Source organism: Callorhinus ursinus, unplaced genomic scaffold (genome assembly GCF_003265705.2).
Source record: "Callorhinus ursinus isolate GAN/ISIS: 27379988/994484 unplaced genomic scaffold, GSC_fseal_2.0 scaffold14, whole genome shotgun sequence".
In the NCBI taxonomy this organism is placed as follows: domain Eukaryota; kingdom Metazoa; phylum Chordata; class Mammalia; order Carnivora; family Otariidae; genus Callorhinus; species Callorhinus ursinus.
In genome coordinates this window covers 21,858,277-21,930,365 of record NW_027397076.1, presented here as the reverse complement: position 1 = coordinate 21,930,365, position 72,089 = coordinate 21,858,277, and the positions used below count along the sequence as shown (strand labels likewise).

At 35.9% G+C, this 72,089-nt stretch overlaps 1 pseudogene; it reads right to left on the bottom strand.

Annotated features, from left to right (window-relative positions):
• Positions 1 to 25,868: 25,868 nt before the first annotated feature.
• LOC112831931 (coiled-coil domain-containing protein 9 pseudogene) lies at positions 25,869 to 42,622 on the bottom strand (annotated as a pseudogene).
• Positions 42,623 to 72,089: the final 29,467 nt, after the last annotated feature.

The following is a 72,089-nucleotide window of genomic DNA, read 5'->3' as shown; positions in this document are numbered from 1 at the left end:
GCTTTGTATGAGAGTGAGATTGGGTAAATTGTATATAAAAGAGAGGTTTCCATAATGAATGGTGATCAAGATGTAAAGATCAGGATTGTAAAGTTGCAATGATCTGACCGTAAAGTTGGAACTCTAATCAGCTTGGGCACAGAATCTGGTGTCTCAGCAAGAGAAGCTCAGAGAGGGGCTTGGAGTCTTCTAATTCTTTTGGAGTCAGAGTTGAGGGAGTTTCTCGCTTCTAGTCTGAGTATAGTGTTTGCCTTTATGAATAGCTTTTAGATGTTCCCCCTTTTTTCCACGAAACGATCTCCTATACCATGGTTTCCTTTTCATCCAAGATTCTCTCTTTTGAGCAAGATTTGTCTTTTTCAATGTCTTTCTTGGTGTGGTACTCAGAAATAGTGTACACAGCAGTATCCTAACCTAACTAGATAAGGAGACTAAGATATCCCCAATGGATAGATGAGTATAAGTTCAGGAGCATACAGTGGTTAGCTCATTTGACATCATACTATCGACTTAAATTGAAGTAACTTCCAATAAAGCCCTAATTTTCTTTTTTAATATGTATTATGTATGTGTGTGTGTGTGAAATATAGTTAGGTTTGATCAGTCAATATTATATGGCATCATAAATCCTGTACTTAGAATCCTTTCCAATACTGTGTTTTCAAGCATGTTGATAAGTTAGAATCACCAATGATAATTACAAATGTGAATTACAACAAAGATAGAGCCTGTGTCATGATGTTAGAAACCTCTTTTCAAATTGGCATCCATTGTGTATAGTGATTTATTCACTTACATTTAACTGCACTATCGTCTTTTCCACATTTATGTATTATCTATAAGTATCCCACAAACAATGTTGCAGATTGCTCCATTAGTGCTATGCAGTCTCTTTACTTGAATCCAATAATCCCATAGATCCACATGTTCTAGAATTTTTAGATATACATATATGTACACATATATATTAAATGTCTAATATGTTAGATATTTATATATCATACCTAGATACTTTAGATATGATGAAAATACTTTGCTAAATCCAACCTCTGAATGCTCTTGTTTCCCTATTTCCCCCAATCGCTTCAACACATAACTCTAAACCTTTGGTCAGTTAGTTTTGTTGAGACGAGTATTTTGACTAACGGTTTTAATATAAGGTTTCTAGAGTATCTTTAACTGGAGAGTCTGTGGAAAGTTTGGGATAATCATAAAAGCTGATGTCTAATTTATAAATGGTCTGACAATAAATATCGCTCTCTCTCTCAAGACTTAATCAAGGCATTTATTTATCAAACAAAGGACTCCTTATATCTTACACATATTAAGGTCACTTTTTGTTAACTATTGTATGTACCAGGCCTAGGGCAGATATTGGAGATACAAAGATAAACCTTCATTAGTTCTTATCCTAAAGGAGGTAAGTAAGCATCTAATAACAGAAATAGGTAGTACCGAATGGTAAGAGATATAAATAAAATATTATGAGAATATAAAAGAACTGAAGCATGTGCCAGCTGGAATTTAAATCTAAAGAAATTTATAGTGTTCTCAAATTAATACTACTTATATAGAGTTTTATCTGAAACTTTTTTATTCTACAGAAAAGTCTGTTTTGAGGCAAACACTTCCATGAAGCATTGCATCAGACCCGTCTTGGCCCACCAACATGAAACTGCCACCCACACCCATATTCACCAACCCATTCTTTTATATTTTTGTTGTGGTTGTGTTCTTGGGTTTAGTATACTACAGTCAGAACCTTCTTGGGTATACCTCAGAATGCTGAATAACAATCAAGTTTAGTCTCAATTTCACATGAACCTGGGGTCTATTTCCCCACATATATTGTTTAGAACAAAAGAAAAGAAATGCATTGCTTTGTGGAGGAGAAAGCAGGCCTAGGCTTGTTGACACCTATCTGCGGCTCCTTTCCAAGGGCTTATTTTCAAAAGCCAGATCCCCAACCTTTTGTTGAGTTGAAAAATTGAAAACAAATAAAAAGCTATAGGAAACTTCCTTTGTTGAAGAAGAAGCCATGTGTGAAGAATTTTCATCCACCGTGCACTGCCAACGTTTCTAAGTGTAAATAGCAGGAGCATTGCCTCATGATTGAATTTGCCTACAAGTGATTAAGGTCATACATTACATAAAGAAAATGAGCATACTGCTAAAATAATTGCTCCAACACTAATTCCACCCTGTTATGTCTTGCTAGGAATCCTTTGCCATTAATGCAGTCCCATCATGTTTATTGCAAGTTTCAAGCCTGGCCTATTATGATAGGCTTTTTCACTAAAACTTACTCCTTTATTACCTTTCAGGATCAGGAGGACTAGATAATGAAAACTTAAATTACTCCCATTTGTAATTCTGTTGCTTACAAGGTCGTCAAAAGCTACAGAATTTTATTGGTATGTTTAAAAAGCCATATGAAAGAATTAACTTTATATGCTTTTATGCTGGCGGCTCTATTACGATATTCTTTTTCAGTTTCTATGGAAAGTCCTTTCATCCACAGAACGACAAAATTAAGAGACATGCTGCAGTGAAATAAGTTCCTTTCATGTTTTAAGGACTAGAGTGATTTACAACTCCCCACTGAGATGAAGGTGCTCAAATTATTCCCCCCACCCATCTTTCTTTTCAAGTTTAAAATGAACTAAGTGAGTTTGCCTTTGGTGTTTTATAATGTCAATGAACTTTAAAGAGCTTTGGAACAGCCACCAGGGACTAGATCATCATTTTCTTTATGTTCCTATCCAGTTGAAGCTGCCTCACTGATTTAAGCCAGGGCTCCCCAACCTGGATGCCTTGGTACTTTAGGGCACCATGGACACTGTTCCCAAAAAACTTGCCCAACTGGGCTTTCCTTGAAGATGAATACGTGGCTCTCCTGTGAAGAAGGACTACAATCAGAAGATGGGCTTCTTGCACACAGGTGATTTGGCCCCTCCTTCAAGTTAAGTCTCCACTCTCTCAAATAAAATCTCTCTCTAAGGCTCCTGTTGTGTACCTGACATTTTCATAAGAGCTTCATCCTTTGACACCGGCATGCCTGCCCGCCACCCACCACCTACATCCCGTTCAAATTAGAAACTGTCTCATCCTCCTTTCCTCAGGCACCAACAGATTTAGGACAACCACTGCTGTTTTAGTTGTGCGGCAGCTAAATTGCCTTCGATGAACAGAAGTTGAGCTTGCTCGTAAAATCAGACGTTCAAAGCTTGGGACTTAATTTGCCAAACAGGTACAGGTACAGGGCATAACTAATATAAAAGTAATAGTTCTTTTCAATTCTGAGGATTATTAGCTGTCACAGACCAAGCAGGCTTGGGCCTGTATCTCTCAGGAATGATAGACCTTGAAATAAACACATGCTCCTTCATGAATCTTGTTGAATCTTGAGAAACATTTCTTTTCAGGGTTGATATTATTTAGAAAAAAACTAGATAGTGCTCTCTTGAAAGGTTTAGCTATTTAAAGGTATATTTAACATAATATGTTAAAAGTTTCTTTTCATAATAAAGGCTATAAGTACCTCTGAAAAGGTAAAAGCCTTTCTAAAAAATTAGAATAGTTTTTTAAAGTAAAGTCAAATTTATTTCTTTAAAACACAACTCAAATGTTACCATTCTGATTTTTCCCAACATAATTCAATACAATTTCCCTTCCTCATCTATAGTATTATTTTAGCCTTGATTATACTCATTTATTATACTCCATCTTTGATACAGATATTCATTTAGCCTGATTACAATCTAATACAAATTAGATTTGTATCCTAGATATTTAAATAAATGAGTGAATTGTATTTTATTATAAATAACTATATTTCACAATTTGGTAAATTGATATGCCCTTAGGCAGTTCTGTAGTAACTAAGTTTTGGAAGTTTTAGAATGGTCTAACAATAAGTTTTTGAAGGTAACATAACTTTAAGTAGAGTTAGAATGGTTTGTTAATCTGTTTTCAACACACATCTGATTGGGCATGTCATATTTTCACAAATAAATATATCCTTCTAAATCCAAAGATGTGCTAAACATACAAGTAGATGAATTCCTAAATTTCAGTTTTTAAGAACTGAGCTTAAATAGAAAAGTATTTCAATTAAGAAAGGGTGATGACATCTCCCTAAATGAGTATGCAGGTATACACCTTGGATTTAAAAGTTGTTTCCTACTGCTAAGGCTGGCAGACATGATGAAAATGGTTCAGACAAATGAAATTTCAGTGTTCTCCACCTGACTCTGATCCTCATATTTACTTTTTCTTCTTATTTTTAACACACTGAATCTGCTGATCGCATTTTAATTTAGGCTGACGGTGATACTGTCTTCTGAGATTATACAGGTATTTTATGGGAATTTTTATTCCAGAGCAGCCACTTAGAAAGCTGAATTGGGTTATAAGTTATTAACAATTAGAAAACAGGGGATGTTTTCTTCAAACATGTTTTCTTCCTTAGAGAACATATATATGCTTATCGAAATATTATTATTCCTTGAAAACATTTATTCAGCTGAACAATGGTTCTTGTCATGTTATAACATGCAAGATATCAGGATGAATGTTAATGGAGGTATACCGCCTTTAGGGAATGAAAACAAAAAGCAAAAAAAAGCCTACTCATTTGAAATAATATTTCTAACTCATTCAAGAAATATATATTCATGGAATTCAGTAAGAATTCTGGATACAAATATGTGATTTTTATTCACATTGGTCTTCTTTCTAAGGAGTGTGGCATTATGAATTCTGTCCAAATATATCTATTTTTATATAAAATATGGTTAAAAACACTAAATATGTGACTTAAAAACTTTTCTACACAGGGTAAATGGATATATGGCAATAATTTAGTTAATCTGATCCCTGAAAGGTTCAATATGGGAGAATTCAGATGAAACTGTTGGTTCTACTTTTTTAAAATTTTGCATCTAAGTTGACAAAAATAACATGATTATTGCTAAGTCATCATTTTTTAGATAGAGACAGATTGTAAATTATGTCTATTTTATCATTTGTTTACTTTTTAAAGCAGTTATTACATTTTTTTAGAAACATTTATTTTTTTATTTTTTTATTTTTTTATTAACATATAATGTATTATTTGTTTCAGGGGTACAGGTCTGTGATTCATCAGTCTTACAACAATTCACAGTGCTCACCATAATACATAACCTCCTCAATGTCCATCACCCAGCCACCCCAACCCTCCCACCCCCACTTCACTCCAGCAGTTTGTTTCCTGAGATTAAGAGTCTCTTATGGTTTGTCTCCCTCTCTGGTTTTGTCTTGTTTCATTTTCCCCTCCCTTCTCCTATGCTCCTCTGTCTTGTTTCTCAAATTCCTCATATCAGTGAGATCATATGATACTTGTCTTTCTCTGACTGACTTATTTTGCTTAGCATAATACCCTCTAGTTCCATCCATGTTGTTGCAAATGGCAAGATTTCATTTTTTTGATGGCTGCATAATATTCCATTGTATGTATATACCACATCTTCTTTATCCATTTATTATATTCTTTAGATCTTTAGTATATCCTCTACTTGGTCATCAACTCACCTTATATGTGCTAATTTTATTCTAAATAATGATATCAAGTTTTCCTAACCTGTTTGTCCATCCCACTTGTGTGTGTGTGAGTGTGTGTGTGTGTGTGTGTGTTTATTAGGCCTAAATGGAGATGGGAAAGTACTAATGTTTTATTTAGAATGAAATAGAATTTTTTTATTTTTTTATTTTTTTATTTATGATTTTTATTATTTTTATTTTTATTTGTTTATTTATTTTATTTAGAATGAAATACATTTTTGTAATCCATAATAAGAAATTTTAAGTTGCTGTTTTGTATTAGATATAGATCATATACTCACCCAGTAATTTATTAATTCCTTCCACAAATATTATTGAACGCCTTTTATCTTCTAAACATGTGATAACAAATAATTATTCCCATCTCAATTCAAATCTAATTAAAAGATATCTACAATTCTCTTTTCCTCCTGATAAATCAGATTATACAATCCAATCCAGATTAGTCATATACCAAAAACTGGTTTCTCTGTCCCAGAAATCCAATGGTCCCATGAAAGAAAATTGCTGGTTCTCTCTCTCCTAAATACTGTGTAACTTGAATTATACCTACTGTACACCTAGAAAAAAATTCTCATGTGTATTTACTATAACCAGTGTTTTGGTTTTGTTTAATATGAAAGCCATGAAGAAAGATTTATAATTTTATAAATAGCAACTTACTGTATTCTTAAAGTATCTAAAGATCTCTTCCAATCATCCAAACTATCATGTAACTATAGTTCTTTTTATATATTAATATTTTGGGGGCACCTGGGTGGCTCAGTCAGTTAAACGTCTGATTCCTGATTTCAGCTCAGGTCACGATCTCAGGGTTGTGACATCAGGCTCCATGCTGGGCGTGGAGCCTGCTTAAGATTTTCTCTCTCCCTCTCCCTCTGCCCCCCATCTAAAAAATATATATGTATATATTAATATTTTTTTCAACTTTTTATTTAAATTCTAGTTAGTTAACATATAGTGTAATATTGGCTTCAGGAGTAGAATTTGAGCACTGAGTATTATATGTAAGTGATGAATTACTAAATTCCACTCCTGTTACTATAGTCTTTATAAGTTATTTTAGGGCCAAAATTCATACACTTTTATGTTTACTATTATTTTAACTAGGGATAATATTCAAATAATAAGTAATTTGATATCTCAGATAACTAAGGTCTATGCTATAACAGGCTATAAGATCTCCTAAAACATTTACCTGTAATAATATTATTCCTCAAGCTCATCAAATATGTATTCATGCCTAAAATTTTCTTCGTAATTTTTATTATTGGACACTTAAAGAAAAACTACATATTTGTTATTATTTTAAAATAAAAGTACCATATATCATTCAGGTGGTTCAGACATTATAAATGGAAAGTAAAAGTACTTCACCTACCTGGCCCTACTCTGACTTCTCTCAAAAATTAACCACTATTGAGTTTCTTATGTATTCTACTAAAATAATTTAATTAATATATTTAAAAACTATACAAATATGCTTATAATGATTCTGTTTTAATTTTTACATTAAAATGAGATCTGTCTATATCAATATAGATAGTCATTTTTTTGTCTGCATAAAAGCTTTGTCATATGCCATGGTATTGACACATTATAACTCATTCCACCAGTTTTCTACTTAATACTGGTTATTGATTTTATTTCTAGTTGTTTAAATTATAATGTTGCAATGAATAGCTTTGAACATATGTTTTGATAATTCTTTCTTCTGAGTCTGTCCAAGATCACATTAATAGATATGAAATGCTGGAACAAAGAGTACCTACATTATACATTTTGATAGATATGGCCAAATTTCCTTCCTTACATCCTTTTATTTCCCCACTCCAAATTTGTGGCAGTTCTTAGTTACCTACCCTCTCACCAATACTGGGTATTAGACCACTTTTCATATATGTCTATCTGATGGGAAAAACAGAATCTCATGCTTTATTTTTGTATCTTTATGTATGAATGAGGTTGAAAATCTGTTTGTACATCTATAGCTTTTTTTTAACTACTCTTTCTTAATCTTTTCCGATTGTAATTGCAGTATATGCCATATTATTTTATTGTGGCTTTGTGTATATATGCTATTTAACTTGAGAAAATGAGCTATATGCTATTTTGGTTGCTCAATGCTGCCGATACAAATTGACATTTTCTACTTTTTTTTTTAAACACTGTGTATCTTTTCTTTTACGTTTTTGTGTACCAAAAATGTCAAAAATTATATCTGGTTTTGTTTTGCTTGGAAAAGCTATGCCTGGCTCTAAAATTCTATTAATTCAACAAAGATTCTTCCAGTATTTTAATTTTTTCATTAGTAGCATTTAATTATTAATATTGATAAGTATATTTCACATTTCAATATGAGTGGTGAGGTGAGGAAACACTTTAATTGCACTTTAAGTGCTCAATAGCCACATGCGGCCATTTCTCTTGTCCCTGTCTTTTTCTTTCTAAACATTCCCACTATCAAACACTCCCCCTTTTTTTGAAGTATAATTCATGTTTCTTACTTCTGTCTTCCAACTTGCAGCCGCACCTTTCAAGGTGATCACCAACAGAGACTCTGTTGCCAAGCAACCCAAGCCAAAAAGTTATCAACAGCTCTTAGTTCATTTATTAGTCGCTCTCAAAGAAGTTTGTGGTAGTCAGAATTTAGTCTACCATGTAGCATCACGACCAGTTTATAATGAAAGTAACAGATTCTCGGATCATATCTGCCACATATAGACGTTTAGTAAACAATCATGTATTATTGTGTAGGCATAAAACTCTTTCATTCACACTGTTTGGCAAGATTCATGATATATTCCTGTCTTTTCAGAGGTTGTTTCCATGACATGTTCACTTGACATCATTCCAAAGAGTTCACTCAGAATTATGCCGGAAGCAGAAATCTTTTAACCTAGTTGTCACCAGGGAACCAGGAGTCCTTCCTAATGATGGCAGGACGTAAATCCACTTGGGAAATGAGACCTTGGCTTCCCTTCCTAGACAAAGGCCCCAGACCTGGCTGGAGTCTTATACATTGTTCATGCGAAGAAAGTGTCTCTAAAGAACTTAGCAAATCCACAGATCTTGAATACTTATAATTGCACCTGTGAAAACCCATTTCTAATGTTCATTATGCTAATAATACCTCGACAAACTATTAATATCATTATTATGCTAATTATCAAAGCATCTGGCTTACATCAGGATTAAATTTAATATGAATTAAGACCTTTCTCATAAAATGGTAAACCATCACACCTGGGTCCAGGTTCTTGATTAGAATACTAACTGCATCAAGTTGTAACATTAACTAACTCCCATATGCCCACTTTTTAATGTTGAAGTACTTAAATGTCAATGTTATTGACATTTATTGACACACTGTGACAAAGTGACAAAGTTATTGACACACTTATCCAATTAATATAATCTATTTAGGAGGCAATTGGGAATAAGTAACAACTAAGTTTTTTCTGTTACATATTTTATATATGAAATTAATTTGGGTCTTGTATGTTGTAATTAAGAAATGCTTAAGTCTAAGTTCAGTGAGGAGTGAGTGTTACCTATATGGTGTCGTATGAAATGTAGCATTGTGTGAAAAAACAAATTCCAGGGAATTATTGAAGCCAGGAAAGATAATTCTTCACAATTTAGAGAGGAAAGATTTTTATGTTATTTAGTAGGCTATGAGAGAATTAGTAGTTCACGAAATAAGGTAATTAGCAGAAGTGGTGAGATATATATATATATATATATATATATATATATATATATATTTCCCAGAACTGCCTAATAGAAGAAAAATATAATTACACAGTGGGGGCTGAGGAGCAGTTCTCAAGCCCTATTTAGAGAATTTTCCTAAAAGACTCATTTATCGTAGAGTAAAGGTGATCCAAGGAATAAATAATCTTTGTTCCATTAAATTCACTTTGAAGAAATGGGAATCTATTGAGGCCTTTTGATACTGGTAGACTGAACATAAAGATGCAAAGATTTTAAAGACAACCAATGTCACCTCCTCCATTTAACAGGACAATTCTAAGTCCCTGAACAAGAATATGATCATCCAACCAAAGTGTAATAGACGCTGTGGGTGGGAATCAGATCTATAAACTTCTTGTCTAGTGCAACTTCTACAGCAAACAAAACAAAACAAAACAAAACAAAACAGTATTGTTGGCATTTTCCTGGCACCAAATTATGAAGATGTCTAACCGGGCTCAGAAAAAATGAAAGCCATGTCTTACTGAAGGAAAGGCTATGAGGAGAAAAATAATGAAATTCCCAGCTCAGAGAATAAAGAGATGGAAGAATTAAGCAGCCAGTGGAAGAATCAGAGAGAAGTCTAACATCTGAGTCCATGTTATGTGGAAATGGACTGTGGAAATGATCTAAAGAAGAAAGGGAAAAGTCCAACAGGGAAATGGTGATCAGATTTTTATGTGTTAAAACCACATGAGCAGTGGCGACTGGGCGGCTCAGTTGGTTAAGTGACTGCCTTCCACTCAGGTCATGATCCCGGGGTCCAGGAGCCCACATCGGGCTCCCTGCTCAGCGGGAAGTCTGCTTCTCCCTCTGCCTCTGCCCTCCCCTGTTTTCTGTCTCAATTAAATTAAATTAAATTAAATTAAATTAAATTAAATTAAAAAACTATAAGCAGAAGGGCCCACAGAAATACTAATTGAATTTAAGAGCTGAATTATCTACCTATCTAATATTGTGACCAGTAATTCATTTATTGACTGATATGTTAGGAAATAAATAAGGATCATAATTATTATGATGTAAGCATGTTCAGACTAACAAGATGGTTCCTTTTAAATAGAAACCAATCAACTTATAAGAAACCTTATGTTTAGTATCTATAACTATAATGATTTCATTTGATAGGTTATAGGAACTCCCTTCATTTGTTCCGACAGAGTGAGTATGTTATTACAGCAATTATTATGAAGTTACAATATTTTACTATTACCAGAGCAATAGACCTGGCTCTACAAGCATATTCTTGAAATTCATAAACCATTTAGTTGACACTTTAAAATTTTAAATTGTGAAAAAATATTTTTATGAAGATGACCTCTTCCCACCCCTAACGAAGTACAGTGTTTTAAGAGTTGTGGACAGGCAAAAAAATAATTACTGATAGTTAAAAACAAAACAAAACAAAACAAAAATAGTATTTACTTTAGGTCAAACAACAAAATAATCATGGATAACTAAAAAACAAAGCATTTAGTTTAGAAAATTATTTCTCCCTATTGTTTTATTGCAACAGTGACAGTAAACTGAAGAGAGTAAAATAATTCTATTTTAGGATTTCATACCTTAAGGTTTAACAAATAAAAGTTAATAAAATTTCAGTAAGTCCAATACTAGTTTATTGGTTTTGCTTCTGTTATATTTTTAGAAAAAGAGGTTGTGAGAATAAGCAGGGATCTGTAATCCTTAAGAAAAAGAACTCTTTTTACTGTACTGAAACAGTGAACTAATCATGTGTCTAAAGAAAAAAAAGTCAAAAAAAAAGAAAAAGAAAGAAAAAAAAGTCATCCAAACCAAACATCTTAGAGTTCTGGCAAGAATTCCTTACCTTAGGCAACTAAAATAATGATCTACCTTAATTTAAGAAAGTTTCTCAATCTTAAGTAACATTTGCCACTATAAATTATATGGTTGTTTTATTACAAGTGTGGTTCCCATGAGACAGAATATAGGCAAACCACCAAAAACATAATATGAGGGATTCCTAAGCCAGAATAACTATGGTGAAAAGATGTATGTGTGCCCGTAAGGCAAATGGTATCTTATTGACATATGTACACATCCTGTGTTACCTCTAAATTAAAAAAAAAATGAGACTGGTAATGAGTAGGGATAATGATTTTCTTACCTCAGGGAGTCCTGAGGAAGAAGGGGGCTGGGACAGGTGCAAAGAACAGCTCAGAAGGGAAAAATGAAGAGATATCATAGCTTAGAATCTATCGGATCTCTAAAACCTTTTAGAATGTCTAAGATTTCTATGAATATTTAAGACCTAATATTTCATTAGAAATCAAATAACTGGATCCTAAGAGGAAGATCTAGAATTACTGACCCATAAAGAATGAGTTTAAAACTCAAACAAAAAGGCAGAAATTTTTTAAACCTCCCATATCCTTTAGAGAAGTCATTGCATTTACTTGATAAATCAACACTCTACAGATTTTATTATTTCTCTCATTTTAAAGATGAGGTTCTGCCACTGTTCTAATGTTAACCCTCTTCTCATAATAGAGAAGGAAATCACTTACTTACAAAGCCAAAGTTGAATATGTGAATTGGCTTTTCTGCTGCCACCATCTTTCTGCTACAGTCACGCCATCTCCTCTTACCCCCCCCCCACTTTTTTGTCAGAATTGGAGCTGCTTTACTTGTTCTTCCGTAAAAGTAAAATCAGTCATGAACGTTTCAAAATGTCATTCACTTTCCAGATTTCTGACACTCCAATTTGCTTTAGCCTCTTCCTAAGAAATATTGCTTAGGTTGATTACCACGTTCAACTTTTCTGTAATATTTGTGGAAGTGGAAAAATTACACAGCCCCAGGCAGGGCCTAATGTACTTACCTGCAGCAGTGATGGGGAGCCCGTTTTCTGGTAGCTGACTCCCAGTCTTTCCATGGCACCCACGGGTGGGCCTAGTCAAGTTCTCTATATCCCTTCTTTTTTTTTTTTTTTTTTTTGGACACAGGCACAAAGGTGTCATCTTGCTTTTCTCTCTTTCTGATTCCCAGTTACTCCTCTCATCCCCCCTTATGCTTGGCTCTGGAATTAAATGCTGTTTTTAGATTTTCATCTAAAGGTCCCCTTTCTGGAGACCCTAGAGGAAAAAAAGCCCCCTTTGTTTTAAAGACTATAATACAAAACCTGCAGGAATTTGGATTTAAAGTTACATAAATTATGAACATGAATATGTAACAATGACCATAAAATACAGTCATAGCAAAATCTGATCTATATAGTTCTCCACTTCTTTCTGAGATGGTAAATACATGAAAGTTTCTGTTGGACCCCTGTTCAACACTTACTTTGAAGGGTAAGGTTCAACTATGCCTTACCATTATCCAACCTGTGTCAACCACCACATCTTACCAATGTACCATTTGTTGCCTCCAATGACTTCCTACCACCACTCGCTTCTGGCCTTTGTTGTCATAGTGGGGTTTGATGAATGCTTCCCTCCAGATCAGTCCATCATAACACACTAACGATAAACATCAACACATACCAGTTTTCTCCTTGCTACAGGAGGAATAATACTTCCCTGAAGAAATGCAGATTCTGAGACAACAATTTCCCACACTGATCTTGCCAGAAAAGATTGTATTTGTGATATTTTCTCATAGCTCCTAGTCCTTATAGGGTAGAGACAAGTGAATAATATCATCTGGGTACAGCCGAATAAGCTATTTTGCTGCTTCAAATTAAATCTATAGTCATACATTTAGATAAATCAATTGCATAACATCCCTTCCTTTAGAGAAGATGATAAAATAGACAGTATTTATCAATACTGTCATGAATAAAAATGTAAGAAGCAATATATTGCAAGAAGTTTTTGTTTTATATTGTTTTTCATTTATAGGTTTAGAAATGTGCTACAAACTTAGTATCTCTCCTTAAGTATTTTTTTTAAAGTCTAACAGATTTCTTGACCATTCTGATTTAACCCCACCCATTTTGTCTTTGCAGCTGTTTCCTGTTTGTCCAACATCTCCCTTCTTTATTTAACCCTCAAAATAAAGATAAACTTACATGAAAAATTATAATTAATCATGCATCCATTTTCCTTACCAAACTTAATTCTCTCCCCACCCCAACCCGGGAAATAAGTAAGTCATAAGAAATCCTTTTTTAATTATCATAGTTTTAAATGAAGAAACCAAATTTTAAGGATGCACGATTACAAAGCCATAAGTTATGAACAGAACTTGGTTGAAGAAGAATTATTCAGTTTACTATTTTTGATCATTCCTTCTCTGAATTCTAAGTGAATGCTAAGCTATATTTATGTGTGTTCCTGGATTTCACCACTAATGTGGCATGCAACAAATTGAAATAGTAAAGTTACACTCAGAATCTTTGCTTTGTTTCATCCATACGTATCTCAGGTACAATAATCACTTATCATCAAAGGTAGAAAATTATTTTCTAAAAGAAAACACTAAAAAGCTGCCAACTAGGGGCTTTTGATATATATATACCTTTGATATATATTACCTTTGATTTAGTAAATGACGCTAATTATATTTTCTTTCAGAATTGGCTTACTTTACTTTTTTTTAAGATTTTTATTTATTTATTTGAGAAAGAGAGAGAATGTTTGAAGGGGGAGGGAGCTAAAGGCCCCCTTTAAAATCAATCAATCAGATTTCTTCTGACCAATGAGGGGCTTTTATTAGCAACACAGCTGAAATGTCTATTAATCTCTCAGAAAAATATACAGGAAGTTTCCAGTTTATATATAGGTTGGTTTCCCTAAACGTCACTAATAAGCCATTTGGAATTGAGAACACATGTCACTTAGAAAAGCAGTGTTAAAAACAACTGTTAGGTTTTCAGATTATTCATTGATTTGCCAAATACATATTAAGATCCTACTGTGTGTCAGAAACTAGTGTAAGCACTGAGGAATGAGACAGAGAAGCTAAGAGAAAGGTGTGAGAAAGACTGCCCCCGAGAGACTTCAGAGAAGCATGACCCTGCAGAAGTTCTAGCCTCCAGAACCATGAGAAAATAGATTTCTGTTGTTTTAAGCCATTCGTTTCATTGTGATTTGTTATGTCAGCCTGAGGAATCTAATACTGTGGTATTTGAGAAAACAGGGAAGCTCTCTTTCTCCAAAGTTTCCTTTCTCATCAGACAATGTAGGACATTTTAACTCTCTCGTCCATGCTCCTGCTCAAAATAATCCTCCAAACCATCCCCTGGCCCCCAGCAATTTCAAGCTTCAGATGAGCTCTACTTGCATCTGCCTATGACCCATGGTCCCCTTTCTCTCACCAGCTGAATACAGCTTTAAAAGAGGTACTTGCCCCGTCAAGAAAGTGATCTTCCCCAAATCACCTTTGCTCAAGTCACTCTTACCTAATAATGAACCAGAAAGAAGCTATCATCCACGGAGTTGTCCACCTGCGAAAATGAGGGAGGGATATATAACGCTTCTCTTTGAATAATTTCACCTTCCCCAAAGAGAGTAACGATGGGAGCCAAAATGATCTATTTAGAAACCTTGGCCCCATGAAAGTACTAGGTCAGGAAAGAAATTCAGAAAAATAAAAATTAAGTAGGAAAATTTTCTCTATCCAGGGAATTTTCTTTATAACCAGAGGCATGACTATGGGGATGAAAGAACAGAAGTTTTTTGATGTTCATGAACTATCAGATAATCATGTTTTTTCCCTGTCATGAACTGCCTGCAAATCCATTCCTTCATAAGAGGGTTAAGGAAAGAGGGGTAAGGAAAGCAGACTTGTTCTTGTGTACTAAAGTCAATAAATCGGGTGTTTATACCATGGGATTGTATGAAATAATTTGTAATTACAGAGTGAGTAAATTGGAGCCATGCAATTACTTCTTTCAGCACCTTTGCCTTAACATAACTTAATAGCATTGTGTTTTGGTCTATCCATCATTTTTCAGCACTCTTAGCTAGATTTATTTTATTTAATAATTATTTACCTGATTTTCTTAAAGGAGTTGAATAGCAAATAATAATAGTAGAAATAATAACAACTGTCAGAGGACTCCTTTTGCAATTTATGTATTAAATACCTTTCCTGACTAAGTGCTCTTTGTCCTTTGAGTCTTGGCTCAGGCAGAATCTCTCCCAGGAATCTCTATATGACTGCCCATTCTCATCCTCAGTATGAAGGTAGGAAGAGACGTTTAGGGCTTAAAGTGTCACTCATGCTCTTCTCAAAACACCAGCTATGTTTTTCTGTCTTCGCCCTTTTGCCACTATTGTAATGATCAGTTTACTTAACCTCTTGCCAACTATAGTGCATATATTCTTTGTTTTATTAAGATTTTTCTTTTTCCGGGGCACCTGGGTGGCTCAGTTGTTAAGCATCTGCCTTCGGCTCAGGTCATGATCCCGGGGTCCTGAGATCGAGCCCCACACTGGACTCCTTGCTCAGGGAGAAGCCTGCTTCTCCCTCTCCCACTCCCCCTCTCCCACTCCCCCTGCTTGTGTTCCTGCTCTCACTATCTCTCTCTCTGTCAAAATAAACAAATAAAATCTTTAAAAAAAATCATTTTTCTTTTTCCTTTCCTTCTTTCTACAACAAATGAGTTAAAATATGGGTTCAATGAACCATAGCATTTGATGGATACTTATTAGATATACAGTTCTCTATTGGGTGGTCCCATTTTCTGGTCCCTGAGATGGACACTAGAAACACTGTGATGAAAGGGTAGAGAGAATGTCTCAGTCTTTCTAGAGCTTATGTTGAAGATGAGGGAGAAATCAGAAATAAATAAATAAGCAAGATCATTTGAGATGTTAATTAGAATTATGAATATAAGAAACAGGGCAAAGTAATAGGAAGTAACTAACAAAGCTTGCATAGGAAGGTTTTTCTGAGAGAGTGAGACTTGTGTCCCAATGATTTAGTTACTTCTTGGGTAATTATTTTTAAGGAATAAATAAAACTTTTATTTGTTGTTGAAATAAAAAGTAAATGTAAAGTGCCATACTTCTCCTGAGTGAAGTTAATGATTTATTTGACTTAGGAATCAAAGAATAGATAGCAGTCAGGGCCATTGACAATGGCTGTGTAGTATGTGGTCCTTGCAAAGGTACCTGGCCGATGGGTGGATGATGGCTAAAGTCAGACCAATTTCAGCTCACAAAGCCACGCAACACGTAGGGGCTCAGGCACCCACACAGGGCTCAGTCAGCTGGCAAGGAAAAGCAGACTTTTTTTTTTTTAACCCTGTCCAGGGAAATCACCTTTTCCTAATTCTTTCAGAAGGGTGCATCTTTAAATTTACACAAAGAACCCATAGGTTGGGACATCTGGGTGCTTCAGCAGGTTAAGGTCTGCCTTCGGTTCAGATAATGATCCCAGGGTCCTGGATGGAGCCCCTTATCAGGCTCCTTGCTCAGCGGGGAGCCTGCTTCTCCCTCTGCCTGCCGCTCCCCCTGCTTGTGCTCTCTCTCTGACAAACAAATAAAATCTTAAAAAAAAAAAAGGAGAACCCATAGGTAATATCAATTGCTCTGAGAACCTTGATAGCCCTACTGATTTTAAGCTGTAATTTAGTCAGAAAGGGACTCAAAGGATTATTCTTGGGTCATTCAGTATAAACATGATAGTCCACAATTATTTTCTCACTTTATTATACTTAGAATTTACCAAAATTGAAAGTGATCCCTTTTTGAGGAACAGCATAATTTTGGCTCTTTTATGATAAGCTGGAGGGAAGAATTTCAGGTTCTCAAGGAATCTGGAGACCAGTGAAGAGGGCTCTTTAATTTCCTATTTAAAATACCATACAACATTTAGAGAGTATCACATTGATTCTGGCTCTGATGCAATAATATGTAAATGTACATTGATTATTAGAGTTTTTTATTTTTATAAGTCCAAGTATATAGCTGTATCCTCTCCTATACACACTTCTTCTTTGGGTGATTGACAGAGTAGCTTTATTTGTAGTTGGGCATGAATTTGAAAGATACCACTGGTTTTATAACTTCTCTTAGTACAGAAATGACTGGCAGTAGCAACATCCAATCAGATTTCCATACTTTGTTTAAGGTGGATTCAAAAATGAGGTCCCTCTGTTCATTAGTAGCAATTTTTTTAGAGATTTTATTTATTTATTTTAGAGAGAGAGACAGCAAGAGCTGGAGGGGCAGAGGGAGAGAGAGAGAGAAAATCTCAAGTAGACTCCGCACTGAGTGCAGAGCCTGATAATGGGGCTCAATCCCCGGACCCTGAGATCATGACCTGAGCCAAAACCAAGAGTCTGACACTTCATGGACTGAGCCACCCAGGCGCCCCTGTTAAGTAGCAACTTTAAGCAGCAAACCAGCACAGGTTTTATACAAAAATTGTCTCACAGGAATTATATATCACACATTTCATTTGTACTGATAGGATATTTATCTTTATGAGAAGAAAAATAAAAGCACACCTCACATGAAATGTATTGAGAACAACTTTTATGACCTTTAAAACCCTTACATTTTAAGACTTCTCAGCTTTATTGAAGTACAATATAGTGGGTGTAGAGCCACAAGGGAAAGAGAATGCCCTTGTACCCACTAAGAACAGCTTCTCTGTTTGCTATAATCCTGTGGGACTCATGAATTCAATCAGAGCCATATGCTCTGGGGAGCTCTCTCTCAGGCATCGAGCAAAAACTGAGCTACAGACATGTGTACAAGCTCCTTCTAGGAAGATACTGGTGACTGGGAGCAGGCTAGAGGGAGCTAGCTGGGAAGATGTCTACCAGTTTCCCCAGGGTCCAGGGTGGACCAGAGCCAACCCCCAAATGACCATAATAGCTTTCGAAGTATGCAGATAGACCTCTATCAGGGAAAGCCTGGGGTGTGTGTGTGTGTGTGTGTGTGTTTGTGTGTGTGTGTGCATTTTTACCTGTTCCCTCTGCCCTGAGCCCCGAAGGGAGAGCTGCTGTGAGTGCTTAGGTACTTTTAACAACTGCTACTTTATTTGTGAATCTCGTGAACCCAGGCACTGGTTTTCAGAGCTAGGTGGAGACCTGTACCTTAGGTGGGAGCCTTAAATGTTGGAGTATTACATGTGGGTTCCAAACCCTTTGCTCTTCAGGGTGAAGCTGGGAGTTGCGAGTTCCCTCCTAATTTTATGGCTCTCTGCCAGGGGTGGCATTTAAGGTGAGACTCTGTCTCAACTTTTCCTACCCTTTCAATGTGGATATTTTCTCATTTGCCTGATGCATCAGCCACTTTCTGAATTTCTTTCAGAAGTAATTTCTCCTTGTGTAGTTATATTTTCAGTGTGTCCGTGGGAGGAGGGAAGTTCAAGAGCCTTCCACCTCATTCAACACTCCTTCACAATTTCTTATTTATATCCTTTTCCCTAAGGGAGAGTTAAAAAAAATCATTAGGTCAGTGGGGATTATAACTGTAAGTGGAACTTAACTAAGAATTTCTTGGAAACATGGAATCATTAATAAAATTACTAGTTATCTTATTGCTCCTTGCACATATACACATAAAAAGCAATAAATCAATAAATCAGGATAAAACAAAACCAATTAAAATATGAATTTAAGGGGCGCCTGGGTGGCTCAGTTGGTTAGGCGACTGCCTTCGGCTCAGGTCATGATCCTGGAGTCCCGGGATCGAGTCCCATGTCGGGCTCCCCGCTCTGCGGGGAGTCTGCTTCTCCCTCTGACCCTCTTCCCTCTCGTGCTCTCTATCTCTCATTCTCTCTCTCAAATAAATAAATAAAATCTTTAAAAAAAAAAATAAAAAAAATAAAATAAAATATGAATTTAATTTAGATATAAAATCTAATGTAAACTGTTATCTAAGAAACATCCAAATAAATCAATAACCTCTATTATATTTTTGGTTACATGTACAAAAAGTAGACATCTTTCTTAATGAGGGTTCTAGTATGTATGTAGGCAACAAGATAGATATCACCTTATCTAGATATTGGCTACATGAACCAAAGATCTCAATCTTAACAAAATATATGTACATCTGTTGGACAATAGAGATTATATTTTAACAATTTAAAGTACCATTTTATTTAGCATATTTTCTTTTCGATAATGGTTGTCACAAAACCTTTTTTTAAGTTATTTCAACTTGTTTGTTTTACTAGCCTTCCAGGAAATAGGAGATATGTAAGTAAATCAAATTAATAATTACATGCTTCCATTTCTTTTCATTATTGGAAGACTTAATTGAAATATATTAACCTCTGTGTTTATTTTCTTATAGAAAACCATGTGTTTTAATGCCTAATAAATTGTCTTTCCCCTGCATCCTGACTCTGTTAGCAGTGAGCCAATCAATTTGAGAGTATACATTCACACATATAATCATTGTTTTTCTAGGAAATTAATAGTCAAGGTTATGGATGTTTAAAATGCTTTTTAAAGTTATTGAAATACAAAGTTAACTTATACTTTTGATATGAATTCACCTAACTACCACCGTTGAAATGAAGAATGTCATCTATTTATTTTCAAAGAAACTTGTTTCTGAAGCATATAACTTCCTTTTCTGCCAGCCTCATGAAAAGGCAAACTCTCCTTTGTGTTTCTCTGATACAGGAAAGCTCTGTGCAGCTGAACCGTGGTAGTTGCATCAGTTGCTCAGTGTCCTGGGTTGGCCATTCACTTGAAAGAAGTTTTACAACCTGGTTTCAGGAAGGGGTAAATTGATCATATTGTTTCAGTCCTTTAGCTCTTGAAGGTGGGGGATTTGTGGCAGAAACCTGTCTAAATCAAAGTCATTATACCTTCACTTTATTAGTCTCACCAAATCCCCTTTGGAACCAAATGCCCGGTTCTCACACCAAGGAATTCTTTTGAGTTATGAATAAAATTTTTATTTGCCTTTCCCACAACTTACCTCCAAGCATCCCTCTAATTATCTTGTTTCCTTCCCCAGAGAACAACCTGTTCATAATTAATGTTAATTTTATTTTGGAAAGATTCATTTATCTTTTGTTAATCAATGAGTGTTACACAAAAACAGTGGAAAATTATTTCCTGTGTATTCATCATCGGAATGTTAACCAAGGTGCTCTAGGGGATTATATATTCACTTCTGATGTCATAAGTGTTTTTCTGGATATTTTATTTCCTGGACAATTTGTGCTTTTCTGTTATGGTAAAAGATAGTTACAGTTTAAGTTAGTGATTTTTCTGCAACAAACATTTTTGAATTAGACTAAAGATGGAATGATATGCTGATTTTGATCCATATGGGTTTATGTAATTGTGTTATATATCTCTGATCTTATTTTTTTTTAATAAAGATTTTATTTATTTATTTGACAGAGAGAGAGCGAGAGCAGGAACACCAGCAGGGGGAGTGGGAGAGGGAGAAGCAGGCTTCCCGTGGAGCAGGGAGCCCAATTTGGGACTCGATCCCAGGACCCTGGGATCATGACCTGAGCCAAAGGCAGATGCTTAACGACTGAGCCACCCAGGAGCCTCTGATCTTACTATCTTTTGATAACTGCATTAAACAGCAGTCATATTAAAAGGCAAGATATGTTGATTTTAGATTCAGTAGAAAGCAATACTACATGATTTTAATGGAAATGATCTACTTCAGAACTCAACTATATTGATTGATAATTACCTTGAATAAAATAATCAGATCATTTTAAACATTTGCTGTCATTTAATTGGAATTAAAGTGAAAACTTCAAGGAATTTTGTTGTACTCTAGATATTGTATCTGGATGTGCAATATAAATTAACCAAGTTGTCAAAAAATATTATTATCTGCTGAATTTAAATTTTGCTTTCTTGATTAAGATTTCATCTCAAATAATTTTCCCTAACTTCCCCAAAATAAATCACTCCAACTATTAAACTAGTTTAATATATTTGAATCAGAACATAGTTTTGGAAGCAAAAGAGTATGTTATTACTGAAATAGAATTCTGCTACTATAGAGCAAATTATGTTCAGTCTCTACCGATACCTTTTCCAGTTGAATCACTTGAAATGCTGTGTCAATTGCTAACAAAGGCTTATTGATAAAAACTAATAAAGAGCTCAGTCTGACTTTCTTCTTCTCTCCTAAAAAAGCTACTGAAGGCCATCCAAAAGGTGTTATACAGCTAATTTTTCAGTCAGCCAAAATTCTTTGTCTCATGTTTCTTGGCCTCTGGAAAATAATTGTGTCTAAAATATTCATACTGGGCGCCTGGGTGGCTCAGATGGTTAAGCGTTTGCCTTCGGCTCAGGTCATGATCCCAGGGTCCTGGGATCGAGTCCCGCATCGGGCTCCCTGCTCGGCGGGGAGCCTGCTTCTCCCTCTGCTTCTCTCTCTCTCTCTCCGTCTCTCATGAATAAATAAATAAAATCTTTAAAAATAAATAAATAAAATATTCATACTGAGTTGAAATTTCTATTGTGCTTTATTTATATAAAGTACAAACCATATGCCGCCCCAGTTTTATTCATCATTGAAAAATTAACTGTTTTTGCAAGTTCAACAAAAAACACAAAAGATTCTAAAATGTGTTACTTTAAGACAATTTAGCTGCATAAATTGTCTTTCCAAGTCTCTCAAACTTAATAACAAAGTTAAAAGAATAGAAAGAGCTTAAAATTGGGCCTGGAGAATATCAAATTATTAGTCCTCTAGTCCTCACTGAATGGCTGAGTTAAAATATTGGTAATATTTTGAGAGCTGAACAAATAACAGATGAATGTAATTGATATTATAAAGCCTCTGGCTAAATAGCTCTCATTACTGGCTAGAACTAAATAAGAGAAATATTCCGAACTCTGCTATGTCTTTTCTAACTTACTTTATTTTCTTCTCCTTCTCCTTTTGAATAGTATAATTAGCCTATTAGGTAAGAAATTACCATTAGTTTGGAAAAGAAAAATATATATTTGATCTATTAATTAACATCAAGAATTCAGTACAGGATTCAAAAAGTGAAGTTTTAAATTCTAATAGAGTAACATAGTAGGGATGATAATGTTGTAAAGAAACTCAGGACTAGGAGTGCCTGGGTGGCTCAGTTGGTTAAGTGTCTGCCTTGGGCTTAGGTCTTGATCTCAGGGTCCTGGGATAGAGCTCCCCATCAGGCTCCCTGCTCAGTGGGGAGCCTGCTTCTCCCTCTCCCTCTGCAGCTCCCCTTGCTTGTGCTGTCTCTCTCTTTCACATTCTCTCTCTCTCAAATAAATAAATTAAATCTTTAAAAAAACACCCTCAGGCTAGAATAAGGGGACATTAAGAAAAACCAGGGCATCAAATATGAAGAAAGAGACAAAAGCACAATTTTATAAGAAGAAAAGCTATTAGAGACTCGAGTGGTTGTTCGGAATGAAATCCATGTTCCACCTCTAGCTTCCCCTGTCCCTAACTAAAATGAGATTTCTGTCTCAGTATTTAAGATAGCATAAAGAAATACAATCTTGACCCAGCTGGTGAATGAAAAAACACTTGGATAAAAAATGTGTTGTAGTAGTTGACTGGATAACTCCTACCAATCCTTCTGGTTTCGGTCTATAAACCACTTCTCTGATGTCTATCCTGACTCACCAAACTTGCTTATGTACCACCCCATTGTGCTCTCCAGAAAGATTCTACCTACACTTATCACAGTATTGTAATTGGGTTTACTTGTCAGTCTCCCCACAGTCTCTCTTTCATGATCATATTCTTTTAACTACCATTTAGCACATAGTAGTCATTTAGTAAATACAAAAATCAAAGAAAGGAGGAAAAAATGAGAGAGGGAAGGAAAAACATAGGGAAGGAAAGAAGAGAGGAAGAGATGGCGGAAAGCATTACATTCAGTGAAAGAGACTCTACAGGGAAGGGGAAGATCATCTTCCTTTCCTAAGTGTCCACATGGTACATAACGGGTCATCTGCCTGCCAAGACAAGCAATGGCAACAGCATAGAACAGGTGTTTCAGCCATTGTATCTTCAAGTTCCCTGCAATAAGAAACAGTTCAGGAAGCAGAATTCTGGGGGTGGGGTGGGGGACCAGACATAGTTGCAGCTGAAAGACAAAACCAAGCCCCATTATTCTCTATAATCTCTGTAAGAGAATAATCCTCTTGCAATGTATACACACACTTATTGAATGCCTGTATTTATTGTTTTGTAAGGATATCTTCATATGCTGATACTTCAGTGAAGATACTAGTGAGAAACCCACTTCCCAGTGTGTGAAGAGAAAGATACCTCTTGCGTGAATAATTACAGAAGATATAGAGTTGGACCAAATTAATTAAATTGAATGGTGGCAATTCCAAACCATTTCAACAAAACTGATAGTCACCTGATAAATATTTTTCATATCACAAAAATTATATGGAAATCAATCCATAGGATAATCAGTGGGTAGTTACTTCTACCCAGTTATTTACAAAAATCTACATATGTCATATACTTTACATTAGAGTTGGGGATATCTATATATTTTTATTTTTAGTATTTCAAATTTTATTTTCCCATTAATTAAAAGGACTATAACTCAAAAAATGCTCTATTCACTTTGTACTAACTCATTATTCCATTTGTTGTAACCACTGGTTCATATCCATTGGTGTATCTTTTTAAAGCTACAGCATGGTCCTATGTCAAGACCATAAAGATGGTCATATGTCAAAATAACCTTAACATTTTTATATAAAATTGAAAAATCAGCACAATCATGAATGAAATAATTTTAAAAGTAAATCATTCCACAGTTTATATATTTGTATACAGCCTAATTAGTAAACCACATCAAAAGGGAGTCAGACACATGTGGAAAAGCTCTCTGCATTGTGCTGAAGAGAAATGTTCTGCTAATTGTAGTTTCGAAATGAAAATGTAAGGCATAGCCCAGAGAGCAAGAGTCATGCAACAACGTGACTGTAATATAACTAACTCAAGTAGGAGGGAAAAAGAAAGGGAAAACTCCACATGTATGAGTCCAGTTTGTTTTCCAGAGATAGAAACTTGGATGCCAGGCTTGCCAGTTTAAGGAAACATTCTGACATTTGGCAATCTCATTTATTAATTGTCGGAATTTTAGAAAGTGTAATAATTTATATATTTAGATATAGTTTATGACTTTCCACCAAATACAAAAAACATTGAGTTAGGACCATTTTTCAAAAGGAACACTAAAGTTTAATGAGGGGTGGAGTAATTGTAGTACGGGATGTATTTTTAATTCACTTTTGGAACAGTATCTTGGATACAAGAGAAAGAATGTTCTTTAATGGAATTAAGATCAGCAAAGCCTATTTCCAGCTTAACTTTAACCCATATAGTAAATAATTTAAGCCAGCAATTTTGTATACTTCTTTGACACATTTGTCATAATTGTAGCTTTGTTACATTGTACAACAAATTTAGACAGGAATTTGGGTAGGTACTTTTACTTGCCAAAATTATACTAGCTGAACAGGTAAATGCTTGGCCAAATTCTAGGTCCTTAGAGTCAAGAATTTATGTAGTAAAATAGCTTTTAATTAGAGGAAATGGATTAAAACACATTTTCAATGGAATTAGAATAATAGTGCTTAATTTCACCACTGACAAGAAAATCCTAAATGAAGTTTAAATATTTTAAGGAATGGTAGACATTTTTTCCATGAGAATAATTTAGGTAACCAGAATAAGACATGAATTTACATTTACAAATAAATTATGTTTATGATATTATCCTTAATAATTAGCTGGAACTTCATAAAAATATGTTTTTAAATTTTCTCTTAAACTATGCTGAATTACAACATACACATACTAGTAACATTGATATGCAATTAATTTCACAATAGATAAGAGGTATACATTATTTTCACTGAATGTAAAGTTGCAAATTACTTTAAAGTTTATCAAATTAAATATTTCTAAATAACTTGAATCTGGTATTTTATTTCCTAAGCCGAATCTGGCAAATACAGAATTCTTTAGGTAGTATATGCTTTAACTCTTATAAGACATTTGATAGTACATAGTATATTAACATATAAAAACACAATTCTTAGAAAAATATGTATAAATCCAGATCTGTTGCAAATGAAACTAAAGTTTTGCAGGTCTTATCTAATTTAGATAATCAATTGGCAAATATGGAAACAAATGTTTTGCTTACTAAATTGATAATTTTGACAGTTCTGATATTTGAGTAAGTTAGGCATTTCATCACAGAATGACAAGATTTCGTCGCAGAACTTATTAGATTAATTTAGTAATAGCTATAGCAATAATAAAAGTCTACATTTTAATGATGCCTATGATTTCAAGCCAGGTATAGATTAGATAAATCTGTATATAGGCAAAGAAATACAAAATAAATTAAATTAGATAAATCTGTATATAGGCAAAGAAATACAAAATAAATTAACAGAGGGAGACATTTTGTTGTAAATTTTGACAATTTTGTGTTTATTTAACTATATTGCATTTATAAATGAAAATATTCTGATATATTTCATCAAAAGGTGGTTATCCTTAATAAAATATAACCTAATATGACCAGTTTACATTTTATACAAAAAAAAACTTTAAATCATAGGTCATGTCAGTATGTGATCAAAAAAAATATACCAAGATTGATTCATTTGTCTTGTCTCAAAAAGTGATAACAATTACCAACAAATTGGTTTATTGGAAGGAACTGCTGATCATGAAAGTGGCCAGGATGCAAACCCCGTCCTCTGGTTTCCTTCCATTTGTCTATGTAGTATAGTCATTGTTGCACCTAAGAAATGTTAGAGAGAGAAAAAAACTAACTAGAAAAATGCAGCTGTAAGTTACTAAATCTCAATTTACTGAAGCCATACAGCTAAATTTCTAGGACAGTAACAGGCAATGTAATACAATGTAATAGGTATTACCAAGCATCTACTAAATATAATGACTATCTGAACCTATTTGAATACCCAGTGTGATGGGGAACTCATCATATTGCAAGTGAGTTTCTATACTTTTAATTATTACTAATGGGTCTTTACTTCCACGACTTGGACAGAAATATTGTTGGAACATGCTGAAACCTCAATAGATGTCCAGTTAGAAATAGTGAAAAGTTGGAATTGGGCGGTGTTAGGCCTTGGGAAACTGATGTTGCTGAAAGGAATGACATTCATAATTGACAGGCAATAAAGCAAATCACATGTATGTCTAAAGATATGCATTGAATATGGGCTGATTCAAGAAGTTGTATTAAAGAAAATATTTTTCCTTTAATTTCAACTGTTTTATTAAGGTGTAACTTCAAAAACAGTAATAAGCACATATTTTATTTGTAATGAGTTTTAACTAATGTATACACCCATGCAGTCAACACCCAGTTAAGATACAGAACGTTCCTTCTTGCTAATTTCCAGTCAGATCTCCCTGCTCCCACTGCTGAGTCAATCATGATTTATTTCACCAGAGAAGGATCTTGCTTGTTCTTGAACTGTATATACATGCAATTAAAGAGTATGTACCCTTTCTGTCTGGCTTCTTTTATTCAAAATTATGTTGGTGTTATTTATTCATATTGTTGCATGTATCAGCAGTTCAAACATCTTTAATGCTCAGTTGTGTTCCATTGTATGAATATATTGCAATTTATCCACTTCCAGTTGATAAGTATTTGGAAGGTTTTCAGGGTTTTTAAATTTATTATGAATAATAATGCTATGAGCATTCTTTTTCTTTAAATTTTTATTATGTTATGTTAGTCACCGTACAGTTCATCATTAGTTTTTGATGTAGTGTTCCATGATTCATTGTTTGCATGTAACACCCAGTGCTCATTATAACACGTGCCCTCCTTAATACCCATCACCCCTTCCTGTTCCCCTCTGAAATCCTCAGATTGTTTCCCAGAGTCCATAGTCTCTCATGGTTTGTCTCCCCCTCTGGAGGGAAGATGCTATGAGCATTCTTATACAAGTCCTTTTATGAATGTAAGATTCCATTTTTTGTGTGTAAATTCGTAGAATTGTTAGGGATTTTTTTAACTTTTCAAGAAACTAGACAACTCTTTTCCAAAGTAGTTGCACCATTTTATGCTCCCATTTTCAAGACTTTGATATGAATTCTTTATCATTATCAAGTATGAATTCATTATCAAGTTTGTGCTGATATTTGGAAAATATCCCTTCTCCTATGCTTCCATAAATGTTTAATAATGTTACCAGGAATAGGATATGACCTTGAAATTTTCTTTGTGAAAAAGTTTTTATGTGTCAACTTATTTTTTTAACAGATATAGGGCTACTGTATTGTTTTCCTATTTCTTCTTGTGAAAGAAATCTACTGAGAAATTCAAAAATCATATTTTCCTGATAGCCGCTAAAATAGAAATTTGAAAAGTAAAGGTGTTAAATTTACAGATGACCTACTTCTTTTTCTTTTCTTATTATTTAATTATTTTTATTTTAGTATAGTTGACACACAATGTTACATTATTTTCACATGTACAAGATAGTGATTTGACAAGCTTATATGTTATGCCATATTCACCACAAGTGTAGCTACCACCTGTCACCATAAAACACTATTAAACAAATTTAAAAATAAATAAAGAGGGGAATTTATTGGCCCACTCAAGTTAAATGTCTAAGGTTATACCAGTACCAGGGCTTCAAATTCTATTACTAGGACCTACTCTAAAAATGTCTTAATTCTGTTCTCTTTCATGTTGGCTTCTGTCAAAGATTTAATACAAAGACAATAACTTCCCAGAGTCAAGTACAGTTAGGATGGAAAGGGAGAAACCCAAGTATCTTTTACTACAGTTTAAATATCCTGTAAGTGTCATTGGACAAAATTAGGGCACATAATTATCCTTAAGCCAGTCACGATGCCCATACCCAGAGTATGTCATTGAGTCAACCGCATACAAAGCACAGTGAATTGGGACTGTGGAAGGGGTAATTCAAAAGTAATTCAAAAGAGAGAATAGATGCTAGGTGCCCTGCAAAACTACTAGGAGGGTATGAAATTGCTCAGAGCTCATCGCAAGCATTCCAGACACTTAATAGAAAAATGCTAGGCTCACTATCCCAGAATGCATTCAGCATTCAAGCAGAAATTCTCAGTACAGTTTCTGACTTAAACAAGACATGTTTAGAAACTGGGTGGAATTGGAGAATGCAGGAAGTGACACAATGAGTTTGTAAATAGTTTCCTCTGAGTCTCCTTCATCAAGCATGTATAAAATATGTTCTCTAGAGTTACATAAGAAAAGCCTAATGTTTATTTCATTTAGAATTCTTTAGGTTAGGCAAATATTTTACTCTGAAATCTCTTTCATATAAAGCTAAACTTCATTAACTTTTATGGGAATCTCTTGTATGTTATGGTTTCCAAATATATTCCTTCTTAAAGAACTGTGTATTATTCTAGATGTGGTCTTATAAGTACAGAGTAAAGCAAAACTCTTGCCTGCATTTCTGGACACTGTATCCATGATAATTAGGTAGTTTTGTTGGCATCTTTAATATGTCATTGACACACTGTATTTGTAGTTGACCAAAACCCTTTAAGTCTTTCCTATATTACTCTTATTTTGTTGCACCTTTCTGATATTAGTCTTGTAAAGCCATATATATATATGATTTGTTGTTTTACTTTACCTTCCGGCTTTATTTCTATTTTAAATTTCACCTATTCAGATTTTGTCCCCTGTAGTTTTAACCACTTAGGATTATCTTGCACTCAATCTCTCCAATTTTGCATATCACCATTATTCCTGGTGTTTTCTCACCAATAAATTTCAATTAACATGTTATCTGTGTCCAACTCTAATTGTTACTGTGTGTCTTGGACGTGATACAGAACATTCATGTAGACTTAACACTGTTGGGATCTGGCCATTAAGTTCATCTGAGTATTTTATTGTCAAAAATAGCTTGAACTTACTATATGTTACAGACAGCTCCAAGAACTCTCTGTGTTGCTTTACCTAATCATCAAAATAACCTCTAAGGAGTAATGTTATCATTCCTATTTTGCAGATTAGAAAACTGAGTCACAGAAAGTTTATGTAAATTTCCCAAAATCATACCACTAGTGAGTAGCTGAGCCAAGATTCTAAGGTAGACTGCCTCCTGAGCCTGGGCTCTTCACTTCTCATCATTTTCCCTCACCAGTCATCCCTGCAAGAATATGAGACAATCTCTCAAAAGGCCATATTGAAATTCATGAGAATTCTGGAACCCAAATCGGAATCACTAGAATTGTCACTATTTTCCCAATTGATTATAATTCGTCGTGACTGCAAAGAAATGAGTAGAGACGAATATTCACTAAACCATGTGCTGCTGCTATAAGCCTAATGGTGACCCACAGGACATTCCAGTTACAGACTTACCCTTTATTATCACCTAACTTTTAGCTGCATTCGTCATACAAGAACCTTCACTCTATTGTAAGCTGGATAAGCCAAATTTATTATATAAAATCTTAAACCAAGTCTATGATCTTGTTTTTGCTACAATACTGATATCAATATTTGTTTAACCATTTCAGGTCCAAGGTTCCTTTGACCTTTCCTACTATTTCTGCTCCCAAGAGACTTACCTCACAATTCTGTTCTTATATTCCTAAATCAAGAATTCCCTGAGGCACCTGCGTGGCTCAGTTGGTTGAGGGTCTGACTCTTGGTTTTGGATCGGGTCGTGATCTCAGGGTCATGGGATCAAGCCCTGCATCAGACTCTGCACTCAGCAGGGCATCTGCTTGGGATCCTCTCTCCCTCTGTCCCTCTCCCTGCTCACATACTCTCTCTCTCTCTTAAATAAAATAAATAAATCTTAAAAAAAAATAAAAAAATAAAATAAAAGGATTCCCACCAGCCTTGGAGATTCTTCCTTTCATCTCACACTTGCCGCAGCTGGTGAAATTCTCTTCACATTCTACCTCCATACGTAAAAGAAGTTTTACCTAGAGCTGTTATTCTTAGTAGTAATTACCAATACTATGCCTCTAAGGACCCAGAAAGAATATGTACTCAGGGTTCTCGAAGTCTGAAAATTTAATCAAGGCATTGATAATGAAACAAAGAGGAAAATAAATTTGTGTCATCGAAACTATATGGCAACAAATCTAAAGACCTGTATACTGAAATTCTGCTTATTATGAGTTCTCATCTATTTTGATTTGTGTTCCTTTCTCTTCTTCTCTCTATGTCCATACATAATCAAGTTAGCTAGACCTTGTTTTATTTGTAATTCTATTGGTAAAAGCATCAGAACCTCAATTAAAATCAGTTCAGAAAAAAAAAAGGAAAGATCACCAGCTTGCTTCAGAAACCCAGAACAACAAAAAAGCCAGAGACTGTGCTAACACTAAAGCAATTAGGGAACCCTAATGCCACCATAGCCCAGTTTTTCTCTTTCCCACATTTCCTCCTCTCTCTTTTACTTTTCTTCTTTTTTTCTTTTTTGGTTCCTCTGTGGGTTGGCTTTATCCTATCAAAGCCTTAGGATATTGGAGGCTTGGACCTGGCAACTCTGGAATCTCATTCATTTCACCATCAGAGACTAATTGCCCCTTTTTCTTTAATTACAAAAATCCTTGGGGGAAATATGCTGACTGCCCTGACCTAAGTCTATGTCCATCCCTGTGGATAATGGATTGGGTTTCCATGATGAAAATTTCCCAACACTACCTCAGAATGGAGTGGAGGAAAAGCTATTCCCACCAAAAAGGGGAGAGGTTTTTTTCTGAAATAAAGGAGAGTTTTTTCGAAAGACAACTGTTGCCCAAGGTCTGCTCTCTTGTCTTTATCACTTTATTTTCCCCTTCTAATCCACAGTAATGCAGAGGTTCCTCCCTTATGCTGTATTCTCTATACTGACACGAGAAAAATAACCCTTTCCTACTCTGGACTTTATCTGCAAAGTAGGCATCTTGCACTATCAAGATCTTTGCACTATCTTTCATTCAAGTCCCAAAGCACTCATTCTTTCCATTTTTTACTGAGCTCATAATGTTCACGGGCAAATAAAATCCCTGCCAAGAAACTACCCATGGCTACTTATAACCTACCTAGATACACCTAAATATTCAAAATAGACATAGCTTAGGCTCTGGCTTTGGAATTTTTACCACATAAAATTAAAAGATTATGTAGCATTCCCATACATTAAAATGTCAGTTTGAGGAATTTAAAAAGGATTAGGTATAAACCACATAATCAGTCGAGTATATGAATCACCTGTGTTGCTTTGCTAGTTCAAATGAAATGAAGATTAAAGTTATTTCAAAAAGTTAATTACTTTTAAGTTGATCCAAGACCATGGGTTACACCCTTAACTCTCACAACTGGTCAAAACATCATGGATGGAAAACAGAAATGTTTCAATTTATTTAACTTTATAAAAGAAGCAACAGAAAGTTGTCTTTAATATATTAAAACCCCAGTTCTCCATGTCATTTTCTCTACACATTTGTAACTTGCCATGAGTTATGATGAATGTCATAAATGTTTTATACTAGCAAAAATGACAGTATCAAATTTATAAATAATTGCCTTTTCAGTAACTCTATGTGAATTTCAGTTCATCCCATACTGTCATACATTATTCTCATTTACATCTGTCCAATATTCTTCCTTGGATGGAAGGGAAGCTAGTGACCTTACAGTGAGCACATCCAATTAAAACCACTGTAGCATATTTAGTAGGGATGGATCTGACCTGGTTTGCCTCTGGAAAAGAGCATATTGTGAACAGTAACAAACTAGGAAGCAGGGAGACAATCTGAGGGTTGCTATAGTAATTCTGCAGAGAAGGACGAAGCTAAGACCAGACACAGCAGAAAGGTAATTAAAAGATAATTATATCCTGCCACTTTACTAAATTCCTGTATGCGTTCTAGCAGTTTTGGGGTGGAGTCTTTTGGGTTTTCCACATAAAGTATCATATCATCTGCAAACAGTGAGCGTTTGACTTCTTCTTTGCCGATTTGGATGCCTTTTATTTCTTTTTGTTGTCTGATTGCTGTGGCTAGGACTTCTAATACTAGTTGAATAGCAGTGGTAATAGTGGACATCCCTGCCGTGTTTCTGACCTTAGGGGGAAAGCTCTCAGTTTTTCCCCATTGAGGATGATATTTGCTGTGGGTTTTTCATAGATGGCTTTTATGATATTGAGGTATGTACCCTCTATCCCTATACTCTGAAGAGTTTTGATCAAGAAACGATGCTGTACTTTGTCAAATGCTTTTCCTGCATCCCAGTTTTTTTGCTTGTTTGTTTCTTTTTTGTTTTTGTTTTTTTAGCGGAAGCACTGTGTTTAATAAGAGAGGGGGCCGGTGGCCGAGTAATTCCGAGTCCTGTGGAAGAGTCACCGGCTACCTGCCAGGGCCCAGATTTAAACTCCAGGAGGCAGCAATCTAGGCCTGGGGACCGGCACCTAGCCCCCATGGCTTCCATTAGGTGGGTAACTCGGGGGCGTCTCAGCCCTCCCGGTGCCACGGCGCCCGGGAAGCGGGAGACTGGACTATTGCCCTGGCCCCACCCGGTTCACTGTCCCTGGCTCCGCCCCCTTACATTTAACCCTCTCCTGGCGGGAGTGTGATGGAAGCAGAGGACAGAGGAGCAAGGTGGCAGGGGGTTAGTGCAGAGAGCGGAGGCCACAGTCGGCGGACGGGTGGCGGACCGGCCGCCACCACCTTGCAGAAACGCACCCTCTGTAAGTCGGTGATCTCCGCGGTCTCCTGGCCCTCATTACCCGCCTCTGGAGCTGCCTCAGACCCTTCCTCTTAAGCTTGCTGGGTTCTTGGGAGGCTGGGCCCACTCTCAAGGGAGGCAGGGGCTGGCTGGTCACCTCCGTTGGGACTTCCGGTGCGGCTTCGGGGAGGGCTTCCGGTGGGCTCAGCCTCTTGGAGTTCATGGCCTTGGGCTGGTTCTTGTTCCTCCTCATCAGCCTCTTCTTCTTCCTCGACCTCCTCTTCCTCCTCCTCACTCATGTCTTCCCACTCCTCATCCTCCCCCTCGTCCTCCTCCCTCACGTCCTCCTCCCCCACGTCCTCCTCCCCCTCATCCTCAGGGGGCCGGTGGGCAGGAGGAGCTGGGGTCTCCGGCAGCTGCGTGGGCGTCTCGTCAGGTGGGGCGGGCTGTGGGGTCTCAGGGGCTGGGGGCACTGCGTCCTTCCTCTCCCAGCGGTCATCATGGTCACTGTAGATAGGAGGGGCCGCCTTGGTCTGGGGTGGGCTACTCTTCCTCCTCCTGCGGCTGACCTCAGCTTTGTGCTGGGTCAGGAACTCCCTGAAAGTGGGGGGCTTGGGGGGCCGAGTCCAGGCCTGGTCATCATAGCGGTGGGATGGTTCAAGGGCAGCAGCTGGGCCATCCTTGAACATGCCGTCACTCTTCTCAGCATCCCACTCCCGCCGCCACTGGCCGGTGGGCTTGTGGTGTCTCTGCAGCCGCTCCTGGTGGATCTTCTCCCTCTCCTGCTTCCAGTGCAGATACTCTGACCGCTCGCGGCCCGTCATGGACAGCATCATGTCATCAGCGCCACCCAGGCCGGCCGGCGGCCCTGCTGCTCCTGCTCCAGGCCACAGCGCACCCACTCGAAATCGCGCCCCGCCCCCCCAGTTGCACCCATGCCCTCTCCGGCTCCTCCAGGGGCCGGCTACGTCGCCGGGGGTCGTCCAGGAAGTTCCGCACCAGGTTGGGCTCCAGCACACCTTCCCGCTGGTTTCACTCCTACTCTGCAATTCTTCTCCATCTCCTCGTTCATCTTCTCGATATTCTGCGGGCGCCGCTCTGTCGGCAGCTGAGGCTGCTGATTGATTTGTGGATGTTGACCCAACCTTGTAGCCCAGGAATAAATCCCACTTGGTCATGGTGAATAATCCTTTTAATGTACTGTTGGATCCTATTGACTAGTATTTTGGTGAGAATTTTGCATCCATGTTCATCAAGGATATTGGTCTGTAAATCTCCTTTTTGATGGGGTCTTTGTCTGGCTTTGGGATCAAGGTAATGCTGGCCTCATCAAATGAGTTTGGAAGTTTTCCTTCCATTTCTATTTTTTGGAACAGTTTCAGAAGAATAGGTATTAATTCTTCTCTAAATGTTTGGTAGCATTCCCCTGGGAAGCCATCTGGCCATGGGCTTTTGTTTCTTGGGAGATTTTTGATGACTGCTTCAATTTCCTTCATGGTTCTGGGTCTGTCCAGGTTTTCTATTTCTTCCTGGTTCAGTTTTGGTAGTTGATACATCTCTAGGAATGCATCCATTTCTTCCAGGTTATCTAATTTGCTGGCATATAGTTGCTCATAATATGTTCTTATAATTGTTTGTATTTCTTTGGTGTTGGTTGTGATCTCTCCTCTTTCATTCATGATTTTATTTATTTGGGTCATTTTTCTTTTTGATAAGTCTGGCCAGGGGTTTATCAATCTTGTTAAATCTTTCAAAGAACCAGTTCCTAGTTTCATTGATCTGTTTTACTGTTCTTTTGGTTTCTATTTCATTGATTTCTGCTCTGATCTTTATTATTTCTCTTCTCCTGCTGGGTTTAGGCTTTATTTGCTGTTCTTTCTCCAGCTCCTTTAGGTGTAGGATTAGGTTGTGTATTTGAGACCTTTCTTATTTCTTGAGAAAGGCTTGTATTGCTATACACTTTCCTCTTAGGACTGCCTTTGCTGCATCCCAGAGAATTTGAACAGTTGTGTTTTAAAATCAATGCATAGAAAACAGTGGCATTCCTATACACCAAAAACAAGACAGAAGAAAGAGAAATTAAGAAGTCAATCCCATTTACAATTGCACCCAAAACCTTAAGATACCTAGGAATAAATCTAACCAAAGAGACAAAGAATCTGTCCTCAGAAAACCATAAAATACTCATGAAAGAAATTGAGGAATTCACAAAGAAATGGAAAAACATTCCATGCTCATGGATTGGAAGAACAAATATTGCGAAGATGTCAATGCTACCTAGAGCAATCTACACATTTAACGCAATCCCTATCAAAATACCACCCACTTTTTTCAAAGAAATAGAACAAATAATCCTAAAATTTGTATGGAACCAGAAAAGACCCCGAATAGCCAGAGGAATGTTGAAAAAGAAAAGCAAAGCTGGTGGCATCACCATTCCGGACTTCAAGCTCTATTACAAAGCTGTCATCATCAAGACAGTATGGTAGTGGCACAGAAACAGACACATAGATCAATGGAACAGAATAGAGAGCCCAGCCAGAAATGGACCCTCAACTCTATGGTCAACTAATCTTCAACAAAGCAGGAAAGAATGTCCAATGGACAAAAGACAGTCTCTTCAACAATTGGTGTTGGGAAAATTGGACAGCCACATGTGGAAGAATGAAACTGGACCACTTCCTTACACCACACACAAAAATAAACTCAAAATGGTTGAAAGACCTAAATGTGAGACAGGAGTCCATCAAAATCCTAAAGGAGAACACAGGCAGCAACCTCTTCGACCTCAGCCACAGCAACTTCTTCCTAGAAACATCGCCAAAGGCAAGGGAAGCAAGGGCAAAAATGAACTCTTGGGACTTCATCAAGATAAAAAGCTTTTGCACAGCAAAAGAAACAGTCCACAAAACCAAAAGACAACCGACAGTAAAGGAGAAGATATTTGCAAATGACATATCAGATAAAGGGCTAGTATCCAAAATCTATAAAAAAACTTATCAAACTCAGCACCCAAAGAACAACTAACCCAATCAAGAAATGGGCAGATGACATGAATAGACATTTTTCCAAAGAAGACATCCAAATGGCCAACAGACACATGAAAAAGTGCTCAACATCGCTTGGCATCAGGGAAATCCAAATCAAAACCTCAATGAGATACCACCTCACACCAGTCAAAATGGCTAAAATTAACAAGTCAGGAAATGACTGATGTTGGCAGGGATGTGGAGAAAGGGGAACCCTCCTACACTGTTGGTGGGAATACAAGCTGGTGCAGCCACTCTGGAAAACAGTATGGAGGTTCCTCAAAAAGTTGAAAATAGGCTACCCTACTACCCAGCAATTGCAGTACTGGGTATTTACCCCAAAGATACAAATGTAGGGATCCGAAGTGGTATGTGCACCCTGATCTTTATAACAGCAATGTCCACAATAGCTAAACTGTGGAAAGAGCCAAGATGTCCATTGACAGATGAATGGATAAAGAAGAGGTGGTATATATATACAATGGAATATATGCAGCCATCAAAATGAATGAAATCCTGCCATTTGCAATGACACTGATGGAACTAGAGGGTATTATGCTGAGCGAAATAAGTCAATCAGAGAAAGACATGTATCATATGATCTCACTGATATGTGGAATTCTTAATCTCAGGAAACAAACTGAGGGTTGCTGGAGTGGTGGGGGGTGGGAGGGATGGGGTGTCTGAGTGATAGACATTGGGGAGGGTATGTGCTATGGTGAGCACTGTGAATTGTGTAAGACTGTTGAATCACAGACCTGTACCTCAAACCAATATTGCATTATATGTTAAAAAGAAGAAGAAGAAGAAGAAGAAAAAGAAGAAGAAGAAGAAGAAGAAGAAGAAGAAGAAAGAAGAAGATAGCAAGAAGGGAAAAATGTAGGGGAGGCAATCAGAGGGGGAGACAAACCATGAGAGACTATGGACTCTGAGAAACAAACTGAGGGTTCTAGAGGGAGGGGGTCAGGGGATGGGTTAGCCTGGTGATGAGTATTAAAGAGGGCATGTACTGAATGGAGCACTGGGTGTTATACGCAAACAATGAATCATGGAGCACTACATCAAAAACTAATGATGTAATGTATGGTGATTAACATAACATAATAAAATTTTTAAAAATGGTCAAAAAAAAGAATTAAAAGGTAATACAAGTTAGAATACAAGTTGAGAAGATACAACACAAGTCATATAGCCAGGCCACTTTTAAAAATCACTCAGAGAAACTCACTTTAGATAATAAGGAATTAAATATTTACCATAGAGGTACCCTGTGCAGGACAATTTTGTGAATACTGCTGATATTGTTACAAACAAACAATGAAATTTCCTGCTGTTATGAAGTTCACATTCCAGGTGGGAGTGTAAAGAAAACAGACAATAGTAATAAGTACAATTTCTACTACATTTGATACTGATAAATACTGTAGGGAATAATAAAACAAGGAAGGTGTTAGAGGTATCTGAGAACTGAAAATGTCGATGTTACTAAAAATGACCTCGCTGAGAAAGTGGGTCTGGGATCAAAGTCCTGACGGAAGTAAAGGAGCCAAGTAAGTATACAGGAAAGAGAATTTCTAGCAAAGGAAATATCTGTGCAAGACAGTGGTGTTTCCTGGGATGGCAACATGACTATAGAAGAGTAAAGGAAATGAGAGTAGCAGAAGATGAGATCAGAGATATCTGGGAGTTGCAGGGTCTAGGTCACAGAGGGCCTTGTAAATAAATCATGGCAAGACTTGGGTTTTTATTCACAATAAGTGGGAAAAGCACTGGAATCATTTGACCCAGGAGTGGCATGATCTGATTTACTTTTAACAGAATTGCTCTGGCTGTTATACTGACTTATAGGAGGAAGAAAAGACAAGGAAAAACAAGGGTGGAAGAAGGCTCACCAATTAGGTGAAATAAGTTGGAATAAGCCACTGAGGGATGATGGTGGATTGGATCAGGAAGATAGCACTGGGGTGGTGAGAAGTGGGTGGATTCTGAATACACTTTGAAGGCAAACTTAATGGGATCTTCCAATGGACCAGGTAAAGGGTTAAAGCAAAGATATGGGTAAAGAATTCTGCCAATAATCTTGGATTAAGCAATTGGAAAACAAGAGTCAGGCCATGATTCTGCCCATTATAAATATGTATCATTTGTAATGTGAGAATCAAGCAAATCATTTCTGAAAACTATACTGGAAGTATTCAACTATACCTTTTAGACAGTATTATTCAAAATCTATGAAGAATATGATTGACAGAGAAAAAGTAATGAGATCTGGATGGAAAATATGACACGTAGGCCACTACCTGAATTTTTCCTCTTTTAATTGTGACATAATAAACAGATCATTTACCTTGCCTTTGTTGTCTAGGGTAAGGATATAAATTTGATTAATAATAATTCTTATTTTCTCAGGAGGCTACATTAATTTATGAACATGTAAAAAATGTTACAATAATTTAAATAGAAAAATAATATAATATTTTTATTAATATTGTATATTATTACATAATATTATAGAATATTCATCTACATATACTTTAAATAAATGTTTCCTAGCACATTCTTTTATTATCTCTCATATAACCACAACTTTGAAACATCATTTTCTATAGTGTCAATATAAAGATAATTTAGTCTTTCCTCTAGTTAAATTTTTTTTATAGATTGAGAATTTAGAAAAAATTCTTTGCAATTTTGATCATCAGATGTTTTTAATTCCACTATGTTGTAATAAAATAGTTTTAACATTTTGAAACTCTGCTGGTCTTTTTTATTTTTATTTTTTTCAGTGTCTGGCTTTCCATTTGAATACTTTCTCTTTGTTATACTTCAATTTCAGCAAAATGATTAATTCTGAAAAAAATGTAAAAAATTAATCTGAAATTAGGGCCCGCCTCAGAGCACTTAAAAGTGCATACTTAGACTATCTTGTGTTGCACTGAGCTACTCAATCATGAAAACAAATTACTCTTATGTTACGTATTTTGAATTATTGACAAATGTGTAGGAGTGTTATCACCAGAACACTTGTTTCTTCAGGCTCTTTACTGCACTGGTATCGGTTTTACACATCATTTTATCTGAAACTTCTAGACAAAATGTGTTAGATATTCCCTATACATAAAACTTGAGGCTTCCCGATGTAGTCAGGATTTGTAGTGCTGCTATGAGTCTGCATCTACCCTACAAACAGGAATTCTGAGAAGCCCCAGTTGGCACAATTCCCTTCAACAAATAGGATGCACATATAATTGTATTTGCTGCTGAAGTGAATATATTAGGGACAAGAGGACTTCTGTTTTGGGAAGGCTTTGAAACAACTAAAATCTACTGCTTAATATTTTGCACATAGAATGACTAGAAGAATTTTCTGCAGACTAGTTCTGAATCTGGTTCTTTGTATTTCAAACCTGCTTCTTCTCCACTACCCACATAAAGGTAGGAGACATCGGGCACACTCGTATTGCCATGTTACCCCTGGCATGCACCTTTGTGAGTCAATATGGTAAGTGATGGAAGTCTTTCTGGAGGCCATTCTGACTGTAGCTAGCAATAACTTAATTATACACAAAAGCAACTATAAATCAAATAATAGTATACTACTGAACCAAATTAACTATCAATTCAACTCAATTTCCCTTTATCCAGATCCAAAAAAATGCCTGTGACTACTCCAAAGCCAACCATCAAAAGGGAAGTGTGTCAAAAACAAGGTCCAAATAGTATGATCTATGAAACTGTAAGTATATTAGGCATCAGATATACTGACATATAATTGTAATACATAAAAAAATGTGAGTTCACACACAGATGAACTCAGCACTTGTAGCAGTGCTATGGGTTTATGCCCCCAAATACGAGAATTTTGATAAAATGTATTTTGTATAATTCCATATAAGAGGGGGAAAAGATGGTACACTTATAATTCTAATAGTGAACATGTAGAAAATATTATACTTTGATTATGTTTGGCCCTGTATCTCATGATGCCAGGTGAATCTTGAATGCCCAATTTGTACTCAGATAAAGTATAAAACTATAAATGTTATAACACGACATCTTTTCACAACATGTGGCATCCTAGATATTAAACTCAAATGTCATTCTCCTTTTATCCATAAATAGTCTCAGAATCCAGATGAAATCAATGTAAAATAACATATTTCAAACTATTTTTAGTAATTTGGTGGAAATGAATTTAAATATTTATGAAGATAGAATTTATTTTTAAGTATATTGTTCACAGGCCTCTTTTATAAAACCAGAGCTTATAGGAAGATGTCAATCAAGGATCATAATTCTATTCACTATCATTTATTAAACCCTAAGCAGAACTATTTTCTATAAAAGGATGTTTTATGTTATGTTCAACTGCCAAGTGAAAGAAACTGACTTAAAAATTGCCAGCCATATCTGTTTCTGGTAGTAGGTATATAGGAATTAATTTGAGCTGGTCCCCTTTATTCAAAGCAAAGCATTATAGAGCTTGACCCTTTTCCTTTTGAAGTTCAGTATTATTAAAATATATTTGATGAAATTAGAAGACTTGACAGAGGTCAGCTTGCAAATATGGCCAGCAGGTACTCATGAAGGGGGATTCATTGAAAGGGTGGAAAAATAGGGATTGTCGACCTAGGCTCAAAATCAATTCCTAGAACACTGTGTGGTTGAGACAAGATCCCCCTTCTGGCCTACCCATGCTGGCACTACCCAGCTTTTCTTTAGGAAAATGGCTATATATATACTTAAGCATGTTAGGTCATGTGAAATTGAACTGTTACTTTAGAAGTCTAACTCTTCTTTATCATGGAGTAACTATTGGTAATCATAGTATGGGGTATGGTGGGTGAGAGAACTTTTCTAACCTACTGTGACCCAGTCCCAGAGAAACTGCTGCAGACCAGCAAATAGAAAGAATACCTAGTTCTCTACAGGTTTACTTGTTCTCGGTGTATAGTTCTTACTGTGTAGCTATTATCACAATAAAACAGGATTCTCTAACAACTTATATGGGCTTTCTGGCTTTCTATCCCTCAGCAATAATAATCAATTTTTGTCTCAAGGCAGGAAAAAGAATATAGGCAAAGAAATAAAGCTATTCTCTCGACCTGTGAACCGGAGCCTGGGATGATTTAATCTGAATGATCTCATATTGTGCTATTCTAAGTTGGAGTTGCATAGAACATTTAGAACAAACTCTGAGCCCCACTTTGGACAACGAATGCTATGGTTTCACTTGATATGGCAGTACCCTACACTAAGTATTTCAGATAATTTTGTTTCTAAAGTTGATGGAATTCTTTAAATTATCTGATAAGTAGCCAGATGGGTATCTGAAGGTTGGTATATTTAACTGGTATATTTAAATTATTTCCGTATTGCTCTTGATTAAATAATGAATACTGATATAAATTAAATTTGTAAGCCATCATGAAATGACATAGAGTACAGATGAGATTATCTAGAGAGAGAGAGAGAGAGAGAGAGAGAGAGAGAGTGTGTGTGTGTGTGTGTGTGTGTGTGAGAAAAGAAGAGACAAAAATGATGAACATGTAAACAACAAATTTCAAGAGCTGGACTGAGTTAGAACAGCTGCTAATTAAACTGAGAAAGGGTAGATTGAGAAGGAGACCAAACTATAAGAGAAATCCGGACAATAGAGGGATGATGGAATTTTGGGAAGGAGTTTTGGGAAGGAGGAAGTAGTCAAATTGGCCGGATTTGACACCTAGAATGCCAAAGCCACTGGTGATTTGCCAAGAGAGTGTGATGAAATGTTAAGGATTGAAATCCAGAGTAGAGTGAGAAGTAGGATGGAAGTTAAATAGAGATGAGGAAAAGAGGCAGTAATTTGGGCTCTGGATGTATAATCTATAATTTGTGTGTGTGTGTGTGTATGTTAATATATATAATAATGGTTAAATGAAAAAAATGTCTTTAGAATTGAAAAGATCTGAGCTTGAAACTTGGGACTGATACTTATTAGCTGGATGACTTTGGGTTGCCTCAGGGTTATTATTTCTTAAATAGAGACATTAATGCTTTTTTCACAAAGTGCCTTTAGAGAATAAATTGAATATCATGCATACACTCTTTAGCCAATTATAAGTACTTAATAAATGGTAGCTATTGATACCATTAAAAAGTAGCTTAGATCATCCCTCATAATTAATTTAATTATTACTAATTATATTACTCAAGATGATGATAATGATAATTCTACTACTAATAAATGTGACTGAGAGATGATCTCTACTAATTAGATGGCTAATTGATGGCTAACTTGGAAATTAGTTAACTTAAACATTAAGGAATTTATTGGAAGAGAGAAGAGAGTGTTGTGTAGTTTACAAAATTAAAGAAACGATGCTGAGATCAAGCAGGAGTTGCAGGAGTCCAGGCATGGTCAAGATGCCAAAGGCTGTCACAGAAGCCACCTGCTCAGGACATGGCAGCCCAGTCAGCCAGCTAGACCTTCCCTGCCTCCTCCCCGCACCTGCTGCTGTGAATCTGCATTTTCCCCTCTGCAGTTACCGCTCCAGGGCTGTTCGGCCTCCTGTGATTGACATTTTGGACCAAACTTTGATTTGCATGGCTTTCTGGTAAAGGGTATGATGCTTAGTGGCATCTCTGGCCATTGTCCATTAATTGTTGGTATCACTTCTTGAGCCTTGGCATCAAAAATGACTCCAGACTTTATAAAAGGACCCAGCTGAAAACCACTGTGGTTTGCAGATATCTCTAAAAGTGACTTTACTCTTCTAAAATTCAAATATAGGACAGGGCATCCACTTCATTATACCTGGGTCCTACAACCAGGCTGTACCCACCAGGAGCTGAAAGTAAAATAATATTGCCCCAATTTAATTTTCCTTGTAGGAGATAGCTGACTCCCACTTTAGATTCCCCTGTTACCTATGATTTGTGTTAAAATATTGCTCCACAAAAACAACAAATATCCATAGAGCCTCCTACGTGCCAAATATTATGCTAGACCCATTTATAGTGATTTATAATCTTTACAACACTTTAAGGCAAATATTGTTTGAATTATTTTATTGATGCACAAAATGATGTTTCTAAGACTGTTTCTAAGATGCCTGCCATCGCTCAGCTAAAATCCGAGTTTGTCTGATGCAGATGTTCATTATCCTCTATCAGATCAAATTCAACTGCAATTTATAACAATTCCACCTCAAGTTACTATCTTTTTTTAAATTTTGTTTACTACTTTGAGCAAATGGTTTTTAATTATGTTAAACTATAACATCTCCATTGTGGAAATTCTCCCACATGGTGTTTACTGCGGTAAATCACTGCAGGATGGTTTTTGACTTATTATCTCTATTCAATAAACAAAAGACACTGCCTATATTTCTCATTCCAAATTCTCTTTCTAGTGTCTCCCAAGTTGAAGCTTAGTGTCATGCATTAAAAAAAAAAAAAAAAAACAGGTCTGAAAACTCCTTGAAAATGTTTTTCAGATGGCATCTAGGTAAAAATTCCAATTCTGTTTCCTTTTTACCTAAGAGTTCATTTTTACTTCCTAATTGCCTATAGCCTTGCCAACTCAGGATTTCTCCTCCAAACTAGTAATCTAGAAGCAGTCAAATTAAGGAAATCCCAACATGGAAGTGTGGAATCCAACATGGATCCCAGCATGGAAGCATACAGACTACACAATTAGTATATTTTGAGGATATTGCCCAATTGGTCCATGTATTTTTGGCTATGATGACTCAGAGTCCAGCAGTATTTATTTGTATAAATGTAGTTGAGTGGCCCTTTGTTGATGACTTATTTTTCTGCGACTTGGTATCTTACTGTCTGTAGGTATCTTATTGTCTTAGTCCATATAACAAAATATCATAGACTGGGTATGCTAAACAAGCATTGATTTCTCACAGTTCTGGAGGCTAGGATGTCCAAGATCAAGAAGGCAACAGAGTCAGTGTCTGGGAAAAGCTTGCTTTCAGGTCGTAAGTAGCCTTCTCTTTGTACTAACATTGCAGGAGGGAAAAGGGAGCTCTCTGGGGTCTCTTTTGTAAGGGTACCAATACCATTCGTGAAGGCTCACCCTCATGACCTAATCACCTCCTGCCTCCTAATACCATCACAGTGGAGCTTAGGATTTCAACATATGAAGATTCAGGATAACCATTCAGTCCATTGCATTTATTTTCCTTTATATTTCCTCCTTTCCGCCTACATACATTTGTTAATTGACTCATTTTTTTCCCTCAAATTTTTGAGTCATTTATAGGTGTTTGGCTTCAATAAATACAAACTACCACATACAAACATGCAAAAATTGCCAAACGTTTAATACAGTTTTGTTACGAATAAATGTTTTTGACTGCACGCCCATCTACTTTCCAGAAACCTTACAGGATCCATCATTGATAATGATCATTTTTGGACTTAAAAATCTGTTGCTGTTATTATGACCCAAATCCTTTCATTCTCCAGTGAATATCATGTTTTTGAAGTTTTATCTTTCAGATAAGAAGAATGTGAGAGGCTGGCAAAAGAGAGGTTTAATCTCAATGGATTTCACTCTCTTTCCCACAGTATATCCGTAGCGACCAAGGTGCCAGAAACTAAGGGTAACATAATGATATTAATAGCCATCCTTAATTGAGTGTATACCAGGTTACATGTGCTGAGCAAAATGCTTTATAGGCCTTATTCATATATTATTCAAAACTACTAGGATATCACTTTACTTTTACTCTCTTTTTATAGCTGAGGAGTTCGAGTTATAATAAAATTGAATATGTAGTAGTAGGTCAGTACCAGGCCTGCAATCTAACTATTGCTTCGTAGTTCAAGAGTCTAATTTACATTCTTGTTACAGAAGTGTTGTGTGGGAGATGGTTAGCAAACGGTCAGTGGTATGATTTCAACTAAAGGAACAAAAGGAGTTCAGATAAGTGGAATCTCAGTAGGAATTTATTTATGTTTGTGTTTATTTATGTATGTAATATATGTATATGTATGTAGGTAGTTAAAAATCATGAAAAACACTTGCTGTTCGAAGACTTTTACAAACATAGCTCGTTTGGTTCTCATACTAGTTTTCTGAAGATGGTTTTTTTTTAATTTTTTATTGTTATGTTAATCACCATATATTACATCATTAGTTTTTGGTGCAGTGTTCCATGATTCATTGTTTGTTCATAACACCCAGTGCTCCATGCAGAACGTGCCCTCCTCAATACCCATCACCAGGCTAACCCATCCTCCTACCCCCTCCCCTCTAGAACCCTCAGTTTGTTTTTCAGAGTCCATCATCTCTCATGGTTCGTCTCCCCCTCTGACATACTCCCCTTTTCTTCCTCTCCTGTTATCTTCTTCTTTTTCTTTTTTCTTAAAATATGTTGCGTTATTTGTTTCAGAAGTACAGATCTGTGATTCAACAGTCTTGCACAATTCACAGCGCTCACCGTAGCACATACCCTCCCCAATGTCTATCACCCAGCCACCCCATCCCTCCCACCCCCAACCACTCCAGTAACACTCAGTTTGTTTCCTGAGATTAAGAATTCCTCATATCAGTGAGGTCATGTGATACATGTCTTTCTCTGATTGACTTATTTCACTCAGCATAACACCCTCCAGTTCCATCCACGTCGTTGCAAATGGCAAGATCTCATTCCTTTTGATGGCTGCATAATATTCCATTGTGTATATATACCACATCTTCTTTATCCATTCATCTGTCGATGGGCATCTTGGCTCTTTCCACAGTTTGGCTATTGTTTAATTATTATCATCATTTGAGAAGTGAGGAAAATGAGACATAGAGAAAAGAATACATTGTCTAAGTCACATTGCTAGAAAGTGGCAGAACTGGAATTCCAAACCCGGTGATCTGGCTCCCGTAGTCTTGCCCTTAATTGATATTCTGTACTGATAGGTGTAGAAGGAGTCCCATCTATTCTCACGTCCTCATTTCCTTTTACTAGGCTTAAGTGCCATGGTGAATCACTAAAACCAGTCCCTTGCATATCAGTTTTTCTTTCTCTACTTGGTGTCTTCCATCAACTTACAAATATGTTTTATTTCAAAAAATAAATACATTACTCCCATTCTTTTTTCCTTTTTTAAAATTTAAAATCAATTATTTACCATATAGTGTATTATTAGTTTCAGAGGTAGAGTTTAGTGGTTCATCAGTTACATAAAACACCCAGTGCTCATTCCATCAAGTGCCTGCCTTAATGTCCATCACCCAGTTACCCCATTCCCTCACCTGCTTCCACTCCAGCAACTCTCAGTTTGCTTCCTGTAATTAAGAGTCTCTAATGGTTTGTCTCCCTCACTGATTTCATCTTATTTTATTTTTCCCTCCCTTCCCCTATGTTCATCTGTTTTGTTTCTTAAATTCCACATATGAGTGAAATCATGTAATATTTGTCTTTCTCTGACTGACTTATTTCACTTAGCATAATACCCTTAGTTCTATCCATGCCGTTGCAAATGTTACGACTTCCTTCTTTTTGATGGCTGAATAGTATTCCATTGTGTGTATATGTATGTGTATATATGCGTGTGTGTATATATATATATATATATACACACACACACACACACACACACACACACATATATGTATGTATATCACATCTTTGTCCATTCATCAGTCGATGGACATCTGGGCTCTTTCCATAGTTTGGCTATTGTGAACAATGCTGCAATAAACATTGGAGTGCAGGTGCCTCTTCAAATCACTATGTTTGTATCCTTTGGATAAATACCTAGTAGTGCAATTGCCCCTACCTCTTCCCTAAGTTGCAAACATATGCATCTAACTGCTTATTCTACATCTGCATTTGAGTGTCTAATAAGCATGTCAAATGTAACAGGTTCAAAACTGAGTTCCTGTATTTTCCATCCTGAATCCTGTTCCCACTCCCCCTCCCTCACAGACAACATGCCCCCTCCACCCCAGCTCCCAAAATGCCCAATGTCAACCTATTCTCCCCGTAGTGGTCCATTTCAGTATATGGAAACTACATCATTCTTTATCTGATCTCTTTATCACATATCCCACAGAAGATCTCATTTGTCTCAAAATATAGGCACAAATTCACTGCTTGTTATGGCTTTCCCACTTCCACCCTGATCCCCCCTGGATTTTGCAAGTTTCCTGATTGTATCCATATTTTTGCCACTCTAGTCTGTTTTCCACAGAGAAATTAGAGTTATCCTTTTAAAACATAGTTAGATCCTCTGTCGAAATTCTTCCATTGGTGTTTCCACTCAGTAAGAATAAAATTCTAGGGGTGCCTGGATGGCACAGTTGGTTAAGTGTCTGACTCTTGGTTTTCGTTCAGGTCGTGATCTTGGGGTCATGAGATTGAGCCCCACGTTGGGCTCTGCGTTCAGGATGGGGTCTGCTTAAGACTTTCTCTCCCTCTCCCTCTGCCCCTCCTCACGCCCTCTATCAGAGACACTGGGACCCTATGGATGCCTGGCATTGAAGAGTACAATAGCTGCCAATATAGTTTAGGCCTTCCTCCTGCTCATGCTCTCTCTCTAGCTCTCTCTCTTTCTCTCAAATAAATAAATAAAATCTTTAAAAAAGAAAAAATATACTTACTAAATTTCTCTCAATTGTGACTCCAATGGTGTCCACATAGAACTACACTGGATGCTTGTCAGTCAAATCATATCAGTTTAATAGCTCAACATTTCAGAGAAGATGGTTTTGAAATTTTATTTAGAGAGTCAGTGATTATTTGATTTACTTTCTATCCAGTTACTAGCATTTACTCTTCTCAACTTCTGAAGATTTTTTGATATCTCAGACCACATGCTTAATATTGTACACATTCAGAAGAATCTGTCACTGTGCATATAATTTGGCTATTTATCCTTTTCTAACTATGCTTTTTGGATGAAATAGAGTTTTTTTTTAAAGATTTTATTTATTTATTCATGAGAGACAGAGAGAGAGAGAGGCAGAAGGAGAAGCAGGCTCCCAAGGAGCAGGGAGCCCGATGTGGAACTCGATCCCAGGACCCTGAGATCATGACCTGAGCTGAAGGCAGACACTTAACCATCTGAGCCACCCAGGTGCCCCTGGATGAAATAGAGTTTTACATTTCACCACTGCCTAGAACATTTGAGGGGAGAATCAAAGTAGTCAAACTTCTCTTTTTCCTCTAACAACCTGTTTTCCCAAGTATCTTTCAGGTTACTTTGCTTCTCTGCTGGACTTGAAGGTAAGTCCTAATGTAGCTAATAATTGACACCATCACTATTGGAACTCCAGCTGATCCACCATCAAATCTTCCTTCTCTTCCTGATAGAACGCAGTTAGTTCACTTCTATTTTATTTTATTTATTTTATTTTTTGTGTAGGCCCCATGCCTAGCATTGAGCCCAACACGGGGCTTGAACTCACGACCCTGAGATCAAGACCTGAGTTGAGATCAAGAGTCGGATGCTTAACTGACTGAGCTCCCAGACACCCTCAGGTAGTACATATTTTATCACGAGTTTCTTGGAATTCATTGTTGCTGGTTGGTATCTTTCCATTTGATTATCACTTTGCCATATGGTTAGCTAGTGCTGTTAAACCATTCACTATTACCAGGGAAAAGAAGCAAGGGCACCACTACTCCACTTCTGGTTTTGCTTCCCTGACCCCCTGTTTTCCTGCTGCCCACAGGCACTGTTCCTGTGAGTGTGTTCGTTCCTTTAGAATCAAGACAACAGGGGATTTTTTACATTGCAAATTTGGCAAGAAGACCATTGGTTTAAAGTAAGGTTTTATTTTGGTCTCAGGTTTTTGTTTTTTGTTTTTTAAACAATGCATACATGTATTTTTCCATATTCTTATGAGTTCTTGCCCAAAGCCCAGGAAATGGTATTTATGATATTTTAAATTAATACTGTGACTCTGATTCTTTGTGTAGATTGTACTCAAAGGTGTATATGTGTGTATTTTTACTCACCTTACATTAAATTTTTCCTCACAGTTAAATAATTATGGTAACTTTCAGGTAGAATAATTTTATAAGAATGTTTGGCAAGAACTCTGCCATTCACATCTTTTTCAGTACAAACTGTTGCTTTGTTGATCCCTTAGATGTGAAACCAAATTTCCTTTTAAAGTCTGCATATCATTCTGGAAATACAAATATAAAATAATGCCATAGGCAAGATCATGAGGCAAATGAAATATTTCTCTAACTGGATGCAAATGTATTCATGAAGAAAGTAACATTTACACCAGGAAATCACAGCAGAAGCCAGAACTTTCAGTGGGAAATTTCTTAATGGCTGTTTAGCTAGTCAGATAATAATCTTTCTCAAGGCCTGATGATATTCATAACTACACAGACCTTCTCCCTGAGAAAAATTTACTAAGAATTAAAAAAACAAAAATGTGTTTCTTTCCTGTGGAAATAAAATCACTTAAATTGTCATTTAAATCAGGGTTCTCAACAGCGGCACTATTGCTATTTGGACTAGACAATTCTTCGTTGGTGGAGGGAGGAGGCTTGCCTATACATGGCAAGGTGTTTACCAGCATCCCTGGTCTCTATCCCTAGGTGCTAGTAGCAAATCCCCTTAGTAGTGACAATCAAAAATATCTCCTGATGTAGCCAAATGTTGCCTGGGGGACAAAAGTGTCCCCAATAGAGAACCACAGATTTAAATATATGTCTGCCCTACTCTGCTCACATTATACTAAAGGTATTGATTTTTAAACCTGGGTGTCATAGTCAGACAGTTTCTGGAAGTTTGTAGCATTTCTGAATGCTGAAATGCTAAATGAACTTCAAATGAAGTAATGCAAGTGGTCACTGAAGAAAGTGACCATTCTTAGGTAGTAAGTCTATAGGAACAAAATAATAAATGTCTTCAGTTAATAGAGAGGAGATACTTGAGATAAGGATTTGTCTTTGCAACTCAGAAGTTGTATTAGGGACATGGGTGGAGGTTACAGTGAGAAAGATCGTGGAGGAATAGAATAACTAAATAATTAGTGTCTTGCTAACACAGCATTTTAATTTTCATCACTTCAGTTATTACTGAAGCTACACGTTCTTAGTATCTGTCAATCATATCTTACATTGTGAATTACCAATTCATGTTTTTTTGTGAATTTTACTATTGTGGTATTTGTATCTTCTTATTAATTTATACTAACCTTTTGTTCAGAAAGGTCATTAACTTTTGCCTCCTACATGTAGTACATATATTATTGCTATGTTTTTAAAATCTTTCACTTCATTTTTGGCATTTTTTATACAGAGCTTTCATAAAAATTGCATGTACTCCAAACCATTCCTTTGTTGCTCTTGTTCCTCCATTTGTTTTTATGTCTACTAAGCTCTTTCCCATAATTAGAAAAATAAACACTCATCCATTTTTGAATCTGTTTTTAACTCGTTCAGTAATATTTATATTCTATCTATAAATTCAAAAGGGCTTTTAATGTCAGGATAATGAATCTTGAAAAAAGAGAGAAAACAATGTAACTGAATTGTTAGATTGTCAGTAAGCTAATTAAAGTTTACCGAGTGCCTGAAGTATGCCTGACATAGTGTTGGGTGGTTTACAGGTTGTGTCATAAATTACCTTATTTAATATGCCATCATTATTTACAGTATCAGTATGCTTGGCTTATACATGAGGAAACTGAAGCCCACAATATGTAATAGTTTGATCAAAGATACACTGTTGGTAAGTAGTGGGGCAGAGATTTAGACTAGTTTTGCTTGACTTAAAGCTCATGCTGTTTCTGTTACAGCAAGAGTCTACAAGCAATAGAGAGTCTCTTGGACTTTTGAGTGGAAAATGACATGATCAGAACTGTACTTTAAGAAAATCAGGGGTGCCTGGGTGCCTCAGTTGGTAAAGCATCTCACTCTTGATTTCAGCTCAGGCCATGATCTCAGGAACATGTGGTATCAAGCCCTGGATGGGGCTCCATGCCCAGTGGGAAGTCTGCTTGAGATTCTCTCTCTCTGCTCCTTCCCTCACTTGTGTGCTCTCTCTCTCTCTAAAATAAATAAAATAAATCTTAAAAAAATAAAATCAATTTAGCGGTAGCTGACCTGGGAGTTTTTTGGGTTTTGTTTTGTTTTTGTTTTTTAAAGAAAAATGTGGAGGCTATTGAATAGACCAAGTCAAGAATAATGAAATCCTTGTATCTGAATGGAGTAGCAGGAAGTTGAAGAGGAAGAAAAGGGGAAGAGATATTATGGAGAGAGAATTGACAGGACAGAGTAACTGAATATTGAGGAAAGAAAATAAATGTGTTAAAGATGATTAAGAATTTTCTGACAAATTGACTTGAAAAAGATATGAGTAGTTTTTCAAATATGAAATATTTCTAAGGAAGATTGTAAAGTCAGTTTTGGACATCCTAAGGGGCTAAATGAAGAAGGAAGGCCCTAGATGATGGTTTAAAGTATAATATTGAACACTGGTTCAGGGAAAAAGAGTTGGACTTGAGTTATAAATGTGAGAATCATCTGCACTGAATAATAGAACCATGAGATTGCTAAGGGTAGGAGTTGAAATGAGAATCATGAACAGATTCTTAGGAAACGTTTATATTTAAGTGGTAGGAATAAAAAAAGAATATAGATACAAAAATAAAGGCGTGAGTAGAGAAGTAGAAAGGGACACAGAAAGTTTTTATGAAAAGAAAATCATCCGTTGCAAACATGGTATATATTTGTAAATAGCATATGGTAACGTGAGTGTGTACCCACATCCCCTCACGCTAACCAGAGTCATGCATGGCTGCCCAAATTCCAGCTCCCAGCACCTGTATTACTTTGCCTGAGAACTTAAACCTGCGTTTCATGCCACAGGCATTATAATCCTATTGGACAATTTCCTGTCAACCCCAGCAGCCCTCAACTAATGAATGTGAATGAGTGTGCAAGTATTCCACTCCCTTGCTCCTTGAGCAAGATAACTGAGGCACATCTTCCACACGTGGTGATGGCACTTTCCCAGCATGGTTAACTTGAAGTTATTCTCAGGAGAAACTTGCCTGACAACAAAGCTTTATTGCCTGTCTTCTCTTTCATCACTGCCCTCATAGGGTTTCCTGGAATTATTTACGAAACAAACCTCTTGTGTCCTAAAATTCAAATCTGCTTCAGGATCTTCTTCTGGAAGAATTAAAATGAAAGGCAGAGCATGGTGAATGATATAGGACATTGGTCTTAGGGACAGAGAAGTCATCGCTGACGTCAGGGACAGCCCTCACAGGTGAGTGGCTGATTAGTTGGGTAAAAGAAAACTAAGAAGGAGGGAATGCTTGAAGATGCCAGGTCATTTGAGGTGATGTAGGAAGGAAGTTGAGAGAAGGATTTGATTTTGGTCTGAGCCTAGAGTGAGATTGATCCTTGCTCCTCTGCCCAGAGTGTGGTGAAGGGGTAGGTGTTGAGGATCTGAGAAGAGTAATGAATTCTGGAATAAAATTCAGTTCTTATTGCTGCTGAGAATTACATGATAAGCCCTCGACCAAGGTTAAAAATATTTTAAGATAGTGTCAGGCAATAAAAAGAGCAATTTTTTTTTTCAGTCAGGCCGACAAACCTGCATAGGAATTCTGGCCTGACCTCACTGTGTGAGCATGTTCATGATATTTAACCTCTCTGGCCACATTTCCTACATCTGTGAAATAAGGATGATAAGATTCATCAATCAAGGATCTGTGGAAGAAATGCAACAACACGTAGATCTGCCTGGCTCATAGTAAATAGTGAATGTGAGCTGTTACCCCAGCTGAGGAACACGAAGAATCCAGTTAAAATTTGACTGCATGAGTTCAGAGTGGCAATATTCTGCTTGGTGTTATGTACCTTAAAAAAAAAAAAATCAGAATGTTCGTCTCTATTACAGAAATCTTGAGATAAAAAATACCAATTTGTTCCAAGTTTTTCCTTTCCCAGGGGTTTTAACAGACTCCCAGGTCCTGTTTTGATAACCTACTACATTTGTCTAGGCATTCACTTAAAAAAGTAACAAAAATAATAGTCACTTCAGCCTCAGCTTTGTAGTTGTTTTACGTGGGTATTATTTTTCAGACAATGAATGATATCTGATTATTCTGGGAAAATCAGATTTGACTTGAGGTTTCCTCCTCAGCTTTTATTTACAAATCAAAACAATGTACTGAATAACAAGTTGAAAAGAATCTTTCAAGCACATTGTTGTGTTTCCAGAGGAAGAAGCTACAACCTCAAGTGAACTTCCTTGTTCTTAATACATATTCTATTTTTTTTAAGTTTTTCTCTCCTGCAAATAGATTTGTGCTTTAACATTTTTAACTTTATATGCTTTAACTTTATATGCTTTAACATTATTTTTATTATTAGAATTCATTAAAAGTGGATTACAGCAGGAAATACTATTTGACTATTATGTCTATAACTATGAATCCTGTGAGTTTTCCGTCTACTGTATCTCCTAAACAGCGTGGAAGGGAAATGGTCACATGATTATTAACACTCCAGAGTTTATTAGGGTCAACCACTCTTAGTAGACACTAAAAGGAGGAAGCAAAATGTATGACTGTCAGCTGTGATGTCTGGCCTCTGAATATAAATATTCTCGTGTTCTTGCAGACTGCAAGTTTCCTATATTTATAAATCCAAATTAAAGCAAATTTCAATGCAGGAAAACAGTAAAAGTTTATTAGAAAGGATTTTTACTGCATTGAATTGCACATGAAAAATATAAAAAATATATAAATATGCATATAAATATAAAAATATGCAAAGAAATCTTCTCCTTTGGCATCATAATAAATATGAATTTATACCCTTGTGTTCATTTAAATTATTCAACAATGACTTTTTGAAAATTACTCTTTCATACGTTCTATATTGAACACAAAAGTCACAGAAATAAACAACTCACAGTTCTTTTCTCCCAAGGATTTAACTATCTAGGGAGACAATTACCCAGTCCGCTTCCTTTTTCTGAATATAAGTTATAAAAATGGATTTTCCTTAGCCAGGAATTTAGTCAGCATTAAAATTTTTTTTCTTTCTTTCTCTGATTATGTGACTTCCAGAATTTTGACACCCATCTAAGTTCTGGACTTAGCCATCATCATGTGTAGCCCAGACTACTAAAATAACCTCCTAATTGATAACTCCACTGGAATAATTCTAGACATCTTAATGTTCTCTCTGAAATTCTACCCTCCTTTTTTTCCACCCAATTTGGCAGTGTGCTCAAATCCTAAACCTAGAAATCATTATCCCTTTCTTAACATCCCTCATCTAACACATCAGCAAGTAGGCAATTCTGACCACTTCTCATTTCTGCCCTTACCTAGTCCAAACACTATCATCTTTCACCTTGGCTACTACAGTAGCATCACAACTGGTCTTTATTTCCACTCTCACACTATGTCTACTCGGTCACTAAAGTAATTTTTAAATCATGTAAATCGGTCATATCCCACAAAACAAGACATATCATTTGCCATATCTTCCTCCATCCACAACCTGCTTTATACACGTCAGTGGTTCCTATCACAATTAGAATAAGCTTTAAATTCCTTACAACATCCCACAATCTATGACCTCACTCATTTCCTAATTTTTCACTCTTCGGTTTGTTTATTCTGCCTCCCTGATCTTACTCTTAAGAAGGATACTAATTTTCTTTTTTTTGAATATAGGATTTTTAGCTACAATTTTTTCTTGATGCACCACTATACCTGCACTCCATGTATTTTTGTATATGTTTTAAGTTCATTTTCAGTCATCTCAACATATCTTCTAGTTTCCCTTGTGATTTCTTCTTTGATCCATTGGTTGTTTTAGGAGTAGGTTGGTCTAATTTCCACATATTTGTGACTGTACCAAATTTCCTTCTTTACTGATTTCTAACACCATTCTATTATGGCTATATAACCTACTTTGTATAAGTTCTACCCTTTTAAATAGATTGAGACTTGTTTTGCATAATCCGGAGAATGGTCCTTGTGCAATTGTAAAGAATTTGTGTATTTTGTTGGATGGAATGCTCTACAGATGTCTATTAAGTGTAGTCATTTATGATGTTGTTCAAGTTCTACTTTTCTTTGTGAATCTTCTTTCTGATTATTCTTTTCACTACTGAAAGTGGGGTATGGAAAATTCAAGTTATTATTTTTAAATTTTCTGTTATCCCTTTAATTCTATAAGTTTCAGTTTCATATATTTTGGGGATCTTTGGTTAGTAATTGTTAGTAATAATTTTTGCCTTAAAAATCTAGATTCCCAGAAATATATTTTTCACTTTTCAAAATCTACTATGGATATCTCATCTATCTGCTTTTCCTTTTAAGTTTACTGTCAACTTGTTTGCCCCAACTTTTATTGCTGCCAAAGACAGCTACAATGTTAAAGAATTGTCGCTAATTGTTTTTCCTAAATGCCCAAAGGGAAAGGTTTTCATCCTGGGTGAAGGGTGAATTAAGTCAGATGGAGACATGTCCTATGAATGCAATTTTCTAGGGAACTGCAGATGGGTCAGTAGTGACAATTCTCTAGAAATGGGGCTTTGGAGAAACTCCAATCCTATTCTTTGCTCTCTGCTGCTAGGTTGCATGTGTTCACTGTGATTGTACAGCTGTGGTTTCCAAGGCTACTAGAGAATTAGGGAAAGGAGAATGGGAATAGGGCAAGTTACAAACGGCGCATGATTTGTTGTACTTACCTAGATTTAGCCATTTATCTTGAATAAGTGTCCTTAGATTGTTGCAAGCTTTTGGTTAGCTTCCAGAACTCTAAAACAGTTGACTTTGACAGTTTTTGCCAATGCTTTCTTTTTTTTTAATTTAATTTAATTTTATTATGTTATGTTAGTCCTTCCGTTACACGAACAGACTAATTCTGAGTCCCATCTTAGCACAAAGAAATGCCAGTAAGTTCAGTTTTTATCTCCTTAAAGAACTGTACAGTGAACTATAAAAGTTTTGATATGGTCCATCTCAGAGACATTGAGCCATCGTTAATATGTTTGAGAAAAATTATCAGGCCTATGAAAAGGCCTGAAAGAGAGGAATATATCTCTGTAATTGGAATAAATTGGCCCCAGTGAAAGAGAGAACATAACACTAATTGAAAGAAATTTTTTAAATGAAAAGTGTAATAAAAAAAGAGGGCAACATGTTCCAAGAAAGAGCAGGTGATAAATGGCATCAGGATACTGTTGAAAAGGCACAGTTGGAGTTCACAATTGCCCAAGTACACATTGTTGCAAGAGATTCTTTACCTGTTCAACTTTCTCTGGACATACATGCATTATCTTTACTTAAAGCTTTTTAGGTGAATTTGTACAATAACAAAATTCAGGAGGCACAAGGATAGAGAACAGAATAGGCATTATGTTCAAACCTCATCTCTTGGGTAAACACTACAAATGCTGGTACTTACGAGCTCAGACTTTAGAAAGATATAAATCTAAATTCAAATCTTGCCTCCTCTACTTAATAGTTCTATGACATTAAACAAATTACTTACTATTTGGCAACCTCACTTTTCCCCTTTGTAAAATGTAGACTTTATGAGAAATAAACTAAATAATCTATGTAAAGCTCTAACTCAGTTCCTAGTTCATAATGAGTACTATATGAATGGCAGCTATAGTTAGTGTATTGTCCATACTAAGTATCTGTGCATATAAATGAGGAGTCCTTCTAATTCAGTGGTCTTCATAATAACATAATTTTAAAAAAGGTCTGGTCCACGTATGAATGTGAACCATATACAATTTGATCAGTAGCTGTTATATATAACACAATTACTAAGTGAGCATTATGAAACTATAGTTCTATCATCCCTCCTTCCCTGTGTTGCTGGAGAAAACAATCCAGAGTTATTTAAAATGAGAGGCTTAAAATTTTATTTATTATATTGCTGCTTTATTGATCTTGTATTGTGTCCCCATGATAAGTCTGGATTGTTTTCTAAAATATGTAATTTTTTTCTTTCTTTTTATATTATGCTTGTTTTTGTCATCAGAGCAAGTACACCACTGTGGAAAAGTTTTGCCATCATTCAGTTTGACTTCGGCATCATTCTTCATTCAAACTCAAATACACAATTTACATCTGCAACATTGTTATTGCCATAGTTATTTCTTTCCTAACAACAATGATAACATCACTACCATTCATTGAAAATTCTCTTTGGGCTAAGTATAGCCTCAGGGATAATAATAGTAATATCCACTATTTATTGAGAAAGATTTTATGCATATCTCACTAATCTTGACAACAAATATATTAAGGAATTATTATTCTTATTTTATGAATTAGAATACTGATATTCAGAAAAAAATACCTGAATCTACTCTGGGGCCAGTTCAAACTTCTCATAATCCAGGAACAGCCATCACCACACAACTTACCATCAGCCTCATCTAACAAGAAAGAAAGAATTTTCAGATAATTTAGTCTTCTTCCCTATAATTAATGCTGAAAGAAGATAGAGGTAGCTCATTGGCATAGTCATCTTGTATACCACACAAGTAAATAGATCATCTTCCTCCAGCCCACACTTTTTGGGTGGGTCTGATATAGAGAGTGCTTAGTTTATTGGAAATACATGGATGGGCTAAAGATAATTTAGATTGTTAGTCATCAAATTTCTCATGTCCTGAAGTGCTTCTTAACAATGCAGAAGGTGTTTCCTAACTCTGTTACGTTTTCTGTCCTCAAATAATTCTCATTTCTGTATGTCCTGCCTATAAGGAACTATGAAAAAGTAGTAAAATAAGGCAAGATGATAAATTGTGATTATAGAAGCTTTGTGGTAACAATTTGACTTAAGATAAAGTTTAAGTTAAAAAAGAAGATAAAGTTTAAGTTGTGTTTTTAAGACAGATAAGGAAGAAGCTTTTTCTTTTGAGATATTTATATTAATCTATTTTTCTAAATTAATTTGGCCTAGAATGAAAGACTATGTTTTTACAAGGTCAACTGTTACTGACAGTATGTTCTTAGGATCATATAACACTAAAATCATCCAATTAGGGCGCCTGGGTGGCTCAGTTGGTTGAGCGACTGCCTTCGGCTCAGGTCATGATCCTGGAGTCCCGGGATCGAGTCCCACATCGGGTTCCCTGCTCAGCGGGGAGTCTGCTTCTCCCTCTGACCCTCTTCCCTCTCGTGCTCTCTATCTCTCATTCTCTCTCTCTCAAATAAATAAATAAAATCTTTAAAAATAAAAAAATAAAAAAATAAAAAAATAAAATCATCCAATTATTTATATATTCCTAGGTATGTATACATTCATCTTCCAAGCACATATGTATAGATTTTATGATTCACTTAATAGTTTTACATGTCTTTCATATGCTAAATATGTCAAAAACACATATATCAAAAGCATAACCGTTAATAACCTTATAAAGGTATAATTTAAATAATTTTAAATAATTAGTCACTCCTGCATTTGCCAGTATCTCTTAAAAATACATAATTATCAGGTTGATGCTATAGTAACTGTCACTGTTACTAACGGCAACCAAGAAAAGCAATCTTGCAGTTCAGCATTAAAAAAAAGCTCATAAGAAAAAATTGGGGGGATGCCTGGGTGACTCAGTCATTAAGCGTCTGCCTTCGGCTCAGGTCATGATCCCAGGGTCCTGGGATCGAGCCCCGCATCCGGCTCCCTGCTCCGCGGGAAGCCTGCTTCTCCCTCTCCCACTCCCCCTGCTTGTGTTCCCTCTCTCGCTGTCTCTCTATCTGTCAGATAAATAAAATCTTAAAAAAAAAAAAGAAAGAAAAAATTTGGAAAAAAATCTTATCAGATTACTTCTAACAATATTATGAAAAACAGCAGAGAGAACATTTTGGAAATGTGCAAATCTTGTGTCAGTTTGTTGACATGGCTCTAAGACTAATTTTAATTTTCCCAAAAAAACCTGAGCCAGAAGAATTTAATAAGTTTTAATTATTATCTAAATGTAGTTATCAATTCATTATTTATATTATTTACATAATTTGAAGCAAGGTTGCATAACTTTTGATGGTTTATTTTATTTTTTAACAGATGTGTGCTTCTCTTACAGAGGAAATACACATTATTTTGGAATAATTTCAATGTTGAATATAAATTATTTCTTTGATTTAAGGTTGCAGTTTATTCTGAAGAATATATAAGTAATTACTCCAGTCAACAAAATTTTGTTTTTAAAATTATTTTAATTTAATCAAAAGATAAAGAAACCTATTTGTACAATTTCTAGATCCACTATTTTTAATTTTTAAATATTTTTGAAAATACAGAGTATGACACCTGCTTATCTATAGGCTAAGAAGTAAATAGTGATAGTTATTCTGTGTGTGTGTGTGTGTGTGTGTCTATAAATGAATTAGAAGAGGACAATACTAAAGACCTATATCCATCCAAGTGTCCTTAGTTTAATTATTTGCAAAGGTGGCAAAACTTAATTTATGTTATATTTGAATTCCTGATTGGCCCTGCAAATTTATTCCAAAGATTATACTGTGGTGCATTCTTAAAACAAAAATTATTGTGTATACCAATAATTCTCTGTCATAAGCCCAGCAAATTGGTTTAGGGAGTAGAAATAGCCAAGCCCCTTGACACCACCAGAGAATTCACAAAGGTCGAAAAGAAGATTCATCGATGTGTCACAAATAGCTATCACCCAAGCATTGAAGAATTGCCTATCAGAAGCTTCCAGATGATTTTTAAAAAGAAACTGGTGAATTTCCACCATTGAAAAAAAATAAAAAGGGGAAAGGGTTCATGAAAGAGAAACACATATAACATTCTGGAATTTTTTTTTTTAAGTTCTTATGTATTTAAGTCATCTCTACACCCAACGTGGGGCTCAAACTCACAACCCAGAGGTCAAGAGTCACATGGGCCAGCCAGATGCCCCTAGAATTTTTTGATATGCTGTAAGATGATAGTCAGTTTTTTAAGATGAAACTAATTTCAAGATCATGAACAAATGAGCAGCCATCACCTGATGTTGTGCACACTTGTAGCTGTGACTCAAAAGATGGTTTAGACTGAATAAGGAAGAGATTTAAATTTCATGATATCAAAAATGAAAATGGGGGCGCCTGGGTGGCTCAGATGGTTAAGCGACTGCCTTCGGCTCAGGTCATGATCCCAGGGTCCTGGGATTGAGTCCCGCATCGGGCTCCCTGCTCCTTGGGAGCCTGCTTCTCCCTCTCTCTCTCTCTCTCTGTCTGTCTGTCTCTCATGAATAAATAAATAAAATCTTTAAAAAAAAAAATGAAAATGGTCTGTGATTGTATGGAAACAAATACTCTGCTATAGTTGTCTTTTTAAATGTTTATATTTAATGATTGCTTTGATTTTTTTCACTATACTTCCAGGAAATGGGTGATGTGTCTTACAATTGATAAACATCTATGTGGTACTTACTACACTTCCCAAAGCAAAATACCAGCTCAAATCACATTGTTTTTGTAAATGCTCTTTCTTTTTTAATTTATTTTTAAGATTTTATTTATTTATTTAACAGAGAGAGACACAGTGAGAGAGCGAACACAAGCAGGGGGAGCCGGAGAGGGAGAAGCAGGCTTCCCGCCAAGGAGGGAGCCTGATGCCGGGCTCGATCCCAGAAGTCTGGGATCATGACCTGAGGTGAAGGCAGACGCTTAACGACTGAGCCACCCAGGCGCCCCTGTACATGCTGTTTCTAAAATGATTGAAATCACATTTGTTATCTTGTGAAGGCAGAAATTTTTCATGTGATTCTGTTTGATCTATTCATTTATATAACAAAACCTTTATCATAGATAAAGCATAAGTAAACTTTATTGAACTTCATTTTCATCTTATTACAAAGTTGGCAACATATTTTCTTTCCCTATTTCTTCTATACCCCTCCAAAGTTATAAGGCTTATACTATTCTCTATTACCTTGTATTTCTTATTGTAGTAACAGGACAACATACAGCTGTTCCCTGGCTTCTCAATCTCAGCACTAATGAATATGGGTCAGATAATTGTGGAGGGCTGTCCTGTGCGTTGTAGCGTATTTAGTAATATCTCTGGCCTCTACCCACTAGATGTCAGTAGCAAACTCCCCTTTTCCCAGTTGTGACAACCAGAAGTATCTCCAGATATTGCCAAATGTTATCTGAAGAGCAAAGTTGCTCTAGCTGAGAAGTACTAATCTATTTTAGTACTTAAGTGACTTGATGAAATTCATATACAAAACTATGATTCAAAACCTGAACTTATCCATCACTTATAGTTTGTGTGATCTTGGGCCTCAGTTGTATAAATTCTAACATGTAAATAATATATTTATTCTAGAATTGCTTAGAATTAAATAGAATAATACATGTTTTAGAGTCACAATTTATAGCTTTTATTATAACGATTTGAAACTAGTGTTTAGAAACAAAAGGATAAAAGATTATATTAAAATGTATGTATACTCAACAATTTTGAAAATTATTTGTTATATCTTATAAAATCATTATCAGCATATTTTTTTCTTGTACCTCTTGCCCTTTTCATGCATTTCCTTAGACCTAATACTTTGTAGGGGTACAGAACATGCGGTCACCTTCTTTGTTATAGTTCCTCATGTAATTAAGTAGAACTCTTGAGTCACACTTCAGACTTACTGTAATTATATTCAGTTATGTGTGTTATTTTATGCTTTTATTATACATCCCAACTACTAATCTTATCTTTCATCCTGATTTACTTCTTTTCATGCCTTGGCCTCTGAAATTTGTTTCTGCTTTAATAGGGAACAAATTAGACACTGGGAGTTGTATCCATTTGGTTGTATTTTGGCTTTTATTGGTCAGTATAACTGAAGCCTATCCAAGTTCTTATTCTCACCAGTTTTAAATATTAGCCAACTTTCAGTGGCCTGCTCTGACTCAGGTGGCCTGGAAAGAATGGCAGCAGAAAGTACTATTCAGAGACTATTTCAGAATCTATAAGAATAATGATATATTGCAATGAAGAAGAGATCATGTGGATGTAAATCTGATCGGATACTGATGAGGAACAGGATGGTGGCCTCTGAAGTAATGGAAGGTTTGTAGGAAGTTTGTGACTTGTTAGATTGGGACACTATGGGGGAAAAGATTAGCTAGAAATGATAAGGTGTTCAGTTTTGAACAAGCTGAGTTTGAGGATTAACTAGAAATTCCAGGCCCAAATATGTAGTAAGTAGTTAGAATAGACACACATAATATCTAGAACTTAAAGAGTTTTTAGCCAAAGCTAAACATTTGGTAAACATATACATATGCATACAGATATATAAGTGTATGTGTGTATATATATGCACAGGTGTAAATATGTAAATACATATCTATGTTGCATGTATATGTAGTAGTTAATGCTTTAAAATGGATCATAAAATGATCAAATCCTCAGGCACTGGAATTATTAGTACCATGTAAGTCTTCTCAGATAGCCCTATGAATTTTTAAAGTCCTAAATAAACAAATGTTACTTGTGAAAAAAATCAGCCATAATGTTTGCTAATGGTAAGAAGAGGACAATGTTCTCTCAGCACATATTACTACAGTTCACAGACCATGACTTTGTGACAGCTATATAATTTTAGTGAAATTATGAAGTAGAACAAAGCATTGTCATGTTGGAAGAAAATGTTTCAAAATCAGTCTTTGAACTAAAAGACTTTCTATAATAACACAATTGTTACTGACAAACACTTTCTTCATTTTCTTTTTGCAGTAGATGGGGCTGTCATGTATTTCCTCTCACATTAATTTCTAACTTCATTTGTATTAACATAACTAATCCAATTTGAATATATGACCAGAACTTGCCCCTTCTTTTATAGCTCCCAAAATCTACTCCTAACAATTTAATTACAAATTCAGATCCTTCTACAAAAGTTAAATTCATCCCAACACCTTTCACATACTTTTCCTTCATTGGTCTCTTTCACCAAGATGATAAGAGTTTATGAAAAAGACTGACACAAATGTTTTAAACTAATACTTACACTTCATGATCTAACACAATGAAGCTCCAACTATCGGTAGGATAATGAGTTAGCTTTCAAACAAGAACAAAGAACATGGTACTTTGAAATATTTTAAATTAGAGATTTGTTAATTCCATACATATAGCTTCCTTTTACATCATGTAATTGTACAGTTTGTGAATTAATACTCTGGGAAAATCTACTAATATAGAATAGAATTACTGTATGTAGTTGTAATAGGTAGGCAGCTCTGCATGCACACACATGATAAACTCATAATACTTGTTCGATGAATAATAAAAAACAGTTTAATTTTAACCTCATAGTCCCTTTGAGTCTACCTATCAGGGAGGTTTTTCCCTTGGCTTGGGTAAAAATAGGTCATATCCATGATTTTTGGTTTAACCTGAAATAACAAAAAGTCTTGCTATGACTTTTACTCACTAACATGGCCTCGGTTCAGTTGTTAAAAGTGTCCGGGCCTATGTCATAATGCAAACTTTGAAATCACTTTAAAGTTAAAACCTCTCTCACCTGGAAGGGGTTTCTGCTAATGGAAACAAAAGAAGGGAGACAAAGTACTTCTTTTATTTTTCCTCAGTTTAAGCCTCCATCCTTTCTCTTCTCTCTGGTTCACTTTAATTTCTGACTTTTCTGGAGACAAACCAAGAGAAGAACAGCTAAAAAGCATGAGCAGAAAAGTTCTTGCTGCGCTTATAGTGTTTGTAAATGGCTTAATATTCTCTGAGTCTGGTAAATGTTCTAAACTGGTAGGTTTCATGGATGATTTTTTTCTCCCCCCCCAGTCTTTATTTTATTTAAAATAGCAAGCTAATGTAATTGTATATATTATTTATAGATATCCCATATATCTTTGTTTTACCAATAGTACCTTTTCTACCTCTTACTTTTTGTATAAGCACATTCATCTTCCACTAAATCAGAAGTGCTTGAAATCCATTCCTATTCTTTCATCCTTCTTCTTATGCCCAGAAAATGTCTCTGTAAATTAAACAACAAAAAACTTTTAACTGTTGCTTTGTCAGCCCTAAATACTCTGTATAAGTTGGGGGATATGATTGTTCTAGGTTATGATTCATTTTCTTGAGTACTTCATTGTTCCTATCACTAGAAACATATTAGTGTATTTTCCATAAAGTGATGAATTTTGTTTCTAATGGATGCCCTGTACCAACATCACAAAGAGTCTTAACTGCCAAGATCCCATCATTCCTCCAAATGGTCTTTTGGGGCAGAATTTAAGATGATTATGAGCCAGTTTTTTCATACAACTCATATTTAGTCAGTGGAAAACACTCATTTTCCCCCACTACTCTGGAAGTGAGCACTACCAAAACGTGTCAGTCCATTTCTGCTTTCTGGATTAACACATGAGTTGGACAGTCGTCCACTGTGGCCTCATCCCTGCAGTAGATATGCATCAAGCCTTTTAATACTGAAGCTCTGCTGCCTTGACCTGATGTAAAAAGGTAAGCTACCTTTTTTCCACTACCAGTTTCTTGGTGGAGGGAGAGAGTCATCACAGCACAGATATCTCCAAAGAACTCCTCCTCAAAGATCCTCTCTTCATTTCCATTGTGATTGGTTCTGTGATTCATACCCTTTGATGTGGATGAAAGAGCAAGAGAGGTGAAGCAAACCCTTTGCCTTCCTTTTGGAAATGTGCTTCATGTTCTGACTTGTAATATGATATATGAAATCTCTTATAACTTGCTGTGTCACTTGGTATTTCTAATTCAACATCCTGCTTCACATGTTACTGAGGTGATGGTTAATTGACACCAAGGCAAGATTAATATCTCATAACATAGAAAATTATCTCTACAGAATCTAAGAGAAAAGTTCCTCCAAACACCTCACTCTCTGAACTTCAGAAAATATCTGAAATTCTCTCATAATAACTTAGGCATTCTATTAGTTTACAGTAGTAAAAACATCTGTTAAAATATGAACATAAAATTAATTGCAATTATAATATAAAAAGTAATTGTTACCCACAAGATTTTGCATTAGATTTATTTTGCATATTATTCATCGTTAATTGAAAGAACAATAGCTTAAAATGGCTAAAATAGTTAGAACACTCAGCCTGGATCGGGACAAGAGAATCCTGAAACATTCAAAGTGGAGTGCAATGTCTATCATAAGGTAGGAAATTTCTCTAAAAAGCTCAGAACTGAAAACCTGCAACATGAGAACATTCTTACAAAGGTATCAAAGCAGAAAGAAAAATAGAAAAGATGATTAAAAAAATGATGGACACAATAAATTTCACTAAGGCTAATCTGTCCTCATGGCTTAATAAAAGACAAGATTATAAACAAAATTTTCTTAGAATATAATTTTTCTCTCATAAAATGATTTCTAACATGGACAACTCCATCATATTTAGGATATTCTATATTAAATAACAGTATAGGAATTATTTTAGGGTATCCACTAGATACCCTATATACATATATACATATGTATATAGGGTATCTGTGAGCATCTTCTTGCCCTACTCTGGTTCATAGATATATATATATATATATATCCACTAGAATATTATATTTACATATAATATATGTATATAATATTTACATATAATATTATCATATTATATTAATATATGTAATCTCTGTATCTATCTGTAATATACATTTCCCAAATCTCCAAAGTGAATTTTTTAGGTAGTTTAGCCTAACTTCTATGATAAAAATTACAAGTCCTAATGTCTTTAACAAGGCACAGTTCATAGCTCATTCATGTGGATTATTGGGGCTCTACTTCACACAGCTATTCAGGGACCCCAGCTCCTTTCTTCTAATGACTCCACCAATCCATAGGGTTAACTCTTCCATTGAAGTAGATTGAGATCCTTTGTATCTAGTTGGCAGAGGAGGAAAGAGAGAGAGTAAAGATGGCATGAAATATTTAAGGAGTTATGTCTAGAGATGGTGTACATCAATTCTATCCACATTCTATTAGCCACAGCTCAGTCACATGAATATAGCCTTCCTCTATTTCCAGGAAAAGCATGAAATTAGGTTTAGTAAACACATATTATTATCCCTGCCATAATGAATATGACTTCGTTGCTTGCAAAAACAGTAAATTAATCATTAGAAAATAATTACTAGAAAAATTTTACATTTATGTCCTGAGTGTCACAGACTGCAATCAAGATGTCAACTGAGCTGCATTCTCTCGTAGCTCAACTGGGGAAGAACCCACCTCCAAGCTCATTCAGGGTGATGACAGAATTTGTTTCTTTGCCTCTGTATGACTAAGGGCCCTGGCTTTTTTTTTTTTTTAAAGATTTTATTCATTTGACAGAGAGAGCACAAGCAGAGGGAGAGAGAGGGAGAAGCAGGCTCCCTGCTGAGCAAGAAGCCTGATGTGGGACTCGATCCCCAGACCCTGGGATCCTGACCCGGGCCAAAGGCAGCCGCTTAACTGACTGAGCCACCCAGGCATCCCCAGGCCCTGGCTTTTTTACTGGCTATTGATTGGAGTATGTTCTCAGGTCCTAGAGGCCGCCCATAGTTCTCAGAGAACACTCATAGTTCCTTGTCTGTGCGCCTCTCCAAACTGGCTGCAAGAAGAGTCTCTAGCTCCAGTCTGCTAGGATCTGGCATATTATATAGTATAATGTAATCACAAGAGTGACAGCGTTACACATTTCTATGTAACAGAATCAAGGAAGTGGCACTTTCTCACTTTTGCTAGATTCTATTGTTATAAGAAAGTCAGTAGTCCTACCCGCATTCAAGGGGAGGGAATTATACAAAGGTGTAAACACCAGGAGAGGGGGATAACTGGAGGATTACATTAGGTTCTGCTGCCACAGTATAGTTTGAATGATTAAAAGGTTATGAGACCTGAAGGAATCAAATAAATGGAGCCAGATAAATAAACATATATATGTATATACTACATATACCAGTTTTCGGGTTACAGAATTAGGAATATTTTTCCATTTCCTGCATTTTTTTTTAAGATTTTATTTATTTATTTGACAGAGAGAGACAGTGAGAGAGGGAACACAAGCAGAGGGAGTGGGAGAGGGAGAAGCAAGCTTCCCGCAGAGTAGGGAGCCCAATGCGGGGCTCGATTCCAGGACCCTGGGATCATGACCTGAGCTGAAGGCAGATGCTTAATGACTGAGCCACCCAGGCGCCCCCATTTCCTGCATCCTATATTTTCTGTTATGTGATTACATTACTTTTGTAATAAAAAGTAATTTTAGGAACTCCTGAGTGCTCAGTTGGTTAAGCTTCTGCCTTCAGCTCAGGTCATGATCTCAGAGTCCTGGGATTGAGTCCCACATTGGGTTCTGTGCTCAGCGGGGAGTCTGCTTCTCCCTCTCCCTCTGCCCCTCCCCCCACTTGTGCTCTCTCTCTCTCTCTCTTGCTTTCCCTCTCAAATAAATAAATAAAATCTTTTTTAAAAAGTAACTTTATTTAAAAACTTCACCAAAAGAGAAAGTACAATACACTCTACCAGAGCATAGAAAGTACACTCTACCAAAAAAGAAAAAAAAAGTTCTTACAAGGGTTACCACTGACCCATAATTTTTAAATGCAGAGTGGTGTTTTGTTTTGTTTTTGTTTTTAGCTAAATCTGCAGTATTAACATTTTACAATGCTCTCCCAGACTCTGAAATACTTTTCCTCTCAACTTCTTTGGTGCGGTTTGATTCTGATTGTCCAGTCATTCTCCAGACTTCCTCATCACAGCTAGCACATTTTTATCCCTGACCCCATCAGTGTAGGTACTGATTAAGGCTATGTCTTTGATCATCTACCCTTCTCTCCCATTTACCTACAGTAATCATACTCTCTCCTCTGCTCCAATCATAATTTCGATATAAATGACTCTTTAAATATTGTCTCCAATAACTATATCCATTTGGAATTCCAGAACTTTTTTATTGTTATGTGCATGTGGATTTTTTTTAAATGGCACTTTAATGCCACGACTAGATATTTGTATCACATATCTCAATACCATGTCAAAGTCTACAAAATAAAACCAAAGTCAGAATTTCTATAAAATTAGCTCTTACTACTAAACTATTTATTTTATGTTAATGATACCATCATTCTCTCATGCATTCAATAATTTCTATGTCTCAGTCTGTCTTATTTTATCTTATTATTTGATGCCTGGAACCAGTTACTATGCCTCCATAGTACAAAACCAGATGATACAAAAACGAGATGAACTTTGAGCCTTATTATAAGGGGAGAATTTGACAATTAAGCAGACATGGAATAATAAATGATAAATTTCCTGGTTATGGTATGAAAATCATGCTAAGGAAGTACATAATCTAATCTAATAGGAGACGAATCTGCAGGGTCAGAAGATGCCTTTTAACTCAATCTGGATATCTTAAAAGAAAGGATCACTGAATTTGGTTTTGAACCTTGTTAGTCTATCAGCAAAAAGAGGTGTAGGCAAAGAAAGAGCTTCCCTATCAAAAGGAATATCATTTATAAAGGCATGAAATCACTTGAGCAAAAACATTCTCGACTTAATTACTACTCCCATTTCTTCCCATAATCAATTGTCAAAGAGTCTTTCACTCTGACTTCAGAACATTCCTCTCACCTTTCCATTTCCTTTGCCACCATTTGGTTTAAATTTTCACCTTAATTACCTCCTAAATTTACTTTAATTAACTTCTAAAAAGCCCTCTCTCCAATACAGTCACACTAGGGATTAAGGCTTCAAAATATAAATTTTGAAGGGACACAATTCAGTGCATAACACCTGGGAAGAGCTGATCTTACAGTTCAAGTCTGAAGCCATTTTGCTGGCAGAATTCTGTCTTGCTCAGTGGAAGCCAGTCTTTTATTGGGGTCTTCACCTGATTGGACGAGGCCCACCTACATTCTGGAGAGAATCTGCTTTGCTCAAAGTCCACTGATTTAGGTGTTAGTTTCATCCAAAAGCACCCTCACGGAAACAACCAGAATAATTGTGGCCAAATATCTGGCACTGGCCAAGTCAAGCTGACACATTAAATTAACCATCACACCCATGTTTCCTCCCAAATTGTTTTCCTCTTTTCTTTGACGTGCGCCAAAACATCCTTCCCCCAAATGTTTTCTCACCTGGAATATACTGTTTTCCTATATCTATTTAGAAAAATTCCACCCATTTGATAAGTTGCTGATCAAATGCCATCACTTTCATAAAGGTTCCCTAGATTATTACCAGAAGCAATTGCTGTATCTTTGTTTCAAAGCCTCCAGTAGTTTGTAGTATTCATGTAATTTTTACCATAAACAGACTGGTATTATTTGTGTGCTTATGTGAGTTTTATTACTACATTTTCACTTACTTTATCACCAGAGTGCTTAAAAAACAATATAATATCTTTCACTATTTTATATCTACTCATATTTCTTACTCTTTCTATTTCCCCATGTTGCTCAACACAGAGACCCTGGGGTTCAATTGGTGTTCAGCTCTTCTACCCTGGGGTAGAATAACTGGAGGGATCATGAGAAAAAAGAATTGGTGAACAATTAAATGTATAGTAGCCCTATGATGTGTGAAATCTTTAAAATTACACAATTATACATGCTTATATTAGAATATGAGGTCATGGACAATTACTGTGTATATTAGAGATGGATTTTAGCAATATTTAAATTTTTTTTTTTTACAGAAAGCTATTTTGACATGAAACATCTACTCAATGGAGTATTATACAGTCTTAGATATCATGCTTATCAAGACAGTTTTTAATAAACATACCATATTAATTAATAAAGGAAAACAGTAGGATGCAAAATTGCACATCTATTAATTTATAGCTAATAGAGAGGTAGACATTCATACATACATAATTTTATGTTCCATGTAATATCTAATTGGACCTGTTTAGTTTTATTTCAGAAATTTTTCATTTTCCCCAAATAATTATCAGTATTTTTTCTGAGGGTTTCTCAGGATGTGGAATGCTTAGAACAGGTCCCTCACTTTCTCCCCCCAAGCCTCCATGGTCGCTCTCATGCTGACTCTTGCAAATGATGCTTATAAATCGTCTCTCTACTGGACCCAGCTAAACGGCTGGTGTTGAGCCATGGCTATCACCACTCTGGCCTTGAAGGGAACAACAATATTCACCTTTTACTCATTCTGTTCCAAGAAGACAGGACAGGAGGTTCCTTTGAACTGAATGGCTTACATCTGCTTCTCATCATAAAGTCAGGCCAGTCTTCCCTTACCAGCAGGAATTTTCCACATCTCCATACTGTAGACACCAGAATAAACTTTCATCTGCTACTAAAGACAGAGGATAATATATTATTTTTATTAATTTCAGATGAATGTTTATCACCTACTAATTAATAAATACTATTTTAACTGAATGTGCTCAGCTAATTGTCTGCAAAGCACTTTGAGGGATAGAAAAATAAAAGTTAGGATCCTGTCTTTAGAGAATTGAATGGATGAGACTGACATATAATTATACCTAGACAAAAATGCAAGCAATATATAATTAGGTGCTAAATTGCATGGTATAGAATATAACTGTAATAAAATAAGAGGTTAGGCAGGATAATTTCTAAGGACCTTGACAGCCCTTACATGTTGGTCTCTGCCACTGGTATACAGATATTTCAAGGGACAGAAATGACTTAAGTAGTTTGAGCACTCCATGCTAATAGAAATATAATTTTCTAAATCTGTTTCAAAATGGAATTTCTTTCTGGACTCTTTTTCCATTAAAGTGATGTTTATGGAAATCCAGTTGATTATCCCCATCTTTTGATGTACAGTGTGCAGAATCCATGGTGATTTTGATCATGTGTTAATGCAATACCCATCATCTCATATAATACCGCCTACCATTTGTAAGGTGAGAATTACTATCCTTATTTCACAAATGTTGAAAATAAATCCAGGGAGTTAAAGTAGTTTGCCTGATCACACCATTAGTGATGTACAAAATTGATATAAGTTCCTAAAGCACTCAGGAAATGTCAGAGAATAGAAGCTGGGTTGGGTGGGTGCAGGGAGTGTGAAAGTTTGTTTTCAAATAGAAAACAGTGTTTTGAAGAGTAGGATAAGTATACCAGGAATGAATCTGAGTTTGGAGAAGCAGGAAAAAAAAATGCTTCATATTGAATTTAAGAATGGAAAACCAACTATGAGGAGAAATTTGTTTGTGTTAAAGAAACACAACACGGTAGAGGATAAGTCTACTAAGAAACCATAGATGACAGCAGAGCTCATTCAATTTCTGGCCATATCTTTTCTCTCCATTCCTGTTTCTCACCACTTCTTATCCCAGATGCTCTGGTCAAAAAAATGAGCATTTTTACATGTTATGCAAATTATAAACTCTTTTGATGCTGAGTTTTTGTACCTGTTCTTTTGTGTCTAATTATTATCCTATGTCATAACTATACATGGTGTATTCCTATCATAAAAGGGCTATGCCATGAAAAGGGAAAGTCAGATTAAAGGAAAGAATTATTGCAAATTAAGAATATGATTAAAGAAAATTAAAAAAAATAAGTCTAATGTTAATGCTTACACATATAACCACTGCTGCATGCTATCTCAAAGAAAACAAAGGAACATTGTCCAGAAAAACCTGAATTTCTGGGCTAAAAGGAATGAATGAATACTTGGTAGATTCTGAAATCTTATCCTGGGGAAAAAGAGAAGACTCTAAAAGCTTCAGAGAAAGAGGATTTTTAAAAAAGTGATATACTAGGTTGCATGAATGGGAAAGATACAAGGTTTCTGATCTGCTAGTAATCAGTGAAACGATGCCCTCAAAATTGTGAAAGAAAATGATTTGCAACCTAAAATTCTCTACCCAGTCTAGCTATCAATTTAGTAGGAGACTATAACAAAGACATTCTCAAATGTGTTAATTATTTTCAGATAATATATGACTGTTATGAACATATGAAATAAGTCAAAGATTTTATTTTACCCATTAATTGATGTTAAAACCAGTTCAAAGGAGAATTTGAATATGTATTGAATAGAAATGCTAAAATTAACATACAATTATGAAAAATTTTAGTAACTATAGCAGTATGAAGTGATGTTTGAGATCATCCTTGCTCCAAGGCAAAATCAGTTGTA